General features: G+C 44.5%; 7 protein-coding genes across 7 annotated transcripts in view; 1 reads left to right on the top strand and 6 right to left on the bottom strand.

Annotated features, from left to right (window-relative positions):
• Positions 1–1,808: 1,808 nt before the first annotated feature.
• LOC135825857 (zinc finger protein 664-like) lies at positions 1,809–3,866 on the bottom strand. Its single transcript, XM_065338491.1, has one exon. It carries the CDS (start codon positions 3,726–3,728, stop codon positions 2,541–2,543), a length of 1,188 nt encoding a protein of 395 aa, XP_065194563.1. The 5' UTR covers positions 3,729–3,866; the 3' UTR covers positions 1,809–2,540.
• A 17,379-nt stretch (positions 3,867–21,245) lies between these two features.
• On the bottom strand, positions 21,246–33,765 carry LOC135826787 (zinc finger protein 665-like). Its single transcript, XM_065339393.1, has 4 exons — positions 32,964–33,765; positions 28,251–28,751; positions 26,847–27,013; positions 21,246–22,581 (listed from the first exon to the last, which is right to left on the bottom strand). The coding sequence occupies exons 1-4, from the start codon at positions 33,763–33,765 to the stop codon at positions 21,376–21,378; spliced, it is 2,676 nt and encodes an 891-aa protein (XP_065195465.1). The 3' UTR covers positions 21,246–21,375.
• Positions 33,766–34,911: 1,146 nt separating this feature from the next.
• Positions 34,912–36,758, bottom strand: LOC135826788 (zinc finger protein OZF-like). Its single transcript, XM_065339394.1, has one exon. It carries the CDS (start codon positions 36,756–36,758, stop codon positions 35,433–35,435), a length of 1,326 nt encoding a protein of 441 aa, XP_065195466.1. The 3' UTR covers positions 34,912–35,432.
• Positions 36,759–39,081: 2,323 nt separating this feature from the next.
• Positions 39,082–41,309, bottom strand: LOC135826789 (zinc finger protein 271-like). The gene has a single exon (XM_065339395.1). It carries the CDS (start codon positions 41,307–41,309, stop codon positions 39,828–39,830), a length of 1,482 nt encoding a protein of 493 aa, XP_065195467.1. The 3' UTR covers positions 39,082–39,827.
• Positions 41,310–55,800: 14,491 nt separating this feature from the next.
• On the bottom strand, positions 55,801–57,110 carry LOC135826790 (gastrula zinc finger protein XlCGF7.1-like). The gene is made up of 2 exons (XM_065339396.1): positions 56,870–57,110; positions 55,801–56,785 (listed from the first exon to the last, which is right to left on the bottom strand). Exons 1-2 carry the CDS (start codon positions 57,108–57,110, stop codon positions 56,325–56,327), a joined length of 702 nt encoding a protein of 233 aa, XP_065195468.1. The 3' UTR covers positions 55,801–56,324.
• Positions 57,111–60,806: 3,696 nt separating this feature from the next.
• On the bottom strand, positions 60,807–62,288 carry LOC135826791 (zinc finger protein 391-like). Its single transcript, XM_065339397.1, has one exon. The coding sequence runs from the start codon at positions 62,286–62,288 to the stop codon at positions 60,807–60,809; it is 1,482 nt and encodes a 493-aa protein (XP_065195469.1).
• Positions 62,289–70,528: 8,240 nt separating this feature from the next.
• LOC135826792 (zinc finger protein 616-like) overlaps positions 70,529–71,942 on the top strand; it is a 1,482-nt gene continuing 68 nt past the window's right edge. Inside the window, exon 1 of the mRNA XM_065339398.1 lies at positions 70,529–71,942. This exon is cut by the window's right edge and continues 68 nt beyond it. Coding sequence (XP_065195470.1) covers positions 70,529–71,942 — 1,414 coding nt within the window.

A 71,942-nucleotide genomic window follows, 5' to 3' on the forward strand; every position in this document is an offset into this window, starting at 1 on the left:
TGTTGTCTGGCCATGTCTGCATCGATTATACTCCTAATTGCACTAATAAAATTGCTTTCTCCACGCCGACTCTTTAAATAATAATAATAATAATAAATGACCGACGTTTACCGACGTTGACCTACGTTTACCGACGTTTACCGACGTTTACCGACGTTGACCGACGTTTACCGACATTATAGCGTAACTAGTAGTTCCTTGGTCTTTTTTCTTTTCTATAAATTTATCCTTGCTTCTTCATCCGAGTCCATCCTTACATTTTAGTGACACATTATGATCTTTTCACATCATGCGCTCACGCCCGCAAACACACACATGCACACTCACACAAACAAACACCCACCCCCCCCCCCCTCCACACACACAAACACACACACACTATATCTATTTCCATATTTTTCTTCACCTAAATGCTTGACATGGGATCAGCCAAGCTTCGCGTGGAGTCTGCATCACGTGACAAGAGGTGATGCAATCTGAGACACTTTGTTGTTAGAATCGAAGAACACAAAGTGTCTGCTATGAATAGATGCATGGTTTATATGGTCTCCTGTGATATGGTCTAGGTAGTACGGGGCATTTGTTACGCAGTCGAATAAAGTACGCCCCGTTCTAAGCATGGATGTGGTGCTCTTGCTAACTCGTCACGTTATAACTGTTGACAATGTCGGTGGAGCTAAGTGTTAAGAAAGATATAAGCGAAATAAATATTGTGAGTTCCACACTATGTACAAACAGCACAATTAAAACAGGAAACGTCATGTACGTTAATTTTTTGAACGTCTTGTACCTTCCTTGTATCCCACCAGCTTGTGTGGATTCACAGGAGACGTGAGTTTCTAAGTCTTCGGAAAATATTGAACGCTCACTGCTCGGATGACCACTAGTGGTAGAGTGCTGAGTTGTAGGGCATCTCTGGCCATAAGCGATTGTCACAGGTCACAGGATTGAACCGCCGCCCCAACACCATTAAAGCCTGGTTAGCTCAAAACATATAACAACGGATTCACCTCTCCATTTGTCAGAAAAGCCAGTTCGGACACAGTATCGTCTTTGAAAGATCCCATCGACACCAAATTTGGGGTGCTAGCTGTGCTAGTACTCGTCCGAGCTACATGTAGCTCACACGCTGCACTGCATGGATCTATACTGCCTTCAAGACTGACGTCATGCGCTATGTTTTGCTGCATAATCACAAAATGATGGCACCCAACTCGTTTTGCTGAAAAGAAAAAAATCTTGCTTGCCCTGTTGTGTTCTTCCAGACAACAGATCGTCCTTCTGCAGTGTTTCTTCCCCCCCCCATCCCTCCCTATCCAACGTATTCAGACCATCATGATAATAATGGTAGGAACTGATCGGGTTCACTTTCACATCTGGTGTTATCTAGCCATTTCCCGCGGCTCTGCCTTGAGCTATATTACATCCATCAGCATTGCAGCTCTACGACGAGCTAACGGCAGCTCTACTTTGAGCTAACAGCAGCTCTAATTTGAGCTTACAGCAGCTCTACGTTTAGCTATTAGCATCTCTACTCTGAGCAAACACTCTCACAACTGGTGTTATCTGGCCATTTTCTGCGGCTCTGCCTTGAGCTATATTACATCCATTAGCATTGCAGCTCTACGATGAGCTAACAGCAGCTCTACTTTGAAAGACGTCATAGTATCCGGCTACAATAGAACAATAAACCGACATTCACAGCGACAATCATACACACAAACGGACAAGCGCACACACAAAGGCAAACACAACGAAAGTAGAGCAAGAAATGAACACACCTAAGAATTATCGGCTCACATGTCAGGTGAAAACATCACCGCAACACACCTACTAAACTACCATGTATTCCATCAATTATCGCGATAATAAACAAATCACAATATTAAAAAGTACAGTTTACGAAACCGGTTGAATTCACTACGACTAGAAGATTACAGTGCTTAGCATAGGTCGCCATTATACAGACGTCCAACTCCATTCTGTAATTTCTCCTAACTCATTGAGTGAATATAACCAGAAGGAAATTACTAGCACACCACCCCGCGTGTATGGTAGACAACGATAATGCAAGAAAAAAGAAGACGACAACAGGAACGTACGAGGACAAATTGTATATTTCAACAAATATGTATTACGTTGAACGATACATGAAAGCGCAAACAGAATCATAGTACATGTGTTTGCAGATAATTCAGGATATGACGGTGCACGCAGAGCAATAACTGTAACTGAACAGTTACCAAAAAATGCCTATAAGAAAACGAGTTAGAGAGTTTGAAGCGTTTGAAGCATAAACAAGGAATAATGTTTTAAACGCTCTTTACTAGGTTAATAGCATTTCCCATAATCTTGAAACGATACTGCTGTTTTCTGTGTTTTGTATTTCCATGGTCTTCCATGTTTCTTTTCGCATTGAAATCTCGTCACAATCGATTGTACATGTTCAGGTTCTCTCAGGGATGGATCCACTCATAACGTGTTAGGCTGGATTTCTTAGTGAAAGACTTTCCACAGTCCTTACACGAAAATGGTTACTCTCAAGCATGGATTCGTTGATGATATTTGAGAGATGACATTTCCCGAAATGCCATGCCACATACTTTACACTTGTATGGTTTCTCTCCAGTATGGATGCGTTGATGCACGGTGAGATTTGATTTCGTCTTGAATGACTTGCTACACAGGTTACACTTGTATGGTCTCTCTCCAGTATGGATGCGTCGATGCCGGGTGAGATCTGATTTCTTCGTGAATGACTTCTCGCATGATTTACACTTGTATGGTCTTTCTCCAGTATGGATGCGCTGATGCACCGTGAGATTTGCTTTCGCCGTGAATGACTTACCGCACGATTTACACTTATATGGTCTCTCTCCAGTATGGCTACGTTCATGAATTCTAAGATGGGTATTACGGCGAAACATTTGATCACAGTAACCACACATGAACGGCTTCTCCCCGGTATGGATACGTTCATGAACATGTAGGCCGTGTTTGTCACCGAATAGCTTTGCGCAGTACTTGCACGGAAACGCTTTGCCTACTGAGTGAAGTCGTGCATGTCGGGTAAGCTTATGTTGCGTGGTGAACATTTTGTCACACACTTTACTCTTGAACGATTTCTCTTCTGGATGTGTACATTGATGAGAACTTAGGCAAGACGGAGTAGAAACAGATTGATCGCAATGCTTACATCTATATTGCTTTTCTCCAGGATGTGAATGTTCGCGATCAAGCCTATCGGGCTGGCGATCAAGGGACTTTCCGGTTTCTTCGCAGAGTGTATCTTCTGGTTGGAGAAGGTCAGATTGAAGTTGACAAACTTTCTCAGAAAAAGGTTCAGACGCGTGATGAGTGTTGTTTATTTCAAGATCGTGATGATCGGAATCCGTGGGTAAGCTAGCCACTGAAGAAGACAATGGAAAATTGCCAAAGTTGTGTACAAGCCTTGCGTGAACGTTCAAACCAGCAGATTTGCTGTAGTTCTTGCCATATTCATTGTGAAACGCTACTTCCTCGTAGCCTGTGTACTGATCTGAAACGGCTTCGGGATAGCAGTTAACGGTTGTGGTACTGTTACCTTGCGAAATTTGATCCTTGTCCGTTGCTGATGTCAAGGAATCCAAACATGGGTTTTCGACAGCTGTAGTTGAAGCAACACTGGTCTTTGTATCCTTGTTCCTCTGGATTTCTGGTCGATGGTCCCTGATTTTATCTGTCACCATGTCCTTGGGTACATGATCTTGAGGAACACCGGCGCAAGATGTTCGTGATTCCCAGGGGTTGAATGCGGTATTCTGAAGAGAAAACTGGGAAGAGGAGACTTCTGATGTGGCTACTTGATTACCACTATTGGAGTATACGTGGTGAAGAGCTGAGTACGACGTACTATAAGATGGTGCAGTTGGCAGTGGAGGACACGCGGTTGACCTTCTGCTTGACCATATTACTAATGGCTGCAGTGGTGAGAGTGCATCAGAGTCGTCACTCTCCTCCGAAGTCCAGTCACAGTCGTTCATGATTTACCTACTTCGAACAATTCTCACAACCGTAATTCTTCTTCCAGCACTGCAAGGTTTCCTAATCAAAACAACAAATAAAATGCTTGGAAGTAACAAGAAGTCAGTTCAAATAGGAAGACAACACTCCCTAGTTGTATTCAATAGTTTTGTAATTAGTAAACAGCTAGTGTTTCTCTTTAGTAATTGGAAGAATAATGCGCAAAATCTGCACATCAACACAGTTCACCACTATTTCTGGCACTGAAATTATACTTTTCACAATATTATAATCTTGTGAAATCACGCGCATACACTCAATCACATACATAGGATAATAGGAAAGCTGACAGGATCGCTTTTCTAAAATACAAAAACCCAACCCACGCCCATCTCTCTTATGTAGTCTTCACACCCAATTCTGATTTGGAATTATGTCATGCCGATGAGGAAAGGGATAGGATGAGGCGATGGTGTGAGTCTAGGCCTACTAGGGACAAGTATGTGGGGAGATCAGGCATGAAGATATGAGGTGTGAAGACATGAGGCATGAAGAGATGAGGCATGAAGAGATGAGGTATGAAGAGATGAGGTGTGAATATATGAAGTGTGAAGAGATGTGGTATGAAGAGATGAGGTGTGAAGAGATGTGATACGATGAGATGTAGAGTTGTGAAAATGTAGTTGGTGGCCCTACACCCCTTACGTCATAGAACAGCATTAGCGTCTAGACTAGACTTCACCATTTTCAGCCACTGGCTATGCAGCTCTGTTTTTGTTTGTGGTGTTGAATGGACGGAGCACAAAGGCAACAGAAAAAGTTTACGGTTCTTTTTCGCATCCGTAGGAACGCCACCACCCTTTAAGGATCAAAGGCAATAATAATTTTTTTTGAACTCGGATGGTGAGCCAATATAGTTATGATGAAGAAAGGAAAAGGACAAAATGTTACGAGTTACGACACACTGTCCACCAACGTAACCAGATCTTATACAGGCCGCGAGTGCGACAAAATGGCACAAAACTGACAAGGAGTACTGAGACATTCGGCGACCTGACACCTAGCTCCAACACTTCTCCAACGTGCAAACCAACAACCTTCCAACTTGGAAGGCTCAGGTTCGGAAAGTTCCAAGAGGGGAAGGAAAGCGCAACGATAAAGAGCACGAGCTACGTGTCACGGCAACTAAGAATGACGAAAGTTACTGGATGATGACGAAACTAGTAAGACTAATGGCTTCACTACAATTCGACGACGCAAAGCAACAGACCACCCAACTTGGGCGGCTCAAGTTTATGTAATAAACTCTGTCCTTCCCCTCGTGGACCTTTCCGAACCTGAGCTTTCCAAGTTGGAAGGGTGTTGGTTTGCACCTTGGAGAAGTATTGGAGCTAGTTGTCAGGACCCCGAATGTCTCAGTAAACAAGCCTCTTGTAGGGGCAAAGCAAATGTGCTAACATAATAATTATTATGACACAAATGTCTCAGTACTCCTTGTCAGTTTTGTACCATTTTGTCGCACTCGCTGACTGTATAAGAAAGATCTGGTTACGTTGGTGGACAGTTTGTCATAACTCGTAACATTTTGGCCTTTTTCTTTCTTCATCATAATTATAGAAAGGAAAAAGACATTATGGATACGAGTTAAGAGTAACTCTCCATCACTGTAACATGATACTTTATACAGTCAGAAAGTGCAATAACTAGGCACAAAACTGACAGAGTACTGAGATATTCGACGTCCTGAAACCTAGCTTCAACACATCTCCGTAGCGCTAACCGACAGCCTTCCCACTTGGAAGGTTCAAGGTTATGGAAAAGACCAAAGAGGGGAAGGCAAGCGCAACGAAAGCGAGCAAAAGCTACAGTCCCAACGGAACAAAGAATCCGGTCCAGTAACAATCGACATTCTTTGTTCCGTTGGGACTGTAGCTTTTGCTCGTTTTCGTTGCGCTTGCCTTCCCCTCTTTGGTCTTTTCCATAACCTTGAACCTTCCAAGTTGGAAGGCTGTCGGTTAGCGCTACGGAGATGTGTTGAAGCTAGGTGTCAGAACGTCGAATGTCTCAGTACTCTGTCAGTTTTGTGCCTAGTTATTGCACTTTCTGACTGTATAAAGTATCATGTTACAGTGATGGAGAGTTACTCTTAACTCGTATCACTAATGTCTTTTTCCTTTCTACATTTATTTATGGCTCAACATCCGAGTTTTACAATTGCACATCATAATTATCTTATTATTAGAAATTATGGGTTATTTGACATGGACTAGAACGGAACTGTACAATACCACTTATGGGATCAAAGTTACATACAGAAACAAAGGAACTCACATATTTTGAATCATGTGTGAACTCCCAAGCCGCACAGTATATCTTCTAGAAGATGAGCGACATTTTAAAGAAAGAACTGTTTTTCTTTACAAAACAAGAACCGACGTTCCGCGCAATAAAAGTGTTTCTCCTTGTTAATTTAATAATAAATATTAGCTATGAAAAGTATGAATGCCGCAGACATCACCACGCAAAATGACAATTAGTTCAAGGTTTTGTTTTGTGTGTTTCCAAAATGGATTTTCACGCTCCGATCATCAGTGGAAATACGGAACTAAAGAGATCAAGGGAAAAAAACAAAGGTTAAAGTTAAACATCCAACGAAGTGTGACACATGACGGGTAACTTGTGGTAAGTGTGATATGCGTGATCTAAGGCAATCCCACCGCTGCCACCAGTGTAATAGGTCGCCGAGTGGTATCAGGAGGCACACACAAGAAGACTGGTTAATATTATGTTCTTCGGCTCAATCTGCCTGAAGTTATGTATACAACTGCTCCGGCTCAATCTGCCTGGAGGGACACTGAAAGGAATACAACTGCTCCGGCTCAATCTGCCAGGAGGGACTCTGTTCTGTTCTCTCTAAACTAAAACTAAAAACTAAACTAAACTAAACTGATCTCTGGTAGAGCAGATAGGGCTTATATAGCATAGACAGCATATACATGGCAAGGGGAGAAATAGTAGTGCAAGGAGAAGACGTACAAGGAGATAACGTGAATGGAATAGGTAGGAGGAAGAATGGGCCTAAGTAGCGAGCAACAATTAGGTAACAGGAATGCAATCTAACAGTATGAAGGAAACTAATGTGAATGGCAGGCTGGCTAATGGGGCGGGAAGATTTCTAAGACTAAGTAAGAGGACAGCGGTTGGAAAAGCCATTTGACTGTGTGCGAGGTAGGACGGATGAATAGGGAAGGAATCTCGTAAGTGATCAAAAGGGTCAGTGATGGGGAACTGTGCATCACTGCTATCAGCAGGAATCAATGTAATTATGTAGTACAGCATAAATGTGTGCAACATGTGTATACAGGTCATGCCGTACCGGTCTGCAGGCAGGGTTGCCTAGTAGTCCTACTTCAAAGTATTAAAGTGGTTGCTGGGAGAAGCACTTAGGAGTAACCGGTGGGACAAGAGGTGATTTACAGTGTCGCGTGCTAGCATGAATACATGTACGACGTCAATGTAGGTCACTAGTATCATACAACGTATGTAAGTAATAGTTGGTTACAAGTAGGGCCAGGGATACTACACCCTCCCTACCTATTTTTCATCACGTCCTCGTGATGTATACTTAATATCGGTTAGGCGACTGAATATGTAGGCGATTTCGTAGGTTGTACGGATGGGCTTGAGCAATAGGAGGAGGAGGAGCAGCTGGTGGAGGGACAACAGCGGGATCAAAGTGGACATCAGCATCATAGGATACGGGAGACGGAGGCGGTGCTCGTAGTTGAACATATGGTTTTAGTCGGTTGACGTGGACCACAATAGCAGTGCGAGAGGTGGTATCTTGTTTCCGAATACGTACTGTCACTTCATCAATCACACTTGTAATGATGTACGGACCAGTCCAGAACTTGTGGAACTTCGGTGACGAATGCGTGGGGACAACAGGGGAGTGGAGAAGCACTAGGTCGGATTTCTGAAACCTGGGTGAAGGGCGAGACGTACCATCATACTGTTTCTTCTGCAGGCGGTGGGCAGTGATTCCATGTTGACGAGCACGCGTAAAAGCATTCGTGGTAATAGTGTGTCGGGACTGAACATACTCATGATAGGAGGACGGTGGAGTATCACGGGGTCGACCATAGACCAAGTCGAGTGGGAGAACAGCTTCATGTCTGAATTGGATGAGGAACGGAGTGTAACCTCTTGATGCATGAACACTGGTGCGATAAGCTAACGCTGTATGTTGGAGGTGGAGGTCCCAGTCGTGGTGGTCGGAGATAGATGTGGCAATCATGGCTTCGAGTGTGCGGTTGAATCTTTCCACCATGCCATCACTTTGAGGGTGGTGTGCAGTGGTTCGAGTTTTGGTAACATCCATCATGCGACACAGATCTTTAAACAGATTGCTCTCGAATTGTGGACCTTGATCGGAATGCAGGGCAACAGGGGCACCGTAGCGACATATCCAACCGTCAAAGAGTAATCGAGCAACGGTGGATGCAAGCATGTTTGGCATAGGAAAAATTTCCACCCACTTGGAGAAGTAATCCATGATAACTAAGACATACCGGTTGCCACGATCCGTAATTGGAAGCGGACCCATGATGTCTATAGCGATGCGCTGGTTGGGATAGGATGACGGCTGAGAGTGCATGGGCGCTTTGGGCTTGAGGTGGGGACCTTTCCGTTTTTGACAGTCTGGGCAGGCACGAATCCAGCGCTCAATATCGGATGTCATATGAGGCCAATAGAAACGGTGACGAGCTCTGTCCACAGTGCGACTGATACCTAAATGGTCTGAGCCCACGGCGTTGTGGAGGGCTTCCATGACTGTTAAGCGTTGTGAGGCGGGGACGAGTAGTTGGACATTGGACGTGGCTCCATCACTGGACTCATACCGTCTGTAGAGTAGATCATTGATGATGAGTAGACGATCAAATTGTGACCATAGATTATGTAAGTCAGGACTAGCTGTTTTTTTTTTTTTACGAGAAACCACGAACCTCGAGAACAGAATACTGCATGGTAGAGGTGGTTGCAGACGCAACTGTGGTGGTGAAAACTGGAGCATCTCCGCCGACCTGAGGTCTCGGCTTCAGCGACACTTCAGAGCACCAAAAACTGGGGAGGAGTAGGCACAGGGGGAGGGGAGGGGGGGGGGGTACATTTATATAGAGGAAGGAAAAACGGAAAGATGATACATGTGATAGAGGAAGAAAAAAAATAAATAATAATAATAAAAAATAAAAAAATAAAAAAGGGGGAGCCAGGGTGCAAGCAGAGAGGGTGTTCAGGGAGTGTTCAGAGGGCATCTGTGGCTGAACGCCAGTCTCGGCTGCGGAGCGACTTGTAGGCGCCTTCCTTGAATGCCTGCATTCCCTTCTGCGTGGGAAGGTTGCGTAGCAGGGCAGATGGGAGACGATTCCAGTCTTGGATCGTGGCATGGGGGAATGATCGGAGAGCACTATTACGGGCTCCGGCGGGCAGTGTCGGTGCTAGTTGGTGCTGGTGCTGGTTCTTTTGCTGGTGGCGAGTGGAGCGCCGGTGCTGGTTTGCAACTGCCCTCGGTGGTGTCATGGTGGTCAGGATTGGGGGACCGTCGATCCAATGCAGCTTGTACAGGAATGTGAGTGCTGCGACTTGACGCCGAACAGTGAGGCTTGGGAGGTATGACCCTGGGCCGATGAGCTTTAGGGCTCGGTGCTGTACCCGGTCCAGCTGGTTCAGGGTAGACTGGGACGCACCCAACCATGAAAGCGGGCAGTACTCAAGTACTGGGCGGACGAAGCCGCGATACACTGCATACTTGGCCTTGCTGTCGAGAATGGGCAGGGCCTTCCTCATGAAGCCAAGACGTTGGTGACCACGGACTGCAACCTGTCGAATGTGGGAGCGAAAGGAGAGGCTCCGATCAAAGAGCACTCCGAGCAACTTCAGCTCCTCCACTTCCTCTATGGCCACCCCATTGAAAGTGGCTGGAGGAATCGGCCAGGGTTGACGGTGATGCGAAATTGTCAAGACTTGCGACTTTGTCGGCTCGAATGCGATCTTCCAGCTCTGGCCCCATTCAGCTAAGGCATCCACAGCAGTCTGGAGCTGCGCTAGGCCAACTGGGAGAGCGGTCAGGGATGGGATGCACTGATAAAGCGTGGTGTCATCTGCATATATGGCGAGCTGGGTTGTGGCTGGGAGGTGGTCCTCCATGTCATTGACATATAGGAGGAACAGAGTGGGGCCCAGTATGCTCCCTTGCGGCACACCTTAGCTGATTCGGAATTTAGGTAAGGTTTGTCCACTCACAACGGCCTGGATTCGTCTATCCGCCAGGTAGCTGTGGAGCCACTTGAGGAGGTTCCCGGACACTCCGTAAGCCTTTGCCTTGTGAAGGACACCTGCGTGGGAGACTTTATCGAAGGCCCCCGCAATGTCGACGGCAACAATACGTACAGCACCGCCAGCAGCTGCTATCTTGCTCCATTGGTGGTGTAGTCCTGTTAGGAGATCAGCAGGTCCTAACCCTCGACGAAAACCGAACTGGTGGTTTGAGAGTATATTATTTCGTTCGAGAAAGTTGGTGAGAGCACGGTTAACAACTGCTTCCATTGTCTTGGAGATGAGCGACAGGAGGGAAATGGGCCGATAGTTCGATGGGGCTGACTTTGACCGTTTCTTATGGACTGGGACGACACTTGCCACTTTCCAAGACTGTGGTTGTGTCCCCGATGTCATGCACTGGCGGAAGAGCAAGCATAGTGGCACTGCAAGGTGCTCAGCGTTGGCTTTGAGGACTCTGCCCGGAACTGCATCAGGGCCTGACGCTTTCGAAGGATCAAGGGCCCTCAGCAATTTACGGACCTCAGCAGGGCGGAAGCGAATACTTAGGAGACGGCTTTGGGAGCGAGGCTGGACAAAGGGGAATTCAGATTCCTCATTGAAGTCCTGTGGGCCGAGGCTGCACTTATCGGCGAAGTACTGACCAAGGCACTTGGCCTTCTCCTGACTGGTTGTGTACTCAGTTCCATCAGCAGATCGGAGTGTTGGTATATCAGCGCTGCGGCCCTTGCCACCCGCACGCTTGATAGTGGACCACCATTCCTTGTCCCGAAGGCTACCAGTGGTGAGTTTCTGCCGGAGCATGGTAATATGCCGTTCTCTGTTTCGCTGGATGGTACTGCGTGCAGAGGCTGCAGCTGTGCGGTAGTGTGCTTTCTTATCAGCACTGTCGGGATTTGAGCGCATCTGGTGCCACATCTGTCGCTTGGTGTTGACTGCAGCTGTACACTCCGGTGTCCACCAAGGTTCGTCGGAGGGGCGCGATGAGATAACTCTGTTGGGTATGAATTGTGCCATTCCTTCGAGGATCCTCTTGGTGATGTTGTCGCAGCTGAGATCCGGTTCAGGTCCGAGCATGCTCTCCCAGTCTGTTGTTCGGTAGAAGTGGGCAAGCCGCTTCCAGTCTGCGCGGTGGTATCGCCAGACTCTACGGGATGTCTTGGGCTCACGGGTGAGCTTCACAGGAAAGTCAACTTGGAGGACAGCATGATCAGAGAGTCCAATAGGCGGGTGTGCCTTAACAGTTGCTGGTGAAGGGAAATCAGACATCACCAGGTCCAGGGTGTTATCACCTCGGGTGGGTACGTCGACATGTTGACTCAGGCCATGGTAGCAGCAGATATCCTCTGCATACTCTCCAGCTCGGGTGGTCTTGTTGCTGCAGAGCCAGGCAGCGTTATGCACATTGAAGTCGCCGGTCACAATGACATTTGATCCGTAGGTACGGGATGCCTCCAGCGTGTTGTCTAAGTATTCCAATAGCTGGAGATCTGTCTCCGAACAGGACCCGGGCCGATAGGCTGCACAGATAACAACTTTCTGTCCACTCTGCGTCGTGACACTCAGCCAGATGATCTCGTGATCATGGCACTGGATGTGATCAAGATGTTCATATCCTAGGCCAGCCTTCACCCAGACTGCTACTCCACCACCGTGTGCAGAGCGATCCTTGCGGATGGGGGTGTGATAGCCAGGCATGGCTGCTTCAGATTCGCTGCATTTCTCTGGCGTAAATTTTGTCTCTGTGACTACTGCTATATCTGGCTTCAGGGTCTGGAGGGTGTGGCGGAATTCTGCAAGCTTGGACGATAGGCCAAAGGCATTCGTCACCAAGAGTCTGAACATCGTTGGTTGGCTACTGGGCATCGTGCATGCTAGACGATCCCTTGAGGGCACCAGACGATTCATCAGTGTGCTGGAACTCACCAAGTTTGGATTGCAGTCCGAAGGCATTTGTCAGCAGGAGCGTTAGGCTTGGGGGAATCATTTGGATTGCTGCTCAGTGCGTTCCTTAAATCGCCATGGCCTCGCGTACAGGGGCCTTGGCCAGAAATTCTCAGTTGTGACCAGGGTGAGGTCCTTAGCGTCCACAGTTAGGTGGGCAGACACTCTTCCTGCCTCCGTGGTGTGGAGGCTGCAAGTGTGCACCGTTGCCGTACCCCCTGCTGCAACTGCACGCTGGCGGGTGAAGCATTTCAGTCCCTCCTCAGTACAGCTTGAGCTTAAATTGCCTACATACAAAACTGCCCTCCTGGACCTGGGAGGCTCTCCTGACACCAGTTGCCAGCTGTCGTCGTCTAAGACCTCCAGGACTGGCTTGGAGCGATGTTTAGCGCTCCTGCTGTAGGGGCCCTCAATGCCAATGTCAATGATCTCAGAATTACTGTCTTCCTCACCGGACGCCTCAGGGTCACTGCCAGTGTCACCCACGCTACGGGGCTCACCCGTACTAGCAGTGCACGCGGCAGCCTGGCCTGTGCGGGTACGGGTACGATTTCTTGACGATTTCGTAGATCTACTCTTCGTACGCTGGCTCTGCTGAGGAGCTTGAATATTTGGGAGAACACTTGCCTTGGCAATGGCGGCTTCCTTGAGGGAGACAACTTCCTGAGTCAGGCCTAACACTTGCCGCGACAGGTCATTGATTCTTTTGTTGAGGCGATCCTCGCGATCGGCCGACTCGGACGCTAAGTTCGCCAGGGTCTTGATAACCTCAATCACAGACGACTCGATACCCGGGAGGGAGCACAACAGTTTTGTCTCTACCTCTGAGAGCCCCTTGAGGGCGGCCTTTGTAGCTGGGGGCATGGCCGCCAGAGGTGGGCCAGCCCTACTACACGATACTAACTAACTAATACTGCTAGTGGTCCTCTTGGCCACGCCGACGGGCTGCCAGAGACTGAAAAACTGCGGAGCTCAAAAATTTGCTTCCACTTCAGAAAAAAGCTGTAGCGAGTTCGGGGGATCCTTTGGCGGGACGTTCCTTTGCAGTTACCCAGGTAATGACTTTGGCGATGGTGGGATCAGCTCGTTGATCATCACTTAATACAGAGTTGTTGTTGTTGTTGTTAGGCAGCCAGGATGGGGACTGTACTGTAGCCGACATTGGCGGAGAGACAACTGTGGGTGGTCCTGTTGACAGAGAGACACCGCATGTACGCCCAGCAGCAGGCGGCGGGACACACATGCACTTACGAGACGAGGACAACACACATGCACATATCCTGGACAAGCCATCAGCATTTGTGTGCTGCGAACCAGGTCGATGCTGGACGTCATAGTCGAAAGCCGAGAGACGTTCAACCCAACGGGCGACGATGCCATCAGGGTTCTTGAAGGATGACAACCACAGCAAGGCTTTATGGTCGGTTCGAAGCAGGAACATGGCACCAAGTAGGTAGTGACGGAAGTAGTGTGTAAACTCAACCACTGCGAGTAACTCACGTTTAGTAGTAGTGTAGTTACGCTGACCTGACGATAATGTCTTGCTGGCATAGGCAATGGCGTGTTCTGCACCATCAGGGTCGATTTGCGAAAGGACACCGCCAATGGCATGATCACTAGCGTCTGTATCCAGAATGAAGGGCTTACTGGCATCCGGATAGACAAGGACGGGTGCTGAGATGAGGTGTTGGCGGAGTTGATCGAAGGCAGTCTGTGCGCATGCAGAGGCGTCGCAATTTTAGCGAAGTCTTGGATGAATCTCCTGTAGTAGGATGCAAAACCGAGGAACTGGCGTACCCCGGTGATGGAGGTAGGTTGCTTCCAGGTAGCGACAGCATTGATTTTGGCGAGATCAGGTCGAACACCATCAGCCGAGAACACATGGCCAAGATAGCCAACAGATGATTTGACTAGAGAGCATTTAGACGGCTTGACCTTGAGGTGGGCATCACGGAGACGGTTGAGAACCAAGCGTAATCGCTCGAGGTGTTCCTCGAACGTCCTGGAGAAAACTATGATATCATCCAAATATACAAGGCAAATAGACGGGACAAGATCACCGAGAACAGTATTCATCAGGCGCTGGAATGTAGCAGGCGCATTGCAAAGACCAAAGGGCATGCATGTCCACTCGTAAAAGCCAAAGGGCGTTACAAAGGCAGACTTACGCCGTGCAGACTTATCCATACCAACCTGCCAATAACCGGACGCAAGATCAATGGTTGTGAAGTAACAATCGCCGGTCATTGCATCAATGGCATCGTCGATCCGCGGCATAGGAAACGCATCTTTCACTGTAACATTGTTTAGCTTACGGTAGTCAACACATAGGCGGATGGACTTGTCCGGCTTTCGAACAACTACAATTGGTGCAGACCACGGACTGGTAGACGGACGAATAATGTCATGGTCGCGCAGCTTATCAATGTGTTCACGAACCTCTTGTTGCTGGTGGATGGGAAGGCGACGCGGGGCTAGTCGGACAGGAGCTGATCCGGCAGTATCGATGGTGTGTGTGTAAACATCAGTATGGCCAGTGTCGAATGGGCCGTTGGAAACGCAGTCAGCATACTCACTCAGCAGGTTTTTACCGGAACTGCACTCAGTGTTATCCAGGTGGCTGAGGTCGAACAGTGGAGTTGGCGGAGTTGGTTGATCGTCGGCAAGGGTAGTAGCGGCGCAGGTCTGAGGGGAATCCAGGTCGTCGACAGGCACACATGGCGTAACGGAGCCAATGCGCAGACCCAGAGGAAGAGTGATCGGCTCGCTGGAGAAGTTGAAAACAGGGTAAGCGATAGTAGCAGGAGATGCGTCAGACACGGCCGGCAGCTGGATGGCAGCATCCTGACATAGGAGATCATTTCGTTCAGGCAACTTACCCGATGCCTCTAAGAGAAAGGCCCCTGGACCTGGAGAGAATTGGAGCTTGCCAGGCAGGAGTACCTGGCTGAGCGGTGGTATAGCGACGGGCTGGGCGAGTTGGACATGACATACTCGAGTTCCTCCTGCATTTACATCGTAGGGCTCAGCAGGAGGTGGAGAGATGGAGGGAAACTGGAGAGAATTATCAGCGGGATTGAGGATGCAGCCATGCGTTCGAAGAAAATCAATCCCCAGCAAAACATCAGGCTGAACATCCCCCACGAGAACATTATGAGACAGGTGACGACCATCAATATCGAATGACAAACATGTAGCTCCATGCACACAGACAGATGACCCATCAACCGTAACAAGATCCGGTAAAGTGTCTTTTTGCAAAGGTGTATGCGTAGGTATACGTGACCAAGCATTCGTACTGACTATGGTAACCGCAGATCCGGTATCTAGGAGGGCATTAAATGGAATGGACTGAATGGTGATCGGGACTGTGAAGAGACGGCGTGCTGAGGAGCGTGAAAGGAATGTAGTAACTTGGGATTTGAGAACATTAAATGGCGGTGTCAGGTACAGGAGATAGATAACCGCAAGAATCAGGACCAACACACATCCCAACATAGCTAGACGGCGGACAACATCCAAAGCAGGGGAAAGCCCAAGTAGAACGAGAAAGAGGATGAGCAGATAAGCTCCTAAAGGTAAACTAACCGGATGGTGAGTCCATAGCAAAGTATTCACAGCCGACGGACTCAGGACCGCTGTGAACGCTGGTTTCCCTGCCATTGGCGCGGTTGGCGGCACTCAGAGGCAAAGTGGCCCATGCGTCCACAATTGTAACAGTTGCCTCGTTTCCTCGGAGTACCGTGTGTAGATGTGCGCCGTGGTTGATCCGGTGTGGCGGCGTCCGCTCGTTCCAGGCGGGCCAGTCGGGCGCCGATGTCCTCGAGCGCTTTGGCGATATGATCCATCTGTTTGGCGTCCGACAGGCCACAGACGGGAAGCGGGGTAGACTCCGGTGCTTCGGCATGCATTATGGCCTGTTGGTGTAGTGCTCCCTTAAGTGCGGCATCCAAAGTAGCAGGGTGCAGTTCCTTTACCCGGATGCGGGTTGCCCGGGAGTCTAGGCCGTCTAAAAACTGATCCCAGGCGAGCAGGTCCCTATCGGCCCCAGCCATGTTCGGGTATGCGCGACTGGTGGTTGACCCTACTTCCTCGCAGAAGGCACTCAATGTTTGGCCCTTTCCTTGGCGGCTGGCTTTCAGCGCTGCGCGGTGCAGCTCCGCGCGCTGTGCAGGGGCAAACCGGTCGGCGAGAGCTTGGGCGAGCGGAGCAATTTGGCCCGCACGAACCGCCTGCGGTAGACTTTGGTAATATAATTGTGCGTCGCCCGTAAGCGACAGGCCTAGAAACTGGCTCTGCTCCGCCGGTGTCCACTGGTTGACCGCGGAAACCTGCTGGAACTGGGCATACCAGGCTGCCCAGTTATCTTCCAGGCGACCTGCATACTTCGCCGGTGTGGCCCAATTATGCACGTGGCGTGCGGGAACGGGTGCTGGAGCGGCGGGTTGAGCCATAGTCGGAGAAGGATGAATAAGTGGAAGAGTGAACAATCGATGGGTTCAAATCTAAATAAACTGTTACTTTAAACCACCGCTTATTACAAAAAGTGAGAACTAAAATAAAGAGTAAGTGTGACAAACGGGCATGAACAGTGCAGAAACAACTCATGAACACGGGGTGCAAACTCACGAAAATAACCTAAGTGCTAAAACATGTTATTTATTTTATTTATTTATTTATTACAGCATCTCATAGCACAGTGAGAACACCGGCCAATACAAAGAGAGAGGGTGTTAGCCAACCACGGCAAGGCAGGGAGAAGGGGAGGAGAAGAAAAAGGAACCGGCATGGATAAGCAGTGATTGCAACCAAATCAGAAACACAAAATCAAAATCAAGGCGCGACAAGGCTCTTAAAAAGGCGGAGGGAAGAAAGGTCCTTAGCTTCTTGGGGAAGTGCCAGCCACGCAGAGTAAGCAATAAAAAAGGGAGAGTGAAGTAGAAAGGAGGACTTAGGTTTCGGAAGGGAAAGGGAGTTTCTCGTGCTACGGGAAGAGAACCAGTTGAAACAGTGGAGGTGAGGTGGACACAGATTGAGTTTGAGAGAATGGATAAGGGTGACAAGATGTGAATTACGTCTCTTAGACAAAGGGGAAGTGTCGGCAAGGGCATAAAGGGTGGAAGATGGAAGCATGCGGGGTTTTCGGAGGAGGATTTGGAGGACTTTTTTGTGTTGAATCTCGAGCTTGGCAGCACGGGTTTTGGAAATTCCAGCCCAAGCAGTATCTGCATAATCAAAAATGGGGCGTAAGTAAGCTGAGTAAAAGAGGGGTTTACAAGAGATTGGGAGATGGTAACAGTGAGAAGAGAGAATTCCTAAAGATGAACTTGATCGTTTACATATGTAATCGATGTGGGGTTCCCATGAAAGATTAGAGTCAATGAAAATGCCAAGATGCTTATGGCTGGAGACTATGTCTATAGGCTGGGGGAAAGTGGGATGGAGGAGGGGCGGAACATCGGGCTGAGAAGGAAAGAGCATGATTTTAGTTTTAGACAGATTGGGCGATAACCGCCAAGACGACATCCAGGAAATAACTCTTTGAATCCCGTTAGCTAGGTTCCTCATCAGGCCAGTGATGTTAGGAGATGCCCGTAGGAGCGTTGTGTTGTCTGCGAACAGTGATGTGCCCGGGGCAGCTGCGGGCAGATCATTGACGTATAAAATAAAAAGAAGGGGGCCGAGGATGGAACCCTGGGGAACTCCGGATAGTATTGTTGTGTCGGCTGAGGACGTTCCATGTACCGTGACGTACTGCGTTCTCCCAGTTAGGTAAGATGTCAGCCATAGCAGAGGATTGCCGTCTACAGTAAATGATCCACGAAGCTTGGCCAAAAGCCCCCGGTGCCAGACGGTATCGAAGGCCTTTGCAAGATCGAAAAAACAAATCCCGACTAGATCTCCAGCATCTCGATGTCGACACACTAATTGCACCAGGCGCGTCAGCTGGAGGGTGGTAGAATCGCCTCTGCGAAATACGGACTGAGCTGAACTCAAACGTGACGAGACATGACAGTACAATTGGTCTTAGAAAACGCGCTCACAGAGTTTGGAAACACAGGACAGTAAAGATATCGGACGGTAGTTTGAAGCTTCGTGGCGGGACCCTTTCTTGTAGATCGGTAAAACATTACCTGTTTTCCATGCAGAGGGAAAACGACCAGTGCGAAATGAGAGGTTGAAAATCAGACATAATGGGTATGCTATTGAGGGCGCAAGGGACTTTAATACCAGATTAGTGATGCCGTCTGGGCCCGGAGCCTTTATGGTCTTTTTGCTTACACAAGTCGGGCTTATGCGTACGAATACAAACAGCTTCAAGGACCTTCAACTGCTGGACATAACGGGCACGACACAGTACAGAGAAGTCGGAATCATCATACACACTCAAACAATCGGGACGAGATAACAAATGCAAGTACACAGCTGACTTCTTACGAATTTCACCCTCATCGGCTCCATCACCTTCCCTGCCACCTGACTCCTCCTCGTCCGTTTTATCACCATCACCACCAGCCGATCTCTTTAGTTCCGTATTTCCACTGATGATCGGAGCGTGAAAATCGATTTTGGAAACACACAAAACAAAACCTTGAGCAAATTGTCATGTTGCGTGGTGATGTCTGCGGCATTCATACTTTTCATAGCTATTATTAAACTTTTATCTCCACGTAGATTCCTTGTTAATTTGTAAATACATTCCTTTTGTGTAAGAACTGCAATGGAAAACATAAAATTAAACTGTAGATATTAACTGCAATACAATGATAATATTATTGATTTTACATGTGTTGACGTCAGCATGTAAGCAGTGAAATTTGCATGGAGACCTAAATTAAACATCTGGAAAAACAAACCTTTGGCTGTTAGTATTTGCATGGTCTTCAAATTCTGTTTTCGCTTTGATGGATTTGTCACCAGCGCTGTCACCTGATCAGTTTCTCTAAGGGATGGATTCTTTCTTGGACTATTAGGTTGGAGTGCTTGGCCAAAGATTTCGAACATTCCGCACACCGAAAAGGCATATCTCCAGTATGGGCATATCTCCAGTATGGATGCGTTCTTGTTCTGTCCCGGCTTCAGTGACACTTCAGTGCAATGAAATGCGCGGAGGAACTATGACTCTGTGTAGACGATCTAGTCACTGAAGTAGGATCTGCGTGTTGTGCAGCCCTAGATCTGTGAGCAATGGTCTTGGAAACGCCAGTCAGGAATGTGCCTCACCGAATCAATTTTAAGGACTGTTGAAGAGATTCTCTTTAACCTTACATTGCAGTTAGAGTAACGAAATTTATTCCTATCCCACAGCTGTGAGTCCAAATATAGTCAATAACAGTGTCCTCGCAGGGAATGAAATGCACCCAATCATACAGAAGGGAAGGTCAGCTCCTCGTGGAAAATATGTCATACCGTATATTCTCTATTATAAGCACATGTTTCCATTACTAGCACAGTCTCTAATACTAGCACACTGTGAGCACCTTTCGAAACACTATAAGCACAGTCTCTATTATTAGCACGGTCTTGGTGGAAATCAATGCTGCCTGCATGATATTTAGCATGTATTTCTTCTTGCTCTATATTGGTTGAAAAAATATAAGCACGGTCTCCAATATAATCGCGGTCTCCAATATAAGCCCGGGGTAGAGGGGTGTTGAAAAAATATAAGCATGGCGCTTATAATAGAAAATATATCATTTCCTGTATTTCTTGTGTCGTACGAGCTCAAACTTTTCCGAGTGCAGAGATGGAAAAAATCTAGTTCCTTGCCACATGGTTATTACATGTATCTAATATTGACTGAGTACGAGGTCACTATAGGAAATAAAAGCCGAGTAAAAGACCGAGGCGAGGCCGAGATCTTTTAGAAGGCTTATATTTCCTATACTGACCAAGTACGAAGTCAATATTAGATTTATCACGACAAACAGTCCGTATTTCAAATTCCAGAACGATAACCTCATGAATCCCTGTTTTATGATTGCAAAACCGTTGCACCACAGTGACAATGCTGCACTAGGCACCGTTCAACTGCGCAACCCCTAAGCAGTCAAATATAAGCAGTCAATATAGCCCTAAGGAGTGAAATATGCAGGAATATTGGACTGCTTAGGTGTAGCGAAAATCAATGGAAGTCAATACTAAGAGAGTGAGAATGCCCATTATAGGTTACCATAATTTGCACACTAATGATCATGAAACTCATTCTAGAGCGAGAAACCCTGAGTTGCGACGACCTGGCTTTGTCCCACTATGATAAGCATCACAAAATATTAATACCATCTTCTCTATTGTATTTGGCATTTGGCACATCCAGCACTGGCGGTGCATCCTAACTGTGACTCTAGTAGTCAACCTATCAACCTCACACTGGTCTGATGCAGTGGAGTAAGATATGTTTTACGTTCTCAGCTATCAAGAGGGAGCATCGCTGGCCATATGAATGGGTCCCTAGCTTGAGTTCTGGTGGTGACAGTCAAATTTCCCGTTTACACATTTTCAGAAAACAAATTGACAGTGAGATATTATTTGAAGAGTTTTGATAAGAAGTAGCTCGTTACTATACAGGACGACACATGGGACCAAGAGTACATACATGAATAAAACTTTAGCATCATGTGCGAACATGAAAACAGTAGAGTACTTCTTCCAGCGAAAAGATCCGTACCAGGCATGCGTGCTCCAGCAGTAGGTTTCGGTTATCTAGCATGACTGATTTATCCCAAAAAACATACAGTAACGTTTAGCGCAATTGAGTGTCATGGTAAATATGGAAACACGTTCCTTTTCTGTAAGCAGTGCAATGGAAAACAAGAAATGAAATAGTGGATATCACTCGGAGTATAATGGCAATGATAATAGTTTGGACGTTGCATTATGTTGAAGTTAGCATGTAAGTAGAGACCTTTGCATGGATAACGGATCGGGCTTTAAACGACATTGATTTTATTCTACTTGTGGTTCGAAACGGGCCTATGAGTAGCACTTTCAACAATCTTGAAATCAATCTTTCTGTTTTATGGTGTTTGTATTTGCATGGTCTTCCATGTTGTTTTTCACATTGAAAGACTTGTCACGATAGCTGACACTTGATCAGGTTCTCTCAGGAGTGTGCATTCGTTGATGATTTGCGAGAGTTGACATTGCTCGGAAGTCTTTGCCACATACTTTACACTTGTATGGTTTCTCACCAGTATGGATACGTTGATGCACTGTGAGATTTGATTTCGTCATGAATGACTTGTCACACAAGTTACACTTGTGTTGTCTCTCTCCAGTATGGATGCGTTGATGCACGGTGAGATTTGATTTCGTCTTGAACGATTTGTCGCACGATTTACACTCGTATGGTCTCTCTCCAGTATGGATGCGTCTATGCCTGGTGAGCTTTGATTTCGTCGTGAATGATTTCTCGCACGATTTACACTTGTATGGTCTCTCTCCAGTATGTGTACGTTCATGAACTCTAAGATGGGTATTACGGCGAAACATTTGATCACAGTAACCACACCTGAACGGCTTCTCCCCGGTATGGATACGTTCATGAACATTTAGAGCGGATTTGTCACAGAACGGCTTGGCGCAGTATTTACACGGAAACGGTTTCTCAACAGAGTGAACTCGTCCATGACGTGCAAGATGAGGTAGCTTATTGAACGTTTTATCACACAAGTTACAATCGAGCGATTTCTCTTCAGGATGTGGACATTCATGAGATGTTACGCAAGACTGAGTAGATACTAGTAAGAATTTATCGCAATGCTTACGTTTATACGTTTTTCCTCCAGGATGTGAATGTCCACGATCTAGCGGATCATGCCGGCGATCAGGTGAGTTCCCAGTTTCCTCGCAGAGTGACGTTTCTGGTTGACGATGGTTAGTTTGAAGTTGACAAACTGCCTCAGAAAACGGCTCAGAGGTGTGATGATTGTTGATCCTTTCACGATTGTGATTCTTGGGATCCTCAGATAAGCTAGCCACTTGGGAAGACACTGGCACATATCCGGCAATATGTACTCTGCGGCCTCCGTTAACGTTAACATTGCCAGCATTGCTTGAGAAATTGCTATACTCCGAGTTTAACGTTACGTTCCCACTGCCTGTGTAGTGATCTGAAACGGGAACGGAATAGTTTAAAGTTGCTTTACTGTTGTCTCGCGTACAGTGATCGTCGTCCATTGCCAATGTCATGGGATCCAAACATAGGTTTAAGACAGCTGTGGTTGGAGCTTCACTGGGCTTTGTATCTTTCGCCCTCTGGATTTCGGGTCGGGGGTCCATGACGTTGTCAGCAACGCTCTTCAGCCGATAATCTTGAAGTACACCGAAGGAAGACGTTTGTGTGTTCCAAGAACTGAATGAGGAACCCTGAATAGAACTATAGGAGACCTGAGCGGTCGCTATTTGTTCACCACTATCGTGGTTTGCGGGGTATAGAGCTGTGTAAGGTGCATTGTAAGGTAATGTAGCTGGCGGTGGAACTGCCCTTCTGCTTGTCCATATCACTAATGGTGGCGATGGTGATTGTGCATCATAGTCGACACACCCCTCCGAAGTGCAGTCACTATCGTCCATGATTCACTTCCTTGACCAATTTTCACCACCTTTTCAAATTAATTCTCCTTCCAAATTCGGCAAGTTATTCGAATTCAATATCAACAATTCAAATAAGAAGACAACTCTTCCTGGTCGTAGCCAATATATTTGTAATTAGTAGCAGCTGGTGTTTCCCCTTAGTAAGTAGATGTACAGTGTGCCAAGTCGACACGTTAATACAGTTCATATCTATTTCTAGCACTGTCCCTTTACCTGACACAATGTGTATACTTCGAAGTAATTATTGTCATGTAACGCGCGCAGACACACACACACTTAAACACACATACAAAATTCCCCACCATGAACTATCTCTCAAATTTCGTCTTCACCTTCACACCTCATTTGGAATCGAAAAATGTGAAACATGCATGGCACGCACCAGACTTGAGAAAGTGCAACAGAGAGTCTTTGTTGCTAAAAATATATATGAATTGAGACACAGTTTTATGGAGGTTCTTTAGCGTAGAGGGAGATATTATAGGAAGGGTATACAAGATGTGACAATGTCATGATCTTCAACATTAACCTCCGCTTTCGGCACTGATATGCATTGAATATCATTGTTCTTTTATCATGTTACAGTTGTTCACGCAATGAAAAGACAAAAGAGTGTGTTGCGTGCGCACTAAAAACATGAAAATTAAAACTACAGCTAATGTATTTCCCGTGTTATTGGCCTTGCTATAGTTGGTGAAGCAAGTTATGGTGAAGACAGAAGTAACGAAGATACCAACAGGCGATAACTGTTAGCAACTTCGGCGATTACTTCATATGGAAAGTTTTTGTTCCTCACACCGGGGCTTGCTCTATTCGCCTACTGACTTGATTTTATCAACTCATGATTGCCACCAAGAGCACACAAGAAGTCAACCGAAACTTCGAATCAAGCTAGCCTGCAAAATATCACCACTCTTTAGCCAGGTATCAAATCAGTCGGCGGAAAGCGCGAGCTCTGTTGTGGGGAGCAACCGATTTTCCTCAGATGATTTCAACCCAATGAATATATTGATTTGTCCACTATGTACAAACACCACTAGTAAAAGATATCTGGCATGCATGCTGCTTGAACGTATCTAGATTTAAACACCTTCCACCACCCTTTCCGATCGGAACAATCTGACCGGGGAGAAATTATGCCAACCCATTTGGGTTGGCATAATTTCTGTTCAGCATGAGGGTTACAACTACTGATCAGAAATTACATTTTCATTTCAAGGCCAACGACCAAAATGTAGTGGTAATAAAAAGAGGGAATATGTTCTTGCAATGTTGGAAGCTTTGTACATATGTTAGTTAGGACCTGAGCTTTGTGTTCAGAAGGAGAATGTGTTGTCTTTGCAGTTGTTTGGCACTGTTCGTCGTGAAGATGCGAAATAGATCCCATAATCTCTTGATATTTTCTCTCTTTTTCTTGTCAATACGTTTTTGTCACTGATTGGATCATGCATGCTGTTTTCTTGACTATTCACATCTATTTTTCCCTTGTCACTTCTACAAATTATTGGAGTGATGTATCTCGGAAATTCCTTTAGTTATACTTCGAAGTAGCTGTAGTCTCTTAGCATATTTTCATCATTCCCTGTAGTATTTTGAGAAGAAGGGAACGAAAACGTTCAACACTTTTTGACACATGTCCTAATTCGCAGGTGCATCCGTAGCCAATACATTTTTTTGTAGTATTATTAGTGAACAAGCGTTTCGGAGACAGGAGTTTTAATATAGCTACAAAGACAACTAATTGCACCGTAAACATTTCATATATGCCGACATGTATGTGTAAAATGTTGTACGATTATCACCTTTTTGTTTCGCTCTTTTTCCACTTCTTTCACTTTTATCTGTCCATACAAGATTAGGTTCAAGTAGTCTCCATTCCATTGTTCCGTAGGTTCACTGATGATTGTAACAAGAAAACAGTTCTGAACAAAACTTCGCTTTCCCTTTCGTTGTGTGCCTTGCGATAATCGTACAACATTTTACACATACATATCGACATAATGAAATGCTTACTGTGCAATTAGTTGTGTTTGTAGCTATATTATTATTAGTATTATTATTAGTTTACACACACACATACACACTCACACCCCGACACAAACGCAAACACACATGCACAATCTATCTATTTCCATATTTATCTTCACCTTAGCGCGAGACATGAGATCACCCAAGCTTCATGCTGACTCTGCAACACCTGACAAAAGGTGATGCAATCAAAGACACTTTGCTGTTCGAAGATGACAACAAAGTGTCCGCTATGAATAGATGCATGGTTTATTATCGTCTCCTGTGATAAGTCTTTAAAATATAGATAAACAGTTTCCTCTGAGACAAAACGCGATAATACTCATAAAAAGGACACACTTCAGGCTCATTGCAAACATCTTGAAATTTTTTGTCTTCACAAGTATACTTTCAAGCCTTCTCGTCAGGTGAAATACTTAGGCTGTTAGGTAGGTCGTCAAAACCTCGTTATTTACATGTATGTCCAGTGGTTGTCTCTTGTTGTCGCACTGCATGTCCCGCGTATTGAGATTTCTCGCACTTCCATCTTTGTGTCATTATTGCAATTTTCGCTGTTTACTTTAGCTATCTTCTTTTTTTTGCGCTGTTTTATCACCTTCATACTGTATTTAATCCACTGTTCCTGTTCCTTTCCCTTGCCTGAATTTCACCTGACGAGAAGGCTTGAAAGTATACGTGTGAAGACAAAAACTTTCAAGATGTTTGTAATGAGCCTGAAGTGTGTCCTTTTTATGAGTATTATGATAATATAGGCAGTGCTGATTATATGTTATGTATGATCTATTACACTATGCCCAGTTCTAAGCATTGATATGGTCTTCTTGCCACCTCGCCACGTTATAACTGTTGACACTTTCGGTGGAGCTAGATTATTTCGTAGAAAGAATCTGATATAAGCGGAATGTAAATCCTGAGGTGTTAGAAATGCCACATTATCATGATTCAAATGCACTAAACCAACAAGAGGAATCGCAGAAAGGTAACAAGATTATATAATCAAAGTTGAGAAACCACTGAACGAAGTGTTAATCTTAGGCGTCGTGCACTTATATCATGAAAAACCTGAGTTTTGCAAGATGTAAAAACAACACATTTAAATCCTAAACGTCATGTACGTTCCTTGCATCCCACTAGATTTTGTGGTTTTGTTGTGGTTTTGTGGTTTCACAGGAAGCGAGAGTTTCTAAGTCTGAGGAAAATGTTGATCAGTCGCTGCTTGGATGACTAGTAGTGGTAGAGTAATTAGTGGTAGAGTATAGCTGGGCATAATCGATTGTATCAGGTTGGAGTCCTGGTGGTCACAGTCATTTCCCCCTTTCCACATTTCCCTCCAGCAAATGAACATTGAGATAATCTTTTTATTAGAAGATTTTAAACATTTTGACGGGGACTTGAACGGGTCTATACAAATGAGACCAGAAGTAGACATCTACATTATATTATAGGAATAAACAATCTCAAATATTGAGCATCATGTGCCTACATCAAAACAGCACAGCGTCTCTTCTAGGGGAAGGATCCATACCCAGCATGCGTGCAGAAGAGTAAAGATAGGCGGAAAAGTACAGATTTTATAAAACATGAGCCATATGTTAAGCGCAACTGAGTTTTTCTGTGAATGGTGGATATGGAAATACGTGTACGAAGTGCATTGAGTAATATGGCTAGAAACTGTACAATATATCAACTCTAAACCAATGATATTGATAATGTTTGTGATGTACAAATATGGAAGTCAGCATGTAAGCAGTGGCCTTTGCGTGGAGTTCAGATTTGGCTACTTGCATTTCAAAAAGGGCCTACATGTATATTGAACATTTTCCATAACCTGGAAAAGAAGCCTTTTGGTTAACGTTAACATTTTGCTAGTCTTCCAAATGTTTTTTTTTACCATTGACCGGCTTTTATTGTTCCTCTCAGAGTCGGATTCTTTCATGCACTGTTAGATTGTATTTTCTTGAGAAAACCTTACCACATATTTTACACTTGAACGGTTTCTCTCCAGTATGGATGCGTTGATGACGTGCAAGATTTGATTTAGTTCTGAAAGGTTCGTGACAATCGTTACACTTGAAAGGTTTCTCTCCTGTATGGACGCGTTGATGACCTGTGAGATTTGATCGTTTTGTGAATTCTTTGCCACATTTTTTACACTTGTATGGTCTGTGTCCAGTGTGGATGCGTACATGAATTCTAAGTTGGGAACTGGTGTGAAAACCTTCATCTCAGTGATCACAGCTAAACCGTTTCTCCCCGGTATGGTACCGTTCATGAGCAGTATGATAGGATTTATCACTGAATGATTTAGCGCAGAACTTGCACATGAAGGGTTTGTCTCCTGAGTGAACTCGAACATGACGGACAAGATGAGATCGCCAATCGAAGATTTTATCGCACACTTTACACTTGAAAGGTTTCCCTTCTCGGTGCGTACGTTCATGACGTGCCCAGTCGCACCCAAGCCTACAATGCTTTTGTGCGCCCAGTGATGGAGTACTGCCCTATTGTCTGGATGGGAGCGGCCCCATCCCATCTCGCAAGACTCGACCGTGTGCAAGCCCGGGCCATCCGTGCCATCGCCCCAATGTGTGTGCTGCCGAGTCTTGCTCTTCGTCGGATGGTTGCAGCACTTTGCCTCCTGTACAAGATGCATTGTCCGGATGCGCATCCCCTTCTACAGAGGATGCTGCCACCCCAGCAGCCCCAACACCGAACAGTCCCCTCCACCCGTAGTACATTCCAGAGATGTAATGCTCACGCACACCAACTGGCCAATGAACTTCCAGTCCGTTCCCGAAACAACCTGTGTCGAGCCTACCCTCACGCAGTTGTCCCCGTCTGGAACCAGCTGCCCGCCGGAGTCTTCTCTGGTCCTTTCTGCACCAAGAACTTGCAACACTTCAAAGTTGCAGCCAACCGCTATTTGAAGACCAACGACTGGTCGTGGGTACATGACCATCTCTGATCATCAGCATCATATCTGCCTCACCCCATGACTTCCAAATTCCGCTCCAAATACTATTCCCAATACCGTCTGTTCTTCTTTTCTCTCCTTCTCCTCCTAGCACTGTCTGTCTTATCATTCCCCTCCTTCCAATGTACTGTCTCTCCTCCTAACATTTCGTATCATGTACCTGTCACTCCTTTCATTTTTCTTCTGTTTTTTTGGTGCGTTTTATGTCCCCTTGACGTCGAGACCTCAGGTCGGCTGAGGGCAAAATACCTCACCATCACTATGCTCCCACTATGCAATTTCTCGCATTTGCCTGTGAGCTGTGATCATTGTAAAAAAAAAAGACTTGTTAGACTGGATCGAGAAGAAAATGATTTTTCGCAAAACTTACATTTATGCGGCTTTTCTACGGGAGGTGAATGACTGCGATCAAGCATATCATTCTGGCGATCAAGCGATGGCCCAGTTTCCTTGCAAAGCGAAGTTTCGGGCTGAGGAAAGTCAGCTTGAAGTTGAATATCTTCCTCAGACCTAGACTCTGAGATTTTCTGATTGTTGTGCGAAAAGCTAGACATCATAAGATCCACTGGAACATGTTCGATATAATGAACGTCCAGGTCGGCAGATTTGCCTGAGTGATCACCATCTTCCGACTCATACCCAACGTGGGCGCGGCCTGTGTAGTGATCTGAAACAGTAACGGGATGGTTAGCAGTTTGGTTACGGTTGCTTTGCGATGTTTGGCCATTGTCCATTGCTGATGTCATTGGATTAGAGCATGGGTTATCGTCAGTTGCTGTTGAAGGATCATTAGCGCGTGTATTTTTGTTTCTCTGGAACTCTGGTCTCGGGTGCCTGAAGTTGTCTGCTGCAATGTCCAGCCTAGGATGATCTTGAAGAACACAGGAGGTAGATATTGGTGTGTTCCAAGAGGTGATTGAGGAATGCTGAAGTGCATAATTCGCAAAAGAGCCTTCTGAGGTCGTCTTTGGATTACCGCTATCAGCGTTGGCGTGTTGATGAGCTCCATAACATGTACCATAATATGGTATATTTGGCAGTGGAGGACACGCAGTTGAACTTCTGCTGGGCCATATCACTAATGGTGGCAGTGGTGAGAGTGCATCAGAGTCGACACTCCCCTCCGAAGTCCTGCAACAATCATCCATGATTCAATGAGTAATTCTTCCACGCCCAGTTCTCCTGCCATACAGGGCAAAGTATCCGATTTCAATACCAATAATCCAAAGAGCAGGAACAATTCGTGTTAGAAGGTAAGTATTGAAATCAGTAGCAGCTGTGTTTACCGAATAATGACATGAACACTCTGCTATTTTTTCACAATTTTAGGTTGATGTCTATTTCTAGGCCCTTACATTTAATAATAGCAATAAAGAGAACAAATTCTGCACTCATCGCCAAGCTACAACGAAGTCATGAAAGTTTGCCAGAATTAATTTTCTTGTCACATTCATCAGTGGAAAGTCGTGACTGAAGAGTAACCATGCTGAACAATGATTAAATATACATTCAATGATTCGTTGTAGTGTGGCGATGACTGCTGAATTTGTTCTCTTTATTCCTTACATTTAACTGACACATTTTGATCGTTCGACATCAAGAGCTCTCGCGCGGAAACAAACACATACATACTCACACCCCCCCCCTCCACAAACACACTTTTAAAACAGTCTCTCTATTTCCATATTTCTCTTCACCTTAGCGCGAGACATGGGATCACTCAAGCTTCATCCTGACTCTGCAGCACCTGACAAGAGGTTATGCAATCAAAGACACTTTGCTGTTAGAATATTACAACAAAGTGTCTGCTAAGAGTAGATGCATGGTTTATATCGGCTCTTGTGATAAATGATAAAAGAGGTAGCGCCGGGACTGGCCGTGCTCAGGACTACTACAGGACACGAGGGAGATTCCATCCGCAAGGCAATCACGAAGCTATTCTAAGACGTTGGCCTAAGAGTAACCATCAGTACCAACCAGAGGACAGTGGACTTCCTCGACGTCACCTTTGATCTAGCCAGCGGCCGCTACTACCCATACCGCAAACCGAATGACGCACCCAGCTACATACACACCAAGTCGAATCACCCGCCCAATATACTCCGGAATCTACCTGAAATGATCAATAGCCGGGTGTCCGACATCTCGTGCGACGAGGAGGCATTCACCAACGCGGCACAAGCATACAGGGCTGTGCTATGATAGCGCAGCATGTGCCAGCGGATTTCCCTGCCGCGTCGCCACTACACAAGATCTTAGACAGAAACACATTGAAGTTGAGCTACTCGTGCATGCCCAACATGTCCTACCTGATGAAGGGACATAACCAAAAGGTACTAACGCCTGGTGAAGAGAGATCTGCGGCAGGGTGCAACTGCCGAGCCAAGCCATCATGCCCTTTGGGCGGCGGATGCTTGGAGGGGGAAGCGGTGTACCAGGCTTCCGTCACAGCCCCAAGTACCGGCGAGGAAAGGCAATACATCGGCCTGTGCGAGGCGCCCTTCAAGGTGAGCTATGGCAACCACCTAACCAGCATGCGGCATGAAAAGTACCGTACCAAGACCGAGCTATCCAAGCACACATGGGCGCTGGTTGACCAAGGTGAGGAATACAGAATCAAACGGGCAGTCATAGATCGGGCCAAGTCCTACAGCAACATATCCAAAAGGTGCTGCTTGTGTTTAGCAGAAACGTTGCGCATCATCACCTTCAAGATGCCTCACACTCTGCTCAAAAAGAGATCAGAGTTGGTATCAAAGTGCAGACACCAAAACAAGTTCTACCTCTCCACCTACTCTGCCGTGACATAGCCACCGCGTGCTACCATTATCACCACCAAATCCTCTGAATACCCGCGGCTGTTGAATGTGGACACCACAGTGGGCTTCCTCCGCCACACATCACACCCCTTCCCAGTGCCCCCATCGCTTACCCTTGCCCTGCCTGGTGGTTTCTCCGCCTCTGCACGCTCAATGCATAGTTCGCGCCTACTTCGCATGCCCTCCAGTGATATATTTCTTATCACTCGCTCTTCCCATGCATGCCCTGCATTGATAACTCACACATGCCCATGCGTATCCCCCACACTAAGAACAAGCTATCCCGCGACAATAGCATTAGTTGTCTGATGATTGCCTTAGCATTTAGTTACGTGCATAAAACGCAGCGTTACAACGTATGTAAAATAATTGGTGGAACCATTCTTTTTGACCTTTGAGGTAGTGCCGGGTATACGGTACATGATCTATTACACTCTGCCCAGTTCTAAGCATTGGTATGGTCCACTTGCTAACTCCACACGTTATTACTGTTGACAATTTCTGTAGAGCTAATTTTTAGGAAAGAATCTGATATATCCGGAATGAGGTGTTAGAAATACCACATAAAATCATGATAGGAGTGCAATAAAACACTAGGACAACAAGATTACGTAACCAAAGTTGACAAGCCACTGAACGAAGTGTCAACCTTCGTGGTCGTGCACTTGTATCATGAATATCCTGAGTTTCTCACAATGTAAAAACACCACATTTAAATCCTAAACGTCTTGAACGCCACTAGATTTTGTGCATTCATAGGAAGCGAGAGTTGCTACATGTAAGTCTGAGGAAAATGTTGAGCAGTCGGTGCTTGGACGACTAGTAGTGGTAGAGTGATTAGTGGTAGAGTATGGCTGGGCATAATCGATTGTATCAGGTTGGAGTCCTGGTGGTCACAGTCATTTCCCCCTTTCCACATTTCCCTCGAGCAAATCATCGGAACATTTAGGTAATCTTTTTATTAGAAGATTTTTTAACGTTTTGACGGGGACTTGAACGGGTCTATACAAATGAGACCAGAGGTAGACATCTTCATACAGGAATAAACTATCTCACATATTTAGCATCATGTGCCAACTTCAAAACAGCACAGCGTCTCTTCTGAGGAAAAGATCTATACCTCTGCATGCGTGCAGAAGAGTAAAGATGCGCGAAAAAATACAGATTTTATAAAACACGAGCCACATGATCAGCTCAACTGTTTTTTTTTTGTGAATGGTAGATATGGAAACACGTGTACGAAGTGCATTGAGTAATATGGCTAGAAACTGAACAATATATCAACTCTAAAACAATGATAATGATAATGTTTGTGATGTTTCAAATATGGAAGTCAGCATGTAAGAATTGATTTTTGCATGGAGTTCAGATTGGGCTACTTGCATTTCAAAACGCACTTATAATGAACATTTTTCTTAATCTGGGAAAGAAACCTTTTGTTCAACGGTGTTAGTAGTTTGCATGGTCTCCCAAGTGTTGTTTTGTACGATTGAAATACTTGTCACAGTCGCTGATAAGTTTCTCTCAGGGATGGATTCCTTCATGTACCGTTAGATTGGATTTCCGAGAGAAAGGCTTTCCACATACTTTACACGAAAATGGCGTCGTGCCAGAATGGATGCGTTGATGACTTGCAAGATGTGAAGTATTCCTGAATGATTCGCCACAAACGTTACATTTGAAGGGTTTTCATGCAGTATGGATGCGTTTATGTTTTGAAAGATTTGATGGAGTCCCAAACGCTTTGTCACAAACGGTACACTTGAAAGGTTTCTCTCCGGCATGGATGCGTTGATGAACTGTGAGATGTGATCGTTGTGTGAATTCTTTGCCACATTCTTTACACTTGTATGGTCTATCCCCAGTATGGATGCGTTGATGCACGGTGAGATGTGAATGGTATCTGAATGCCTTGTCACACTCTTTGCACTTGTATGGTCTCTCTCCAGTGTGAATGCGTGAATGAATTCTAAGTTGGGAACTGTGTAGAAAACCTTGATCACAGTGATCACAGGTAAATCGCTTCTCCCCGGTATGGTACCGTTCATGAGTAGTGTGATTGGATTTATCACTGAATGATTTAGCGCAGAACTTGCACGTGAAGGGTTTATCTCCTGAGTGAACTCGAACATGACGGACAAGATTGTGTCGCCTATCGAAGACTTTATCGCACTCTTTACACTTGAAACGTTTTTCTTCTCGGTGCACATGTTCATGAGATGTTAGACAGTAGTGAGTTGGAAATGTTTTATCGCAAAACTTACATTTATACGGCTTTTCTACTGGATGTGAAAGTGCGCGATCAAGCACATCATGCTGGCGATCAAGCGAAGGCCCGGTTTCCTTGCAAAGAGAAGTTTCGGGTTGAAGATGGTCAGCTTGAAGTTGAATATCTTCCTCAGAACTCGAACCGGAAGTATACTGAATGTTGTGCGTTCGATAATTGTGACGCTTGGGATCCTCAGATAAATTAGATACCCTAAGATCCATTGGAATATGTCCGATATTGTAATCGTCCACATCGGTATATTTGCTTGAGTAATCGCAATCCTCGGAGTCATACCCAGCGTGCCCGTGGCTTGTGTAGTGATCTGAAACGGAGACGAGGTAGTTAACAGTTTGGCGACTGTTGTTGTGCGATCTTTGGTCAATGTCCATTGCTGATGTCATGAGATTCAGGCTTGGGTTTTCGTCAGCTGCTGTTGAAGGCTCATTGGCGCGTGTGTCTTTGTTCCTCTGGAACTCTGGACGAGGGTGTCTGAAGTTATCTGCTGCAATGTCCAGCCAAGGATTATCTTGAAGCACACTGGAGGTAGATGTTGGTGTGTTCGAGAAGGGGAATGAGGAATGCTGAAGTGCATAATTCGCAAAAGAGCCTTCTGAGGTCGTCTGTGTATTACCGCTATTGCCGTATGCGTGGTGATGAGCTGTATAAGTCGTACCATAATATGGTATGTTAGGAGGACACACAGTTGATCTTCTACTGGTCCATATCACTAATGGTTGCAGTGGTGAGCGTGGGTCAGAGTCGACACTCCCCTCGGGAGTCCAATCGCAATCATCCATGATTCACGTACTTCAATTAAACTTCCAAACGCAGTTATCTTGCCATGAAGGGCAAAGTATCCGAATTCAATATCAATAATCCAAAGAGCAGAAACAACTCATGTTAAGAGGTACATGTAAGTATTGTAATCAGTAGCAACTGTGTTTACCGAATAAGTACATGAACACTCTGATAATTTGTCACGTTTTTAAGTTCATGTCTATTAACTTTCTAGGCCCTTACATTTGACTGACACATTATGATAGTTTCACATCATGAGCTCACGCCCGGAAACACACACATACATACTCACACACACAACCCCCCACACAAACACACTTAAACACTCTCTCTATTTCCATATTAATTTTCTCTTCACCTTAGCGCGAGACATGGGATCAATCAAGCTTCATGCTGACTCTGTAACACCTGACAAGAGGCGATGCAATCAAAGACACTTTGCTGTTAGAATATTACAAAAAGGTGTCTGCTATGAATAGATGCATGGTGTATATCGGCTTTTGTGATAAATGATAATATAGGTAGTGCCGGGTATACGTGACATGATCTATTACACTATGCCCAGTTCTAAGCATTGGTATGGTCCTCTTGCTACCTCCACACGTTATAACTGTCGACAATTTCGGTGGAGCTAAATTTTAAGAAAGAATCTGATATAAGCGGAATGCATATCCTGAGGTGTTAGAAATGCCACATAAAAAATCATGATACAAATGCAATACAACCACAAGATGAAACGCAAAAAGGTAACAAGACTACGTAACCAAAGTTGAAAAACCACTGAACGAAGTGTCAACCTTCATCGTCGTGCACTTGTATCATGAATATCCTGAGTTTCGCACGATGTACAAACACCACATTTAAATCCTAAACGTCATGTACGTTCCTTGAACCCCACTAGATTTTGTGCATTCATAGGAAGCGAGAGTTGCTACATGTAAGTCTGAGGAAAATGTTGAGCAGACGCTGCTTGGATGACTAGTAGTGGTAGAGTGATTATGGGTAAAGTATGGCTGGGCATAATCGATTGTATCAGATTGGAGTCTTGGTGATCACAGTCATTTCCCCCTTTCCACATTTCCCTCCAGCACATGAACATTGAGACAATCTTTTTATTAGAAGATTTTAAATGTTTTGACGGGGACTTGAACGGGTCTATACAAATGAGACCAGAGGTAGACATCTACATACAGGAATAAAGTATCTCACATATTTAGCATCATGTGCCTACTTCAAAACAGCACTGCGTCTCTTCTAGGGAAAGGATCCATACCCAGCATGCGTGCAGAAGAGTAAAGATGCGCGAAAAAGTACAGATTTTATAAACCACGAGCCACATGATCAGCTCAACTGTTTTTTTGTGAATGGTAGATATGGAAATACGTGTACGAAGTGCATTGAGTAACATGGCTAGAAACTGTACAATATATCAACTCTAAAACAATGATAATGAAAATCATTGTAATGCTACAAATATGGAAGTCAGCATGTAAGCAGTGGCCTTTGCGTGGTGTTCAGATTTGGCTACTTGCATTTCAAAAAGGGCCTACAAGTACATGTATAATGAACATCTTCCATAATTTGGAAAAGAAGCCTTTTGTTAATGTTAACATTTTGATAGTCTTCCAAGTGTTTTTTCATCATTGACAGACTTTTATTGTTTCTCTCAGAGGTGGATTCCTTCATGTACTGTTAGATTAGATTTCCGAGAGAAAGACTTTTCACATATTTTACACTTGAACGGTTTCTCTCCAGTATGGATGCGTTGATGACCTGCGAGATTTGATGCAGTTCTGAACGCCTCCTCACAAACGTTACATTTGAAAGGTTTCTCTCCTGTATGGACGCGTTGATGATCTGTGAGATGTGAAGGTTGTATGAATGCCTTTTTACATTCTTTACACTTGTATGGTCTCTCCCCAGTGTGGATGCGTAAATGAATTTTAAGATTGGAACGGGAGTGAAAACCTTGATCACAGTGATCACAATTAAACCGCATCGCTCCGGTATGGTACCGTTCATGAGTAGTGTGATTGGATTTATCACTGAATGATTTAGCGCAGAACTTGCACGTGAAGGGTTTGTTTCCTGAGTGACCTCGAACATGGCGGAGAAGAAGAGATCGCCAATCGAAGACTTTATCGCACACTTTACACTTGAAAGGTTTCTCTTCTCGGTGCGTACGTTCATGAGATGTTAGACTGGACTGAGTAGAAAATGATTTATCGCAAAACTTACATTCATACGGCTTTTCTACGGGACGTGAATGTCTGCCATCAAGCATATCATGCTGGCGTTCAAGCAATGGCCCAGTTTCCTTGTAAAGCGAAGTTTCGGGTTGAGGGAAGTCAGCTTGAAGTTGAAAATCTGCCTCAGAACTAGACTCGGAGACATGCTGATTTTTGTGCGATAAGCTAGACATCCTAAGATCCACTGGAACATGTTCGATATTGTGAACCTCCAGGTCGGCAGATTTGCCTGAGTATTCGCCATCTTCCGACTCATACCCAACGTGTGCATGGCCTGTGTAGTGATCTGAAACAGAAACGGGATGGTTAGCAGTTTGGTTACGGTTGCTTTGCGATCTTTGGCCATTGTCCATTGCCGGTGTCATGGGATTAGAGCATGGGTTATCGTCAGTTGCTGTTGAAGGATCATTAGCGCGTGTATCCTTGTTCCTCTGGAACTCTGGTCGAGGTGGCCTGAAGTTGTCTACTGCAGTGTCCAGCCAAGGATGATCTTGGAGCACTCTGGAGGTAGATGTTGGTGTGTTCCAAGAGGTGAATAAGGAATGCTGAAGTGCATAATTCGCAAAGGAGCCTTCTGAGGTCGTCTCTGGGTAACCGCTATTGGGGTTTGCGTGGTGATGAGCCGTGTAAATCGTACCATAAAATGGTATATTTCGCTGTGGGGGATACCCAGTTGACCTTCTGCTGGTCCATAATGGTGGAAGTGGTGAGAGTGCCTCCGAAGTCCAGTCACAATCATCCATGATCCACTTACTTCAACAATTCTTCCAAACTCAATTCTCTTGCCATGTAGGGCAATGTATCCGAATTCAATACCAATAATCCATAGAGCAGAAACAACTCATACTAGGAGGTTAGTATTGTAATCAGTAGCAACTGTGTGTCCCGAATATGTACATGAATACTTTGAGATAATTTGTCACGTTGATGTCTATTTCTAGGCCAATACATTAACGAGCTGCTCTATAATTATCACTAACACGACCAATGTCTTAACAATCAGCTCATGCGATAAATTTGCACGACATTTACCGACGTTGACAGACGTTGACCGACGTTTACCGACGTTGACCGACGTTTACCGACGTTTACCGACGTTATAGCGTTACTAGTACTTCCTTGGTCTTTTATTCTTTTCTATAAATTAATCCTTGCTTCTTCATCCGAGTCCATCCTTACATTTAAGTGACACATCATGATATTTTCACATCATGCGCTCACGCCCGGAAACACACACATGCACACTCACACAAACAAACACCCATCCCCCCCCCTCCACACACACAAACACACACACACACTATCTCTATTTCCATATTTTTCCTCACCTAAACGCTTGACATGGGATCAGCCAAGCTTCGTGTGGAGTCTGCAACACGTGACAAGAGGTGATGCAATCTGAGACACTTTGTTGTTAGAATCGAAGAACACAAAGTGTCTGCTATGAATAGATTCATGGTTTACATGGTCTCCTGTGATATGGTCTATGTAGTACCAGGCATATGTTACACAATCGATTAAAGTACGCCCTGTTCTAAACATAGATGTGGTGCTCTTGCTAACTCGTCACGGTATAACTGTTGACCATGTCGGTGGATCTAAGTGTTAAGAAAGATATAAGCGAAATGAATATCGTGAGTTCCGCGCTATGTACAAACAGCACCATTAAAACAGAAAACGTCTTGTACGCTCCTTGCATCCCACGAGCTTGTGTGGATTCACAGGAGGCGTGAGTTTCTACATCTGCGAAAAATATTGAACGGTCACTGATCGGATGACCACTAGAGTGCTTAGCTGTAGGGCATCTCTGGGCATAAGCGATTGTCACAGGTCACAGGATTGAACCGCCGCCCCAACACCATTAAAGCCTGGTTAGCTCAAAACATATAACAACGGATTCACCTCTCCATTTGTCAGAAAGGGCAGTTAGGACACAGTATCTTCTTTGAAAGATCCCATCGACACCAAATTTGGGGTGCTAGCTGTGCTAGTACTCGTCCGAACTAGCTCACTAGCTCCACTGCATGGATTTATACTGCCTTCAAGAATGACGTCATGCGCTATGTTTTGCTGCATAATCACAAAATTATGGCACCAAACTCGTTTTGATGAAAAAAACAAATCTTGCTTGCCCTGTTGAGTTCTTCCAGACAACAGATCGTGCTTCTGCAGTGTTTCTTTTCCCCCCATCCCTCCCTATCCAACGTATTCAGACCATCATGATAATATTGGTAGGAACTGATTGGGTCCACTTTCACAACTGGTGTTATCTAGCCATTTCCCGCGGCTCTGCCTTGAGCTATATTACATCCATTAGCATTGCAGTTCTACGACGAGCTAACAGCAGCTCTACTTTGAGCTACCAGCAGCTCTAATTTGAGCTTACTGCAGCTCTACGTTTAGCTATTAGCATCTCTACTTTGAGCAAACACTCTCACAACTGGTGTAATCTGGCCATTTCCTGCGGCTCTGCCTTGAGCTATATTACATCCATTAGCATTGCAGCTCTACGACGAGCTAACAGCAGCTCTACTTTGAGCTAACAGAAGCCCTAATTTGAGCTTACAGCAGCTCTACGTTTAGCTATTAGCATCTCTAGTTTGACCAAACACACTCACAACTGGTGTTATCTGGCCTTTTCTGCGGCTCTGCCTCGAGCTATATTACATCCATTAGCATTACAGCTCTACGATGAGCTAACAGCAGCTCTACTTTGAGCTAACAGCAGCTCTAATTTGAGCTAACAGCAGCTCTACTTTGAGCTTACATCAGCTCTACGTTTAGCTATTAGCATCTCTACTTTGAGCAAACACTCTCACAACTGGTGTTATCTGGCCATTTTCTGCGGCTCTGCCTTGAGCTATATTACATCCATTAGCATTGCAGCTCTACGATGAGCTAACAGCAGCTCTACTTTGAAAGACGTCATAGTATCCGGATACAATGGAACAATAAACCGACATTCACAGCGAAAATCATACACACAAACGGACAAGCGTACACACACATGCAAACACAACGAAAGTAGAGCAAGAAATGAACATATCTAAGAATTATCGGCTCGCATGTCAGGTCAAAACATCACCGCAACACACCTACTAAACTACCATATATTCCATCAATTATCGCGATAATATTATAATAAAAAATTAAAATAATAAAAAGTACAGCTTACGAAACCGATTGAACGCACTACGAAGATTTCAGCGCTTAGCATAGGTCGCAATTCTACAGACGTCCAACTCCATTCTGTACTTTTTCCTAACCCATTGACTGAATGAATATGACCAGAAGGAAATTACTAGCACACCACCGAGCGTGTTTGGTTGACAACGATAATGCAAGAAAAAAGAAGACGACAACAGGAAAGTACTAGGAAAAATTGTATATTTCAACAAATATGTATTACGTTGAACGATACATGAAAAGCGCAAACAGAATCATAGTACATGTGTTTGCAGATAATTCAGGATAAGACGGTGCACGCAGAGCAATAACTAAAACTGAACAGTTACCAAAAAATGCCTATAAGAAAACGAGTTAGAGAGTTTGAAGCGTTTGAAGCATAAACAAGGAATAATGTTTTAAACGCTCTTTGATAGGTTAAAAGCATTTCCCATAATCTTGAAACGATACTGCTGTTTTCTGTGTTTTGTATTTCCATGGTCTTCCATGTTTCTTTTCGCATTGAAATCTCGTCACAATCGCTTGTACATGATCAGGTTCTCTCAGGGATGGATCCACTCATGACGTGTTAGGCTGGATTTACTAGTGAAAGACTTTCCACAGTCCTTACACGAAAATGGTTACTCTCAAGTATGGATTCGTTGATGATTTTTGAGAGTTGACATTTTCCGAAATACCATGCCACATTTTTTACACTTGTATGGTTTCTCACCAGTATGGATGCGTTGATGCACTGTGAGATGTGATTTCGTTTTGAATGACTTGTTACACAAGTTACACTTGTATGGTCTCTCTCCAGTATGGATGCGTCGATGCCGGGTGAGATCTGATTTCTTCGTGAATGACTTCTCGCATGATTTACACTTGTATGGTCTTTCTCCAGTATGGATGCGCTGATGTACCGTGAGATTTTCTTTCACCGTGAATGACTTATCGCACGATTTACACTTATATGGTCTCTCTCCAGTATGGCTACGTTCATGAACTCTAAGATCGGTATTACGGCGAAACATTTGATCACAGTAACCACACCTGAACGGCTTCTCCCCGGTATGGATACGTTCATGAACATGTAGGCCGTATTTGTCACCGAATAGCTTTGCGCAGTACTTGCACGGAAACGCTTTGCCTACTGAGTGAAGTCGTGCATGTCGGGTAAGATTATGTCGCGTGATGAACATTTTGTCACACTCTTTACACTTTAACGATTTCTCTTCTGGATGTGTACATTCATGAGAACTTAGGCAAGACGAAGTAGAAACAGATTTATCGCAATGCTTACATCTATATTGCTTTTCTCCAAGATGTGAAAGTTCGCGATCAAGCCTATCGGGCTGGCGATCAAGGGACTTTCCGGCTTCTTCGCAGAGTGTATTTTCTGGTTGGAGAAGGTCAGATTGAAGTTGACAAACTTTCTCAGAAAAAGGTTCAGACGTGTGATGAGTGTTGTTTATTTCAAGATCGTGATGATCGGAATCCGCGGGTAGACTAGTCACTGGAGAAGATACTGGAAAATGTCCGATGTTTTGTACATGCCCTGCGTGAACGTTCATATCGGCAGATTTGCTGTAGTTCTTGCCATATTCAGTGTGAAACGCTACTTCCTCGTAGCCTGTGTACTGATCTGAAACGGGTTCGCGATAGCAGTTAACTCTTGGGGTACTGTTACCTTTCGAAATTTGATCCTTGTCCATTGCCGATGTCAAGGAATCCAAACATGGGTTTTCGACAGCTGTATTTGAAGCATCACTGGTCTTTGTATCCTTGTTCCTCTGGATTTCTGGTCGAGGGTCCCTGAAGTTATCTGTCACCATGTCCTTGGGTACATGATCTTGAGGAACACCGGCGCAAGATGTTCGTGATTTCCAAGGGTTGAATGAGGTATTCTGAAGACAAAAATGGGAAGAGGAGAATTCTGATGTGGCTACTTGATTACCACTATTGGGGTATACGTGGTGAAGAGCTGAGTACGGTGTACTATAAGATGGTGCAGTTGGCCGTGGAGGACACGCGGTTGACCTTCTGCTTGACCATATTACTAATGGCTGCAGTGGTGAGAGTGCATCAGAGTCGTCACTCTCCTCCGAAGTCCAGTCACAGTCGTTCATGATTTACCTACTTCCAACAATTCTCACAACCGTAATTCTTCTTCCTAGCACTGCAAGGTTTTCTAATCAAAACAACAAATAAAATGCTTGGAAGTAACAAGAAGTCAGTTCAAATAGGAAGACAACACTCCCTAGTTGTATTCAATAGTTTTGTAATTAGTAAACAGCTGGTGTTTCTCTTTAGTAATTGGAAGAACAATGCGCAAAGTCTGCACATCAACACAGCTCACATCTATTTCTGGCACTGAAGTTATACTTTACACAATATTATAATCTTGTGAAATCACGCCCATACCCATAATCACAAACAAAGGATAATAGAAAAGCTGACAGGATCGCTTTTCTAAAATACAAAAACCCAACCCACACCCATCTCTCTTATGTAGTCTTCACCTCCAATTCTGACTTGGAATCACACAATTATTATTTGAAACATATATTATGTCATGCCGATGAGGAAAGGGATAGGATGAGGCGATGGTGTGAGTCTAGGCCGACTACGGACAAGTATGTGGGGAGATGAGGCATGAAGCTATGAGGTGTGAAGACATGAGGCATGAAGAGATGAGGTATGAACAGATGAGGTATGAAGAGATGAGGTGTGAAGAGATGAGGTATGAAGAGATGGGGTGTGAAGAGATGTGATACGATGAGATGTAGAGTTGTGAAAGTGTAGTTGGTGGCCTTTCACCCCTTACGTCAGAGAACAGCATTAGTGTCTAGACTAGACATCCCCATTTTCAGCCACTGGCTATGCAGCTCTGTTTTAGTTTGTGGTGTTGAATGGACGGAGCACAAAGGCAATAGAAAAAGTTAACGGTTTTTCTCCGCATCCGTTGGAACGCCACCACCCTTCAAGGATCAAAAGCAATAATTATTTTATTTGAAATCGGATGGTGAGCCAATATAGTTATGATGAAGAAAGGAAAAGGACAAAATGTTACGAGTTATGACACACTGTGCACCAATGTAACCAGATCTTATACAGGCAGCGAGTGCGACAAAATGGCACAAAACTGACAAGCAGTACTGACATTCGGCGACCTGACACCTACATTGTAGCTCCAACACCTCTCCAAGGTGCAAACCAACAACCTATATAACTTGGAAGGCTCAGGTTCGGAAAGTTCTAAGAGGGGAAGGAAAGCGCAACGAAGAAGAGCACGAGCTACGTATCACGGCAACTAAGAATACCGAAAGTTACTGGATGATGACGAAACTAGTAAGACTATTGGACGGACCGGCTTCGCTACAACTCGACGACGCAAAGCAACAGCCCACCCAACTTGGGCGGCTCAAGTTTATGTAATAAACGCTGTCCTTCCCCTCGTGGAACTTTCCGAACCTGAGCTTTCCAAGTTGGAAGGGTGTTGGTTTGCACCTTGGAGAAGTATTGGAGCTAGGTGTCAGGACCCCGAATGTCTCAGTAAACAAGCCTCTTGTAGGAGCAAAGCAAATGTGCTTACATAAAATTATGACACAAATGTCTCAGTACTCCTTGTCAGTTTTGTACCATTTTGTCGCACTCGCTGACTGTATAAGAGGGATCTGGTTACGTTGGTGGACAGTGTGTCATAACTCGTTACATTTTGTCCTTTTCCTTTCTTCATCATAATTATCTTATTATTAGAAATTGGGTTATTTGACATGGACTAGAACGGGACTGTACAATACCACATATGGGATCAAAGTTACAGACAGAAACAAAGGAACTCACATATTTTGAATCATGTGTGAAATCCCAAGCCGCACAGTGTATCTTCTAGAAGATGCGCGACATAGAAAAAGAACTGTTTTTTCTATACAAAACATGAACCGCCAAGGGACGCACCGAGCAATAAAAGTGTTTCTTCTTGTTAATTTGGAAAAACATTCCTTTTGTGTAAGAACTGCAATGGAAAACATAAATTAAACTGTAGATATCAACTGCAATACAATGATAATGTTATTGATTTTACATGTGTTGACGTCAGCATGTAAGCAGTGAAATTTGCATGGAGACCTAAATTAAACATCTGGAAAAACCTTTGGCTGTTAATATTTGCATGGTCTTCAAATTCTGTTTTCGCTTTGATGGATTTGTCACCAGCGCTGTTACCTGATCAGTTTCTCTAAGGGGATGGATTCTTTCTTGGACTATTAGTTAGGAGTGCTTGGCCAAAGATTTCGAACATAACGCACACTGAAAAGGCATATCTCCAGTATAGGCATATCTCCAGTATGGATGTGTTCTTGTTCTGTCCCGGCTTCAGTGACACTTCAGTTCACCGAAAGGTGTGGAGAAGTAGGCACTATGACTCGATGTAGATGATCCAGTCACTGAAGTAGGATCTGCGTGTTGTGCAGCCCTAGATCTGTGAGCAATGGTCTTGGAAATGCCAGTCATGAATGGGTCTCACCGAATCAATTTTAAGGTCTGTTGAAGAGATTCTCTTTTACCTTACATTGCAGTTAGAGTAAAGAAATTTATTCCTATCGCACAGCTATGAGTCCAAATATAGTCAATAACAGTGTCCTCGCAGGGAATGAAATGCCCCCAATCATACAGAAGGGAAGGACAGCTCCTCGTGGAAAATATATCATATCCTGTATTTCTTGTGTCGTAATAGCTCAAACTTATTCCAAATATAGCAATGGAAAAATTCTAGTTTCTTGCCACAAGGTTGTTATATGCCTCGTTCTTTTACAAGCCTTTATTTTCCTATATTGACCTCGTACTCAGTCAATATTAGATTTAGCACGACAAACAGTCCGTATTTCAAATTCCAGAACGATAACCTCATGAATCCCGGTTTTACGACTGCACAACCGTTGCACCACCACCTACTCATGCAGTGACAATGCTCCACTAGGCACCGTTCCCCTGCGCAACCCCTAAGCAGTCAAATACAAGTAGTCAATATAGCCCTAAGGAGTGAAATATGCAGGAATATTTGACTGCTTAGGTATAGCGAAAATCAAAGGGAGTCAATACTAAGAGAGTGAGAATGCCCATTAACGGTTACCATAATTTGCACACTAATGATCATGAAACTCATTCTAGAGCGAGAAACCCTGAGTTGCGACGACCTGGCTTTGTCCCGCTATGATAAGCATCACAAATACCATCTTCTCCATTGTATTTGGCATTTGGCCCATCCAGCACTGGCGGTGCATCCTAACTGTGACTCTAGTAGTCAACCTATCAACCTCACACTGGTCTGATGCAGTGGAGTAAGATATGTTTTACGTTCTCAGCTATCAAGAGGGAGCATCGCTGGCCATACGAATGGGTCCCTAGCTTGAGTTCTAGTGGTGACAGTCAAATTTCTCGTTTACACATTATCAGCAAACAAATGGACAGTGAGATAGTATTCGAATAGTTTTGATAAGTAGTAGATCGTTTACTATACAGGATGACACATGGGACCTAGAGTTCATACATGAATAAAATTTTAGCATCATGTGCGAACATGAAAACAGTAGAGCGCCTCTTCCAGCGAAAAGATCCGTACCAGGCATGCGTGCTCCAGCAGTGGGTTCCGGTTATTTAGCATGGCTTATTTATCCTAAAAAACATACAGTAACGTTTAGCGCAATTGAGTGGCAAGGTAAGAATGGCAACACGTTCCTTTTCTGTAAGAAGTGCAAAGGAAAACAATAAATAAAATAGTGGATACCACTCGGAGTATAATGACAATGATAATGGTTTGCACGTTACATTATTATGTTGAAGTTAGCATGCAAGTAGAGACCTTTGCATGGATAACGGATCTGGCTTTAAACGACATTGATTTTATTCTACTTGCGGTTCGAAACGGGCCTATGAGTAGCACTTTCAACAATCTTGAAAACAATCTTTCTGTTTTACGGTGTTTGTATTTGCATGGTCTTCCATGTTGTTTTTCACATTGAAAGACTTGTCACCATAGCTGACACTTGATCAGGTTCTCTCAAGAGTGTGGATTCGTTGATGATTTACGAGGGTTGACATTGCTTGGAAGTCTTTGCCACATACTTTACACTTGTATGGTTTCTCACCAGTATGGATGCGTTGATGCACTGTGAGATTTGATTTCGTCGTGAATGACTTATCACACAAGTTACACTTGTGTGGTCTCTCTCCAGTATGGATGCGTTGATGCACGGTGAGATTTGATTTCGTCTTGAATGACTTGTCGCACGATTTACACTTGTATGGTCTCTCTCCAGTATGGATGCGTCGATGCCGGGTGAGATGTGATTTCGTCGTGAATGACTTCTCGCACGATTTACACTTGTGTAATGGGTAGCCGAGTGGTAGGCGCGGTGAAATCAACACGAATTACTTTTATTCTACTTTCAGGTGCACACCTGAGATATAATCGTTAGTGAAAGAAGGAACGGCAAAATAAATAACTTTCTCTCCGGTGCTCACCTAGAGGTTGAATCCTTATTCTTCGAGTTAGCTTTCATTGCTATCCAATCTAATCTAATCTTCTCTTCATCAAAACAGAAATGCTCAGCCGCTTTTATGCAGCAGACGCCGTACGCTTACATACGGAGATACACTAAATATACATCAGGCAAACTCCGTATTAGTTCCGTACTGCTTCCGTATTGGTCGGGCAGGGATACTACACCCTCCCTTCCTACAGATTATCACGCCCTCGTGATTTTCAAAAAATTAGTGAAGAGTTACGAACACAGCGTCAACCGGAAGATGGCAAATTATATCGGAAATGATAACGTTTAGAGTAGACAGAAGAAATGAACTGATAACAAATCATAAAGTAGAAGCACACCAGGTTCACACGATCTCACGGGGTCAAAAGGGGAAAGAACTGTTCTCCAAATAGGACCTGAAAATCCACAGCACTCTTGCTGCACAACGCTGGCACAACCCGCCAGGAACATCGCAGTTCAAAAACCGAACTGAATACACTATAACTATAAGGGGCGTTGTCACACACATTGTCCCACGTTAGCTGGGTAAACCGTGGCTCACCATGATCAGACGCCTACCAAACTAAACTGGATTCACACACTCGCATAAAGGAAGACTGAAAAGAACAGGGAGACTGAAGGAAGACAGGAAAGAAAATGCCATACCTGGAATCAGCGTTAGTAACCACGGCGGCGGCTGGAGCTATGGCGGAGGGCGAGCCAGGTTTTATCTTCATCTTGGTTGAGCCGGTCACTCAGAGCGGCTAGCTCGGCGTCAGACAAATGACCTGATTGACCTCCCTCCTCGTCTTGAATCGTGGTCTTCACATTGTCGATAGCATCGCTTTGCGCGACGTAAAGAGTGATGGTCTAGCCAGGAAGAGTGTTGACAAAAATCTGCTTCCCACCACGGAGACGAAGTACCAGGTGAAGAGTGGACTCCTGCTGAATGTTGCAGTCACTCAGGGTTCGGCCGTCTGCCAACTGCATGCGTGCCAGCGAAAATCAAACGCTGCTGGGCTTGGGGAATACACTCCTTGTCTTGGTCAGCAGCCTGCCTGTCGTCGTCTTCATCAGCCTCGCCATCACCACCGGTAGTATACATGTAGGTAGCGGGTCGCTTGGAATCGCCATTGGAGTCTCCAGTCTCTTCGGAGGCGTGGGTTCGAATCCCACCGCTGCCACCAATGTAATGGGTAGCCGAGTGGTAGGCGCGGTGAAATCAACACGAATTACTTTTATTCTACTTTCAGGTGCACACCTGAGATATAATCGTTAGTGAAAGAAGGAACGGCAAAATAAATAACTTTCTCTCCGGTGCTCACCTAGAGGTTGAATCCTTATTCTTCGAGTTAGCTTTCATTGCTATCCAATCTAATCTAATCTTCTCTTCATCAAAACAGAAATGCTCAGCCGCTTTTATGCAGCAGACGCCGTACGCTTACATACGGAGATACACTAAATATACATCAGGCAAACTCCGTATTAGTTCCGTACTGCTTCCGTATTGGTCGGGCAGGGATACTACACTTGTATGGTCTCTCTCCAATATGGCTACGTTCATGAATTCTAAGATCGGTATTACGGGGAAACATTTGATCACAGTAACAACACCTGTACGGCTTCTCCCCGGTATGGATACGTTCATGAACATTTAGAGCGGATTTGTCACTGAATGGCTTGGCGCAGTATTTGCACGGAAACGGTTTCTCTCCAGAGTTAACTCGTCCATGACGGGTAAGATGAGATGGCCTATTGAACGTTTTATGACACAAGTTACAATCGAACGATTTCTCTTCAGGATGTGGACAGTCATGAGATGTGACGCAAGACTGAGTAGATAAGAATTTATCGCAATGCTTACGTTTATACGTTTTTTCTCCAGGATGTGAATGTCCACGATCTAGCGGATCATGATGGCGAACAGGTGACTTCCCGGTTTCCTCGCAGAGTGACTTTTCTGGTTGACGATGGTTAGTTTAAAGTTGACAAACTGCCTCAGAAAACGGCTCAGAGGTGTGATGATTGTTGATCCTTTCACGATCGTGTTTCTTGGGATCCTCAGGTAAGCTTGTCAGTTGGGAAGACATTGCCACATACCCGGTAATATGTACACTGCGGCCTCCGTTAAGGTTATCATTGCCAGCATTGCTTGAGAAATTGCTATACTCCGAGTTTAACGTTACGTTCCCACTGCCTGTGTAGTGATCTGAAACGGGAACGGACAAGTTTACAGTTGCTTTACTGTTGTCTCACGTACATTGATCGTCGTCCATTGCCAATGTCATGGGATCCAAACATGGGTTTAAGACAGCTGTGGTTGGAGCTTCACTGGGCTTTGTATCTGTCGCCCTCTGGATTTCTGGTCGGGGGTCTATGACGTTGTCAGCAACGCTGTTCAGCCGATAATCATAGAGTACACCGGAAGAAGACGTTTGTGTGTTCCAAGAACTGAATGAAAAACCCTGAATAGAACTATAGGATACCTCTACGGTGGCTATTTGTTCACCATTATCGTGGTTTGCGGGGTATAGAGCTGTGTAAAGTGCATTGTAAGGTTATGTAGCTGGCGATGGAACTGCCCTTCTGCTTGTCCATATCACTAATGATGGCGATAGTGATTGTGCATCATAGTAGACACACCCCTCCGAAGTCCAGCCACTGTCGTCCATAATTCACTTCCTTGACCAATTTTCACCACCTTTTCAAATTTCCAAATTCGGCAAGGTATTCGAATTCAATATCAACAATTCAAATAAGAAGACAACTCGTCCTGGTCGTCGCCAATATATTTGTAATTAGTAGTAGCTGGTGTTCCCCCTTAGTAATTAGATGTACAGTGTGCCAAGTCCTCACGTTAATACAGTTCACATCTATTTCTAGCACTGTCCCTTTACCTGACACAATGTTTATAATTCTTGTCATTTAACACGCGCAGACACACACACACAAAAACCCACCCCATGACCTCTCTCTCAAATTTCGTTTTCATCTTCACACCTCATTTGGAATCGAAAAATTTCGAGCATGCATGTCCCGCACCAGACTTGATAAAGTGCAGAGAATCTTTGTTGCTACAAAATTATATGAATTCAGACACAGTTTCATGGTAGTTCTTTAGCCCAGAGGGAGATATTATAGAAAGGGTGTACAAGATGTGACAAAGTCATCATATTCAACATTAGCCTCCGCTTTCGGCACTGATAGCAGGGGATAAGTCACGGTGAAATGGCACCCCGCGGCACTCATCTTCCTCTGCCGAGCCGCGTCCTTGACTTATCCCCTGCAGGGTGAACATCGTGCACGAACAGTCTACCGTCTTTCTGACATTGCCACTCGAACTTGACAATAGAAGCTGCTTTTCGTATGTGCAGCTACATTGATGGTGTTTTTGTCTTATGTTTGTGAATCCTTCCCGGAAGCAAATGCTGGTTTTTATGCATTCGTGTAATTACTCAGCGTTATTTGCAATAATAATAATAATAATAATTCGGCACTGATATGCATTGAATATCATTGTTCTTTTATCAAGTTACAGTTGTTCACGCAATGAAAAGACAAAAGAGTGTGTTGCGTGCGCACTAAAAACATGAAAATTAAAACTACAGCTAATGTATTTCCCGTGTTATTGTCCTTGCTATAGTTGGTGAAGCACGTTGTGGTGAAGACAGAAGTAACGAAGATACCAACAGGGGATAACTGTTAGCCACTTCGGCGATTACTTCATATGGAAAGTTTTTGTTCCTCACACCGGGTCTTGTTCTATACGCCTACTGACTTGATTTTAGTCGACTCATGATTGCCACCAAGAGCACACAAGAAGTCAACCGAAATTTCGAATCAAGCTAGCCTGCATAATATCACCACTCTTTAGCCAGGTATGAAGGCAGTCGGCGGACAGCGCGAGCTCCATTGTGGGGAGCAAACATTTTTCCTCTGAAGATGTCAATTCAATATTATATCATGAGTTGCCCACTATGCACAAACACCATTAATAAAAGATATCTGGCATGCATGCTGCTTGAACGGATCTAGATGTAAACCCCTTCCACCACCCTTTCCGGTCGGAACAATTTGACCGGGGAGAACTTATGCCAACCCAAATATCAGATATAGAGATATGAAAAAATTACGAAACAGAAAGCGACTGTTAAGCATGAGGGTTACAACTATTGATCAAAAATTACATTTTCATTTCAAGGCCAACGACAAAACGTAGTGGCAAGAAAAAGAGAGAAAATGTCCTTCGCGTGTTGGAAGCTTTGTACATATTATGTTAGTTAGGACCTGAGCTGTGTGTTCAGAAGGAGAATGTGCTTTCTTTGCAGTTGTTTGGCACTGTTCGTCGTGAAGGTGTGAAATATATCCCATAATTCTTATTATTATCTCTCTTATCCTTGTCACTACGTTTTTGTCACTGATTGGATTATGAAGTAGTGGTTGCGACTTCGGCGATGATTTGTAAGAAAGGTTTGCTCCCCACACCGGAGCTCGCGCTATTCCGCCGACTTTACTTGACACTTGACTGACTCACGACTGCCATCCAGAGCACACGAGAAGTCCATCGAACCTTCGACTCGGCAAACCTGCAAGAAAGCACCACTCCCTGCTCAATACACAGTGTTTCGGGGAATTCACCCCTCATCAGTTGAGCTTGAGTAGGCTGAGGAAGATTGTGCCTGAAGAGCACCACTTATATAGTGCTCTCCAGGCACAAACATCACCAGGGATACAAACTTACAGAGACGCTTCGCTTCCAGCGCGATAAACACCTCGTGAACACCAGATAGCATCGTGAGTCAGTGTCGCTCCTGGACGGTGAGACAGACGTCGAGGACCCTCGGTCATTCGCAACGCTGTCACCTCCAAACCAACTAGTCGCAAGCCCGCGCTGGGCACAACAGTACGAAGTAGTGGTTGCGACTTCGGCGATGATTTGCAAGAAAGGTTTGCTCCCCACACCGGAGCTCGCGCTATTCCGCCGACTTTACTTGACACTTGACTGACTCACGACTGCCATCCAGAGCACACGAGAAGTCCATCGAACCTTCGACTCGGCAAACCTGCAAGAAAGCACCACTCCCTGCTCAATACACAGTGTTTCGGGGAATTCACCCCTCATCAGTTGAGCTTGAGTAGGCTGAGGAAGATTGTGCCTGAAGAGCACCACTTATATAGTGCTCTCCAGGCACAAACATCACCAGGGATACAAACTTACAGAGACGCTCCGCTTCCAGCGCGATAAACACCTCGTGAACACCAGATAGCATCGTGAGTCAGTGTCACTCCTGGACGGTGAGACAGACGTCGAGGACCCTCGGTCATTAGCAGGGCATTAGCAGGGAGTGGTGCTTTCTTGCTGGTTTGCCGAGTCGAAGGTTCGATGGACTTCTCGTGTGCTCTGGATGGCAGTCGTGAGTCAGTCAAGTGTCAAGTAAAGTCGGCGGAATAGCGCGAGCTCCGGTGTGGGGAGCAAACCTTTCTTACAAATCATCGCCGAAGTCGCAACCACTACTTCGTACTGTTGTGCCCAGCGCGGGCATGCGACTAGTTGGTTTGGAGGTGACAGCGTTGCGAATGACCGAGGGTCCTCGACGTCTGTCTCACCGTCCAGGAGCGACACTGACTCACGATGCTATCTGGTGTTCACGAGGTGTTTATCGCGCTGGAAGCGGAGCGTCTCTGTAAGTTTGTATCCCTGGTGATGTTTGTGCCTGGAGAGCACTATATAAGTGGTGCTCTTCAGGCACAATCTTCCTCAGCCTACTCAAGCTCAACTGATGAGGGGTAAATTCCCCGAAACACTGTGTATTGAGCAGGGAGTGGTGCTTTCTTGCAGGTTTGCCGAGTCGAAGGTTCGATGGACTTCTCGTGTGCTCTGGATGGCAGTCGTGAGTCAGTCAAGTGTCAAGTTAAGTCGGCGGAATAGCGCGAGCTCCGGTGTGGGGAGCAAACCTTTCTTACAGATTGGATTATGCATGCTGTTTTCTTGACTATTCACATCAGATTCTATTTTTTCCGTTGTCACTTGTACAAATTACTGGAGTGATGTATCTCGGAAATTCTTTTCTTTATAGCTGTAGTCTCTTAGCATATTTTCATCATTCCCTGTAGCATTTTGAGAAGAAGGGAACGAAAACGTTCAATACTTTTTGACACATGTCCTAATGCGCAGGTTCATGCGTAGCCAATACATTTTTTGGAGTATTATTAGTGAACAAGCGTTTCGGAGACAGAAGTTATAATATAGCCATAAAGACAACTAAGTGCACCGTAAGCATTTCATATAATGTCGACATGTATGTGTAAAATGTTGTACGATTATCACCTTTTTTGTTTCGCTCTTTTTCCCCTTCTTTCACTTTTATCTATCCATATAAGATTAGTTTCAAGTAGTCCTTATTCCATTGTTACGTAGATTCACTGATGATTGTAACAAGAAAACAATTCTGAACAAATCCTCGCTTTCCATTTCGTTGTGTGCCTTGCGATAATCCTACAACATTTTACACATACATGTCGACATAATGAAATGCTTACGGTGCAATTAGTTGTCTTTGTAGCGATATTATTATTATTATTATTAGTAACTCGGATGTTGAGCCATAAATAAATGTAGAAAAGAAAAGGACATATGGATACAAGTTAAGAGTAACTCTCCATCACTGTAACTGGATACTATATTATACAGTCAGAAAGTGCAATAACTAGGCACAAAACTGACAAGAGTACTGAGACATTCGCCGTCCTGACACCTAGCTTCAACACATCTCCGTAGCGCTAACCGACAGCCTTCCAACTTGGAAGGTTCAAGGTTATGAAAAGACCAAAGAGGGGAAGGCAAGCGCAACGAAAACGAGCACAAGCTACAGTCCCAACGGAACAAAGAATGTCGATTGTTACTGGACGATGACGAGACCAGTACGATAGTTGACAAAGCGGTCTAACTACAATTCGAAGCAGCAAAGCAGCACACCACCCAACTTGGGCGGGTCATAAATATCAAAGATAGGTAAAGAAAGGGGAAGCTTTGCGAAAACGAATTGTACAAGCCGAAAGCCAAACTCCTACAGTACTCCTCATGCATGACATTGTGATGGACTAGTTGACTACAAAACAAGTTGTTTCACACGACGTACGTTTCGCCGTATGGTTCGTGACGGCTCATCAGGTGTGCATATTGAAACTCGGATGTTGAGCCATAAATAAATGTAGAAAAGAAAAGGACATATGGATACAAGTTAAGAGTAACTCTCCATCACTGTAACTGGATACTATATACAGTCAGAAAGTGCAATAACTAGGCACAAAACTGACAAGAGTACTGAGACATTCGACGTCCTGACACCTAGCTTCAACACATCTCCGTAGCGCTAACCGACAGCCTTCCAACTTGGAAGGTTCAAGGTTATGAAAAGACCAAAGAGCTTTTTAAGAGCTTTTGCTCGTTTTCGTTGCGCTTGCCTTCCCCTCTTTGGTCTTTTCATAACCTTGAACCTTCCAAGTTGGAAGGCTGTCGGGTAGCGCTACGGAGAGGTGTTGAAGCTAGGTGTCAGGACGTCGAATGTCTCAGTACTCTTGTCAGTTTTGTGCCTAGTTATTGCACTTTCTGACTGCATATAGTATCCAGTTACAGTGATGGAGAGTTACTCTTAACTTGTATCCATATGTCCTTTTCTTTTCTACATTATTATTAGTTTTCAAGGTTTCGTTCTTGGCGCGTATATCAGTTACCAGACCCTGTGAAAAATTGTAAAGGCCTCCAAAGCGGTGGGATGTAGGCGTCTTTCTCTTCTGCAGGGATGGAGGGCCACTGGATGGAAAGGGCGCACTCTGCATTCATATTAAAGTAGTATAGTCTGAGCAAGTGAGCTAAATCATAAAGTTCAACTGTTACGTTTGCTTACTACGCAAAAGATGTGCATTTGGCTTAGTACTCATCCTGAGCGCAAACTAGTTCTTTTGGGATAATGATCAGTTACATTATATGCTTAACATAGTCACGAGAAAACGTTCTGTAATTGTTTCATTTTCATTTTTTCGTACATGGTTATGAGTGCACAATTAGTTTTGTGCATTGCTATTTTAAATCATACATTTTAGTTGTAATAAGTGAACAAAGCCAATACTACACGAAGCAACTATTATTTCCGAAAGAAGCTTAAAATGCTGATCTGAAGACAACGGTGGATGCTGTGTCCACTACTTTAAGTGAAACCTTTGATTCCTAATCGATCCGAAGTCGCTACTTACAGGATATGTGTTTGTTGGAGATGTCGGCGTTGTGAATAGCTACAGGCTCTCAGCGTCTGTTTAGCGCACCTCCACGAGCGACTCTGGCTTAAACTGCTGCCTGGGGCCTCACGACGTGTGTGCTTGTGTGGCTGTAAATGGTGCGTCCCTGTAAGTTTGTATCCCTGGTGATGTTTGTGCCTGGAGAGTACTATAATTATAGTGCTGCTCTTCAGGGACAATGTTCCTCAGCCCAATCAAGCTCAATGGATGAGGGGTAGATTCCGTGAAATACTATGTGTTGAACAGGGGTGGTTCTTTCGCGTTTGCCGAGTGGAAGGAACGACGTGCTCCTCCCGTGCTTCGGATTGCAGTGACGGGTCAGTAAAATGTCAAGTTCTGCAACAAACTTCACACTAATACCGCGGAAGGTGCTACTTCTTCCAGGATACCTTTGAATCCTAGTTTGAGCTACATTTGACTGACACATTATAATAGTTTCACATCATGAGCTCACGCGCGGAAACACACACATACACACTCACACCCCAACACAAACGCAAACACACATGCACAATCTATCTATTTCCATATTAATCTTCACCTTAGCGCGAGACATGGGATCACCCAAGCTTCATGCTGACTCTGCAACACCTGACAAGAGGTGATGCAATCAAAGACACTTTGCTGTTCGAATATTACAACAAAGTGTCTGCTATGAATAGATACATGGTTTATATCGGCTCTTGTGATAATTGATAATATAGGTAAACAGTTTCCTCTGAGACAAAAATGCGATAATACTCATAAAAAGGACACACTTCAGGCTCATTGCAAACATCTGGAAGGTTTTTGTCTTCACAAGTATACTTTTAAGCCTTCTCGTCAGGTGAAATACTTAGGCTGTTAGGTAGGTCGTCAAAACCTCGTTAGTTACATGTATGTCCAGTGGTTGTCTCTTGTTGTCGCACTACATGTCACGCGTATTGAGTTTTCTCTCACTTGCATCTTTGTCTAATTATTGCAAATTTCGCTGTTTACTTTAGCTATCTTCTTTTTTTGCGCTGTTTTACCACCTTCTTACTGCATTTAACCCACTGTTCCTGTTCCTTTCCCTTGCCTGTATTTCACCTGACGAGACGGCTTGAAAGTATACTTGTGAGGAAGAAACGTTCAAGATGTTTGTAATGAGCCTGAAGTGTGTCCTTATTATGAGTATTATGATAATATAGGCAGTGCTGATTATATGTTATGTATGATCTAGTACACTGTGCCCAGTTCTAAGCATTCGTATGGTCTTCTTGCTACCTCGACACATTATAACTGTTGACAATTTAGGTGGAGCTAAATTTTAAGAAAGAATCTGATATAAGCTAAATGCATATCCTGAGGTGTTAGAAATGCCACATAATATTATGGTACAGGTGCAATACAACCACAAAAGGAAATGCAAAAAGGTACTTGTAACAAGATTACGTAACCAAAGTTGAGAAGCCTCTGAACGAAGGGTCAACCTTCGTCGTCGTGCACTTGTATCATGAATATCCTGAGTGCCGCACGATGTGAAAACACCACATTTAAACCCTAAACGTCATGTACGTTCCTTGCATCCCACTAGATTTTGTGGACCTACAGGAAGCGAGAGTTTCTAAGTCTGAGGAAAATGTTGAGCAGTCGCTGCTTGGATGACTAGTAGTGGTAGAGTGATTAGTGGTAGAGTATGGCTGGGCATAATCGATTGTATCAGATTGGATTCTTGGTGGTCACAGTCATTTTCCCCTTTCCACATTTCCCTCGAGCACATGAACATTGAGATAATCTTTTTATTAGAAGATTTTAAATGTTTTGACGGGTACTTGAACGGGTCTATACAAATGAGACCAGAGGTAGACATGTACATACAGGAATAAACTATCTCACATATTTAGCATTATGTGCCAACTTCAAAACACCACAGCGTCTCTTCTGAGGAAAAGGATCCATACCTAGCATGCGTGCAGAAGAGTAAAGATTCGCGAAAACGTACTGATTTTATAAAACACGAGCCACATGATCAGCTCAACTGTTTTTTTTGTGAATGGTAGATATGGAAATACGTGTACGAAGTGCATTGTGTAACATGGCTAGAAACTGTACAGTATATCAACTCTAAAACAATGATAATGATAATGTTTGTGATGTTTCATATGGAAGTCAGCATGTAAGTAGTGAGTTTTGCTTGTAGTTCAGATTGGGCTGCTTGCATTTCAAAAACGCACTTATAATGAACATTTTCCATAATCTGGGAAAGAAGCCTTTTGTTTAACGGTGTTTTTTGAATGGTCTTCCAGGTGTTTTTTTAATATTGAAAGACTTGTCACAGTCGCTGATAAGTTCCTCTCAGGGATGGATTCGTTCGTGTGCTATTAGATTGGATTTCCGAGAGAAAGACTTTCCACATACTTTACACGAAAATGGTGTCGTTCCAGAATGGAGGCGTTCATGACGTGTGAGATGTGATATTTGTCTGAATGCCTTATTACATACTTGACACTGGAATGGTTTCTCTCCAGTATGGATGCGTTGATGACCTGCAAGATGTGCAGCAGTCCTGAATGATTCGCCACAAACGTTACATTTGAAGGGTTTCCATGCAGTATGGATGCGTTTATGATTTGAAAGATTTGACGGAGTCCTAAATGCTTTGTCACAAACGGTACACTTGAAGGGTTTCTCTCCAGTATGGATGCGTTGATGATTTGTGAGATTTGATCGTTTTGTGAATTCTTTGCCACATTCTTTACACTTGTATGGTCTCTCCCCAGTATGGATGCGTAAATGAATTCTAAGTTGGGAACTGTGTAGAAAACCTTGATCACAGTGATCACAGGCAAACCGCTTCTCCCCGGTATGGTACCGTTCATGAGCAGTATGATTGGATTTATCACTGAATGATTTAGCGCAGAACTTGCACGTGAAGGGTTTGTCTCCTGAGTGAACTCGAACATGACGGACAAGCTGAGATCGCCAATCGAAGATTTTATCGCACACTTTACACTTGAATCGTTTCTCTTCTCGGTGCGTATGTTCATAAGATGTTACACTGGATTGAGTAGAAAATGATTTTTCGCAAAACTTACATTCATACGGCTTTTCTACGGGATCTGAATGTCTGCGATTAAGCATATCATGCTTGCGATCAAGCGATGGCCCAGTTTCCTTGCAATGCGAAGTTTCGGGTTGACGGAAATCAGCTTGAAGCGGAAAATCTGCCTTAGAACTAGACTCGGAGACATGCTGATTTTGTGCGATAAGCTAGACATCCTAAGATCCACTGGAACATGTTCGATATTGTGAACCTCCAGGTCGGCAGATTTGCATGAGTATTCGCCATCTTACGACTCATACCCATCGTGTGCGTGGCCTGTGTAGTGATCTGAAACAGAAACGGGATGGTTAGCAGTTTGGTTACGGTTGCTTTCAGATCTTTGGCCATTGTCCATTGCTGATGTCATTGGATTAGAGCATGGGTTATCGTCAGTTGCTGTTGAAGGATCATTAGCGCGTGTATCCTTGTTCCTCTGGAACTCTGGTCGAGGTGGCCTGTAGTTGTCTGCTGCAGTGTCCAGCCAAGGATGATCTTGGAGCACACTGGAGGTAGATGTTGGTGTGTTCCAAGAGGTGAATGAGGAATGCTGAAGTGCATAATTCGCAAAGGAGCCTTCTGAGGTCATCTCTCGGTCACCGCTATTGGGGTTTGCGTGGTGATGAGCCTTGTAAGTCGTACCGTAAAATGGTATATTTCGCTGTGGGGGATACCCAGTTGACCTTCTGCTGGTCCATATCACTAATGGTGGAAGTGGTGAGAGTGCATCAGAGTCGGCACTTCCATCCGAAGTCGAGTCACAATCATCCATGATCCACTTACTTCAAGAATTCTTCCAAACGCAATTCTGTTGCCATGTAGGGCAAAGTATCCGAATTCAATAGCAATAATCCATAGAGCAGAAACAACTTGTGATAGGAGATTAGTACTGTAAACAGTAGCAGCTGTGTTTCCCGAATAAGTACATGAACACTTTGATAATTATGCACGTCTATTTCTAGCCACTTACTTTTACCTATGAGCTGCTCTATTATTATCACTAACACGACCAATGTCTTAACAATCAGCTCATGCGATACATTTGCACGACATTTACCGACTTTGACCAACATTGACCGACGTTGACCGACGTTGACCGACATTTACCGACGTTGACCGACATTTACCGACGTTTACCGACGTTGACCGACGTTGACCAACGTTGACCGACGTTGACCGACGTTGACCGACATTTACCGACGTTTACCGACGTTTACCGACGTTTACCGACGTTTACCGACGTTTACCGACATTTACCGACGTTGACCGACGTTTACCAACGTTTACCGACGTTGACCGATATTATAGCGTAACTAGTAGTTTCTTGGTCTTTTTTCTTTTCTATAAATTTATCCTTGTTTCTTCATCCGAGTCCATCCTTACATTTAAGTGACACATCATGATCTTTTCACATCATGCGCTCACGCCCGGAAACACACACATGCACACTAACACAAACAAACACCCCCTCCCCCCTCCCCACACACAAACACACACACACTATCTCTATTTCCATAATTTTCTTCACCTAAACGCTTGACATGGGATCAGCCAAGCTTCGTGTGGAGTCTGCAACACTTGACAAGAGGTGATGCAATCTGAGACACTTTGTTGTTAGAATCGAAGAACACAAAGTGTCTGCTATGAATAGATGCATGGTTTATATGGTCTCCTGTGATATGGTCTAGGTAGTACGGGATATTTGTTACGCAATCGATTAAAGTACGCCCTGTTCTAAGCATAGATTTGGTGCTCTTGCTAACTCGTCACGTTATACCTGTTGACAATATCGGTGGAGCTAAGTGTTAAGAAAGATATAAGCGAAATGAATATCGTGAGTTCCGCACTATGTACAAACAGCACAATTAAAACAGGAAACGTGTTGTACGCTCCTTGCATCCCACCAGCTTGTGTGGATTCACAGAAGACGTGAGTTTCTAAGTCTGTGGAAAATATTGAACGGTCACTGATCGGATGACCACTAGTGGTAGAGTACTTAGCTGTAGGGCATCTCTGGGCATAAGCGATTGTCACAGGTCACAGGATTGAACCGCCGCCCCAACACCATTAAAGCCTGTTTAGCTCAAAACATTTAACAACGGATTCACCTCTCCATTTGTCAGAAAAGGCAGTTAGGACACAGTATCTTCTTCGAAAGATTCCATCGACACCCAATTTGGGGTGCTAGCTGTACTAGTACTCGTCCGAACTAGCTCACACGCTGCACTGCATGGCTCTATACTGTCTTCAAGACTGACGTCATGCGCTATGTTTTGCTGCATAATCACAAAACTATGGCACCCAACTCGTTTTGCTGAAAAGAAAAACCAATCTTGCTTGCCCTGTTGTGTTCTTCCAGACAACAGATCGTGCTTCTGCAGTGTTGCTTTTCCCCCCATCCCTCCCTATCCAACGTATTCAGACCATCATGATAATAATGGTAGGAACTGATCGAGTCCACGTTCTCAACTGGTGTTATCTACATGTAGCCATTTCCTGCGGCTCTGCCTTGAGCTATATTACATCCATTAGCATTGCAGCTCTACGGTGAGCTAACAGCAGCTCTACTTTGAGCTAACAGCAGCTCTACTTTGAGCTAACAGCAGCTCAAATTTTAGCTAACAGCATCTCTACTTTGAGCTTACAGCGGCTCTACGTTTGGCTATTAGCTTCTCTACTTTGAGCAAACACTCTCACAACTGGTGTTATCTGGCCATTTTCTGCGGCTCTGACTTGAGCTATATTACATCCATTAGCATTGCAGCTCTACGATGAGGTAACAGCAGCTCTACTTTGAAAGACGTCATAGTATCCGGCTACAATGGAACAATAAACCGACATTCACAGCGACAATCATACACACAAACGGACAAGCGCACACACACATGCAAACACAACGAAAGTAGAGGAAGAAATGAACACATCTAAGAATTATCGGCTCGCATGTCAGGTCAAAACATCACCGCAACACACCTACTAAACTACCATACATTCCATCAATTATCGCGATAATATTATAATAAAAAATTAAAATAATAAAAAGTACAGTTTACGAAACCGATTGAATGCACTACGAAGATTTCAGAGCTTAGCATAGGTCGCAATTCTACACACGTCCAACTCCATTCTGTACATTCTCCTAACCCATTGACTGAATATGACCAGAAGGAAATTACTAGCACACCACCGAGCGTGTTTGGTAATGCAAGAAAAAAGAAGACGACAACAGGAAAGTACGAGGAAAAAATTGCACATTCCCAGCAATAATGTATTACTTTGAACGATACATGAAAAGCGCAAACAGAATCATAGTACATGTGTTTGAAGAAATTTCAGGATATGACGGTGCACACAGAGCAATAACTATAACTGAACAGTTACCAAAAATGCCTATAAGAAAACGAGTTAGAGAGTTTGAAGCATAAACAAGGAATAATGTTTGAAACGCTCTTTGATAGGTTAAAAAGCATTTCCCATAATCTTGAAAACGATACTTCTGTTTTCGGTGTTTTGTATTTCCATGGTCTTCCATGTTGTTTTTCGCATTGAAAGGCTAGTCACGATCACTTGTACTTGATCAGGTTCTCTCCAGGATGGATCCTCTCATGACGTGTTAGGCTGGATTTCTTAGTGAAAGACTTTCCACATTCCTTACGCGAAAATGGTTACTCTCAAGTATGGATTCGTTGATGATATTTGAGAGTTGACATTTCCCGAAATGCCATGCCACATACTTTTCACTTGTATAGTTTCTCTCCAGTATGGATGCGTTGATGCGCTTTGAGATGTGATTTCGTCGTGAATGACTTGTCACACCAGTTACACTTGAATGGTCTCTCTCCAGTATGGATGCGTCGATGCCGGGTGAGATCTGATTTCGTCGTGAATGACTTCTCGCATGATTTACACTTGTGTGGTCTTTCTCCAGTATGGATGCGTCGATGCACGGTGAGCTTTGATTTCGTCGTGAATGACTTCTCGCATGATTTACAATTGTGTGGTCTCTCTCCAGTATGGGTGCGTCGATGCACGGTGAGCTTTGATTTCGTCGTGAATGACTTCTCGCACGATTTACACTTGTATGGTCTCTCTCCAGTATGGCTACGTTCATGAACTTTAAGATCGATATTACGGCGAAACATTTCATCACAGTAACCACACCTGAACGGCTTCTCCCCGGTATGGATACGTTCATGAACATGTAGGCCGTGTTTGTCACCGAATGGTTTTGCGCAGTACTTGCACGGAAACGCTTTGCTTCCTGAGTGAAGTCGTGCATGTCGGGTAAGATTATGTTGCGTGCTGCACATTTTGTCACACTCTTTGCACTTGAGCGATTTCTCTTCTGGATGTCTAGATTGATGAGAACTTAGGCAAGACGGAGTAGAAACAGATTTATCGCAATGCTTACATCTATATTGCTTTTCTCCAGGATGTGAATGTTCGCGATCAAGTCTATCGGGCTGGCGATCAAGTGACTTTTCGGTTTCTTCGCAGAGTGTATCTTCTGGTTCCGGAAAGTCAGATTGAAGTTGACAAACTATCTCAGAACACAGCTCAGAGTTGTGATGAGTGTTGATCTTTTCAAGATCGTAATGATCGGAATCCGCGGGTAAGCTAGCCACTGGAGAAGACACTGGAAAATGGCCGAAGTTGTGTACAAGCCTTACGTGAACGTTCATACCAGCAGATTTGCTGTAGTTTTTGCCATATTCATTGTGAAACGCTACTTCCTCGTAGCCTGTGGACTTATCTGAAACGGGTTCGCGATAGCAGTTAACGGTTGGGGTACTGTTACCTTGCGAAATTTGATCCTTGTCCATTGCCGATGTCAAGGAATCCAAACATGCGTTTTCGACAGCTGTATTTGAAGCATCACTGGTCTTTGTATCCTTGTTCCTCTGGATTTCTGGTCGAGGGTCCTTGATTTTATCTGTCACTGTGTCCTTGGGTACATGATCTTGAAGAACACCGGCGCAAGATGTTCGTGATTTCCAAGGGTTGAATGCGGTATTCCGAAGAGAAAACTGGAAAGAGGAGAATTCTGATGTGGGTTCTTGATTACCACTATTGGGGTATACACGTACGTGGTGAGATGATGCAGTTGGCGGTGGAGGACACGCGGTTGACCTTCTGCTTGACCATATCACTAATGGCTGCAGGGGTGAGAGTGCATCAGAGTCGTCACTCTCCTCCGAAGTCCAGTCACAGTCGTCCATGATTTACCTACTTCGAACAATTCTCACAACCGTAATTCTTCTTCCTAGCACGGCAAGGTTTTCTAATAAAAAACAAACAAATAAAATGCTTGGAAGTAACAAGAAGTCAGTTCAAATAGGAAGACAATACTCCCTAGTTGTATTCAATAGTTTTGTAATTAGTAAACAGCTAGTGTTTGACTTTAGTAATTGGAAGAACAATGCGCAGAATCTGCACATCAACACAGTTCACATCTATTTCTGGCACTGAAATTATACTTTCCACAACATTATAATCTTGTGAAATCACGCGCATACACTCAATCACATACAAATGATATTAGAAAAGCTGACAGGATCGCTTTTCTAAAATACAAAAACCCAACCCACGCCCATCTTTCTTATGAAGTCTTCACACCCAATTTTGATTTGGAATCACACAATTTGAAGCATATAATAATGTCATGCCGATGAGGAAAGGGATAGGATGAGGCGATGGTGTGAGTCTAGGCCGACTAGGGACAAGTATGTGGGGAGATGAGGCATGAAGATATGAGGTGTGAGGACACGAGGCATGAAGAGATGAGGTATGAACAGATGAGGTATGAAGAGATGAGGTGTGAAGAGATGAGGTGTGAAGGGATGAGGTATGAAGAGATGAGGTATGAAGAGATGAGGTATGAAGAGATGAGGTGTAAAACTCTCCATGCTGTACGGAGTATATTTCAACGGCCTGCTACCATTGCAACACTCCTAGGACAGTTTGTGGGGGTTACAACCGACTCTACATCATAATCAGCATCTACTTAAGCTTTGTGCAGAGCACCAGCTGCAGAACATTGTCCACGCACCAACTAGAGCGCCGTCAAACACGTGTCTTGACCTGGCTCTGTTGAACACTACCTTTCCATTGCCCAATCCAACGATCATTCCCATGTCAGATCTTACTGATCACCACCTAGTCCGCCTTGATATTGTAATACCGGAATGGAAGCCCCCAGAAACCCAGAGAACTAAGGTTGTGAGAAAACCAGGAATAGCTACTATCAACTACTCTCAGTTTAATGCTGACCTGAATAATATGCTCGAGGACTCATCCTCATTTTCAACATTGGACAGTCAAACTTGCCATCTTCTAACGTCTATTGCTGCTGTTACTGATACGCATGCTCCATCTAAACAAGTTAGACTACCCCTCTGTCCCAAACCTAAGCCTCAACCGTGGGCAACACCAGAGTTACGGAAACTGCTGCAGCGCAGAACTACTCTGCATCGTAGAGTCCTTTCGCAGCCTGGGAATATGGTTCTTAAGCAACAGTATCGTTCTGTCAGACGTGAGGGGACGCTTCTGAGTAGGAGACTGAAATCCCGTTTCCTGATGCACCAGTTCTCGGCACTCCGACGAAATCCTAGAGGTCAGTGGGCTCTTCTTAACAGTCTGTCTGGCAGGCGGAAAGTAAGAAATCAGCCAATTGCATCTCTCAGTAGTCTGACAGAGACATTTGCTAACATAGTGCACGATCCAAGCCGGCCTGCTGACATATGTTTACGCCCAGCCACCCAACAGCCAACTACTGCTGCTCGACTGTCCCATTTTCGACCCGTAACTGTGGCGCACATCACCACACTGCTCAAAGCAACAAACACAAGTAAGTCACCTGGCTCTGACAACGTCTTACCAGCCGTACTGAAGCATGGTCGTGATTCCATAGCAGTTTCTCTCACTGATATTATTAATAAATCTCTGAGCACAGGGTGCGTACCAGATATTTTCAAGAATGCCACAGTCAGCCCAGTTTTCAAATCAGGCGATGCAGAAAGCTCTACTAATTACAGACCAGTCTCATTATTGCCCATATGCAGCAAGATATTAGAACGAGTTGTCTTGGAGCAGCTGATTGCATTCTTTAAGTTACACAACATCATGTACGTGCCTGACAATCAATTTGCCTACCGTACCAACAGCTCGTGTGAGGACTGCCTAGCGCTAGTGGTCGACGAATGGCTCCAAGCCCTTGATAACAACGAGTACTGCGGCATAGTGTTTGCAGATATGAGCAAAGCTTTTGACCGAGTTAAGCATCAAGAGCTCATTGACGAGTTGAAGATGCTTGGCATAGCTGACACTGCACTTGCTTGGTTTGCAAGCTACCTGACCAGACGCGTCCAGCGAGTAAGAGTAGGACAACAGCTAAGTGGGGCCCGCCCTTGCACAAGAGGCGTCCCACAAGGCTCCGTGCTCGGCCCATTGCTATTTTGCATTTACACCCGTGACGCACCACAGTGCTTCCAACATGCATTAAATCAACTTTATGCCGATGATATCACACTCTATATCAGGCACAAGTCCATCCAGATCATCACAACCCAGCTGAGTGCTGACCTTGCCGCTCTGGACCGCTACCTAGATCAGAAGGGATTGGTGTTAAACCCGTCCAAGACTCAGTTTGTCCTGCTCAGGCGACCGAGCACGGAGCTGCCACCTGGCACCGCAGTCAACTGCCGGGGCACTTCCATAGTCCCATCTGCTTACGCTCGGTACTTAGGAATACTGGTTGACGAACATCTGTCTTTCTCAACCCAAGTGGATGCAGTATGTGCAAATGTCAATAGGAAGGTTGGAGCATTTGTCCACGCAAAGCAGAATATCAGCATTTTTGGCAAACGACTTTTCTATTTATCGATCATTCAGTCCACATTTGAGTTTGGCAGCACTGCATATATTCATTGCTTATCACAAGCCCTATATGACAAGCTTCTTACTGCCAGCCGCGTAGCATTAAAGAGAATATTTTCGTTGGATAGAATGACTCCCACCACTCTTCTATACAGTCATACTAACTTGTACGCCCTTGAGAAACGCCTCAACTTCAAAACCTATGTATTTGTTTACCGCTGCCTGAATGGACTTGCTAGTCCTCTACTGCGAGACCGCTTTACCTTGCGCGCCCATGGTGCTCGCACTGCAGCCACCACCCGTGGCCAAGTCTCTGCTGCTCTTGTTCTGCCCCCCGCTAACACCCGATATGGCTTTAGTGCAATTTCTTATTTGGGCGCTGCCAGGTGGAATACACTTCCACCGGCTTGCCGCATGTCTAGTTCACCAGCTGAATTTCGCTCATCCATCAAATTATACCTAGGGTTCCCTGTAAAAAGGCGCTGACGCCTGTTGGGAATTCCCTAGTAAAAGAAGAATAAATAATAATAATAATAATAATAATCTTACCTCTGCCATCATGGTCTGTTCCGAGTAGCGTTCCAGGCACATTCGCGATCGATGGCCGCGTATCGTGATGCAGGAAGCGTCATCCTACGTCACAGAGCACGCGATCTCGCAGTGCATCTTGCAAAAAAATTCTGCGCTCAGGCCTTCAGTCACTTTTGCATCAACAATCGCACAAAAAATTATTGGTGGCGCAAGGAGAAGCTTGTCGTTTGGAGTGGCAAGTGATCACCGCTGCTTTTCCTTGTCAGAGTCAACACTACACTTTGTTCTGCGGCCTTGGGAGTAGTGTTGGAGTAGAAATTGCTGAGGAGACGTCGCGGAGTGGCGAGCTTTCCTGCGCAGGCCGTATTTCAGCATGGTCGAGTGGAAAAATTCAAAAAAGTTTATTTCAAGAAAACCCCAAAAGGAAGGTGGGGGACATGTCCTCAGCGCTAGAAGAGGTGTTCTACTATCTGCCGGTGTATAGTTCTGGCCAACTGAGGACGTAGCTGGCTGTTTTGCCAGCGCTTGTAAATTGGCTATTTTCAAGACGATCATTTGTGGCGTCAGGGGGTGATGGACCCCGTCTTCTGGGATGCTGGCGTTTCTAGACCCATATATAATGTGATATTTCGGCCATTTTTGAGGGGTATGCAAATTTCAAGGTTTTTTATTATTATTATTATTATATATTTGAGGATTTCCCAAAGACGCAGTCTAAATTGAAGGGAGTTCCATTATAATGGGAGGCTGTAGGGTTGAGATAGCAGACAGTGGAGGGCTAATAATTCGTAATGAACAGCCTAGCAAGAGAAATACAATTATGCTGAATGTTCCAGAATGGTCCTTTAATCAATGATACCTATAGCCTCGGGATATGCCTTGAAATACGAAATGTACCGAAACAGAAACACAAAAATTAATAAGAATAAGCGCAACGCACAAAGAAGGAGGACAGAGGCATGTCAGTGAGGAGTGTTTGCTTCATAAACCTTTTCAAGGGCTTTGCACAATCAATCCACACCCCAAAGGGAACCCACCTGCCAATTTTGAGCGAAATCAGAGAGATCCACTTGCACACATACTTTGGTATTCTCAGACATGCTCTCTTATATATTATCCTGCAAAGTATTATGTACATGTAGGTGCGTGACTACTACGTCATGTACTACAATTGGTACATGACCTAATAATAGCCGTCTGGTATTGTACAATAACCTTTTTTTGTTTTTTGTTTTTTTTTAATGGCTTTCTCTTCTTCCTCGAATGGTTTACAATCTGTATCACAATTATTTGTGGGTCCCGTACCTGTCCCCTACCTGTCCCGTGCCTATCCCGTACCGTACCGTACATTCAAAGACGGTTGGCCACAATGCATATTCAAATAGGCTTTCAAATACAAGACCATAACGTGAAGCAACTTGGAAGAATTAGTATGTATGCGAAGAGTATCGGGGGATGCATGCAGGGCGATAGTGCGGGTTTGAATCCCAGGTTATGTCTCAAACAAAAAGTAGAAACTTATAAGAATTTATAACATCCCTATGCTTTTTTTGTCTAGGTCATCAAGGCAAAAAAGCATAGCGTAGGGCCCTGAGTTTCCAAGCTCTTTATAAGAAGATAAAAAGGACCAAAAAGCTACAAGTGACGCTATAATTATTCTCTAGCAGCACCAGTTACTTTACAATCAGCTCATGCATAACCATTGCACGACACTGACCAACGGTACTGCCAGTCTACACCTAACTGGCAACCTGCTCTAGCACATCTTGGATGCGCACTCCAATAGCCTTCCAGTTTGGAAGGATCTAAGCTATAGAAATAACGTAAGGAGGGGGAAGGTGAGGAGCTGACTGTAAAGTAACTGGTGTGGTTAGTGGATAATTATAGCGTAACCTGCAGCTCTTTGGTCCTTTTTTCTTCTCATAAATTAATCATTGTCTGCCCACCCGAATCTAAATGAATAATAACAAAAGAAAAAGGTGTTAGAAATAACATCATGAAACAAGTGCAATAAAACCACTAGAGGATACGCAAAATGGTAACACGATTACGCAACTAAAGGTGAAAAGGCACTGAACGAAGTGTCAACCTACGAATACAACCTCAGTGCAACAACGTGTTCTTTCTGCTTACACAAAACAAACTTATGAATACGTATACAAACTGTCTCAAGGACTTTCAACTGTTGGACATAACCCGCACGACACAGTACAGAAAAATGAGAGTCATCATACACACCAAGACAGTCAGGACGAGATAACAAGTGTGGATACACAGTTGACTTCTTACGTTCAAAGCTGCATAGCCAGTGGCTGGAAATGGTGAAGTCTAGTCTAGACACTAATATCAAAAAAGTATTCTTTCTAGACCAAACAGTGGTATATTTGATAACATTTAATAACGCTAGAAATATTTACGATACTTCTCCAGACGCTCAGGTATAATAAGGTGATCATGTGTGTATAAAACTTGTATTGGTAATAACTTTGGCATACATTAATATTTTTCAATCAAATTTTCTGTGGTGATACATTGGGTTAGTTGTCATTGATTTCCAATATCAAATTTAAATTATGAGCTGAATGACGTCATCAGTGCTACTTTTTATGTTCAGATTTCAACCCAAAACGCGGAGAAAACGAAAAATAGTAAGGCCACAAATCCTGGTGAACTGGATAGCCTTTGGGCCCTAGATAAAGGATATTGGTGGATATTGTACATAGATAACAACATTTCGCTGGAAACCAGTATCGACTTGTTTCACCATACGCACTGTACACATTTAGTATACGAAGCTGTCGTACCTCGGGGTCTGTTCAGACTCACCACTGCGATGAACGGGTGTTTAGTATCGATATCCAGCACATTCCCGCTTGCTGGGATGTACAGCTAGCCAATGCAACAGCTCTCATTCGCCAAAGACATTCCCCACGCTCCGCGTTTATGTATGAAGCTGTCATTGCCGTTTCAAAATAGCCGACATTGTCTCTTACACATAAATGACTGCGCTGTACATGTAGTGCATCACACCAGCAATCTGCTGTAGATCTACAGACAGTGCATGCAGCGAGCCGAGCATGCGCACTTGAGTAGGGTACTTGAGTCCCACGCGCGATCGCTGGTCACAACTGTGAACTGAGTCTGTACACGCGACTCGACTGTGCTCGTGTCGTTGTGACTTGCAAGTGCACTCTGTACTGCACTGATGTACTAGTACTGTATGACTAGTCGACTGGACAGGAACAATGCAAGTGCAGTTTTCAGTGCGTGGACTCGGCTACTAAAACATTTTGTGGAAGCAAACAAGCCTTCTTTATGATCTTGGTCACTTTTCTCAATCGACTCTGCGCTTCCAGCTAGATGTGTCCGTGGGGTATTGCCCAACTAGAACTGTAGTCCTCACATGCCCCAGGTCGCGAGGAGCTAATCACTTTTGTCAGCAGAACACCTGCTCGGGACTCGACACATTTATTCCGTCCGATGTCATCCCCGCTGCGAGTGGGGAGCTTCATGCCCACGATAAAAGAGAACGTCATGACATTTTTCTCAATCGACTCTGCGCTTCCAGCTAGATGTGTCCGTGGGGTATTGCCCAACTAGAAGTTAGTACTGTAGTCCTCACATGCCCCAGGTCGCGAGAAGCTAATCACTTTTGTCAGCAGAACTCCTGCTCGGGACTCGACACATTTATGCCGTCCGATGTCATCCCCGCTGCGAGTGGGGAGCTTCATGCCCACGATAAAAGAGAACGTCATGATATATTTTGAATCCTTCATCAGAGAAAGCTATTCGAGCTCAAAACGACACAAGACAATGGCCATGATAAAGATACTCATACAGATCGCGATGTGACTGGCCTCCAAAAGTGCTGCAAAAGACTTGAAGTATTTTTCAAAACAAGATTGTGAAAAAAAGGTGAGCGCTCGAGTGCGGCGAACACGGCCAAACGCCATGTTTTCCTTGGTGACATGACGTCAGCCACATTATCACCATGGCGAGTTGCAGCGCTGATCTTGAAGTACAGCGGCACCAGAAAAGTGTCCTTATTCTACCTGAGCGTTTCATTTTTCTGAACAACATCGTCAGTGGATAAAAAAACGAAACGAAACGTCTGGAGAAGTATCGTAAATATTTCTATCGTTATTAAATGTTATCAAATATACCACTCTTTGGTCTAGAAAGAATACTTTTTTGATATTACAATGAGAGTGAACAATCAACGGCCAGACACTAATGCTGTTCTATGACGTAAGGGGCGTAAAGCCGCCAACTACACTTTCACAACTCTACATCTCATAGTATCACATCTCTTCATACCTCATCTCTTCACACCTCATATCTTCAAACCTAATCTCTTCATACCTCATCTCTTCATACCTCATCTCTTCACACCTCATCTCTTCATACCTCATCTCTTCACACCTCATCTCTTCACACCTCATCTATTCATACCTCATATCTTCATACCTCATCTCTTCATACCTCATCTCTTCATACCTCATCTCTTCAAACCTCATCTCTTCACACCTCATCTCATAATACCTTATCTCCCCACATACTTGTCCCTAATCGGCCCTACCGGTACTCGCACCATCGCCTCATCCTATCCCTTTCCTCTTCAGCATGACACACATGTTTCAAATTGTGTGATTCCAAGTCAGAATTGGAGGTGAAGACTACATAAAAGAGATGGGTGTGGGGTGGATTTTTGTATTTTAGAAAAACTGTCAGCTTTCCTATTATCCTTTGTATGTGATTGAGTGTATGCGCGTGATTTCACAAGATTATAATATTGTGTAAAGTATAATTTCAGTGCCAGAAATAGATGTGAACTGTGTTGATGTGCAAACTTTGCACATTGTTCTTCCAATTACTAAAGAGAAACACCAGCTGTTTACTATTTACAAAACTATTGACTACAACTAGGGAGTGTTGTCTTCCTATTTGAACTGACTTTTTGCTACTTGTACTTCTTTTTTATTTGTTGTTTTAATCTGGATACCTTGCAGTGCTAGGAATTACAGTTGTGAGAATTGTTCGAAGTAGGTGAATCATGGCCGACTGTGACTGGACTTCGGAGGAGAGCAACGACTCTGATGCACTCTCACCTCTGCCGCCATTAGTGATATGGACAAGCAGAAGGTCAACCGCGTGTTCTCCACCGCCAACTGCACCATCTTATAGTACTCGTTATCCAGCCCATCACCACGCATATTCCAATAGTGGTAATGAAGTAGCCATATCAGAAGTCTCCTCTTCCCGTCAATTTCTTCAAAGCACCTCATTCAACCCGTGGAAAGCACGAGCATCTTGCTCCGGGGTTCTTCAAGATCATGGTCTCACGGAAATTGTGGAAGATAACTTCAGGGACACTCGATCAGAAATACAGAGAAACAAGGATATAAAGACCAGTGATGCTTCAACCACAACTATGGGAAACTCATGTTTGGATTCCTTGACATCGGCAATGGACAAGGATCAAATTTTGCAAGGTAAAAGTCCACCAAGTGTTAACTGCTATCCCGAACCCATTTCAGATCAGTACACCGACTTCGAGGAAGTAGCGTTTCACACTGAATATGGCGAGAACCACAGCAAATCTGCCGACATGAATGTTCACGTAGAGCTTGTACACAACTTCGGACATTTTCCAGTGTCTTCTTCAGTGGCTAGCCTACCCGCAGATTCCGATCATCACGACCGTGAAAAAATCAACACTCATGACACCTCTGAGCTTGTTTCAGAGTCAGTTTGTCAACATCAATCTGACTTTCCCGAACCAGAAGATACACCCTGCGAAGAAACCGAAAGGTCACTGGATCGCCAGCCCGATAGGCTTGATCGCGAACATTCACATCCTGGAGAAAAGCCATATAAATGTATGCATTTCGATCAATCTTTTTCTACTCCTTCTTGCCTAATTCCTCATGAATGTACACATCCAGAAGAGAAATCGTTCAAGTGTAAAGTGTGTGACAAAATGTTCACCACGGAACATCATCTTACCGGTCATGCACGACTTCACTCAGTAGGCAAAGCGTTTCCGTGCAAGTACTGCGCAAAGCCATTCGGTGACAAACACGGCCTACATGTTCATGAACGTATCCATACCGGGGAGAAGCCGTTCAGGTGTCGTTCCTGTGATCGAATGTTTCGCCGTAATACCCATCTTAGAGTTCATGAACGTACCCATACTGGAGAGAGACCATATAAGTGTAAATCGTGCGAGAAGTCACTCAAGACGAAATCACATCTCAGTCGGCATCAACGCATCCATACTGGAGAGAGACCATACAAGTGTAACTTGTGTGATAAGTCATTCAAGACAAAACCAAATCTCACAGCGCATCAACGCATCCATACTGGTGAGAAACCGTACAACTGTGACGTATGTGGCAAAGCATTCCGCGCAATGTCAACTCTCGCAAATCATCAACGAATCCATACTGGAAAGAAACCATTTTCGT

This window comes from Sycon ciliatum, chromosome 10 (assembly GCF_964019385.1).
Source record: "Sycon ciliatum chromosome 10, ocSycCili1.1, whole genome shotgun sequence".
NCBI classification, from domain to species: Eukaryota; Metazoa; Porifera; class Calcarea; order Leucosolenida; family Sycettidae; genus Sycon; species Sycon ciliatum.

Coding starts and splice junctions, on each gene's coding strand:
- LOC135825857 (XM_065338491.1), bottom strand. CDS start 3,728: ATGGTGACAGATAAAATCAGGGACCATCGACCAGAAATCCAGAGGAAC.
- LOC135826787 (XM_065339393.1), bottom strand. CDS start 33,765: ATGGATGATTGCGATTGGACTCCCGAGGGGAGTGTCGACTCTGACCCA. Junction 28,752..32,963: donor AGTAGAAAAGCCGTATAAAT/GTAAGTTTTGCG, acceptor GTGTTCTTCAAG/ATCATCCTAGGCTGGACATT. Junction 27,014..28,250: donor CGTAGAAAAGCCGCATAAAT/GTAAGTTTTGCG, acceptor CAAATCTCACAG/GTCATCAACGCGTCCATACA.
- LOC135826788 (XM_065339394.1), bottom strand. CDS start 36,758: ATGGATGATTGTGACTGGACTTCGGAGGCACTCTCACCACTTCCACCA.
- LOC135826789 (XM_065339395.1), bottom strand. CDS start 41,309: ATGAACGACTGTGACTGGACTTCGGAGGAGAGTGACGACTCTGATGCA.
- LOC135826790 (XM_065339396.1), bottom strand. CDS start 57,110: ATGCTTAATCGCAGACATTCAGATCCCGTAGAAAAGCCGTATGAATGT. Junction 56,786..56,869: donor CTGCGCTAAATCATTCAGTG/ATAAATCCAATC, acceptor AAGGTTTTCTAC/ACAGTTCCCAACTTAGAATT.
- LOC135826791 (XM_065339397.1), bottom strand. CDS start 62,288: ATGGACGACTGTGACTGGACTTCGGAGGAGAGTGACGACTCTGATGCA.